At 43.2% G+C, this 56,578-nt stretch overlaps 3 protein-coding genes and 1 long non-coding RNA gene across 8 annotated transcripts; 2 read left to right on the top strand and 2 right to left on the bottom strand.

Annotated features, from left to right (window-relative positions):
• Positions 1–3,765: 3,765 nt before the first annotated feature.
• Positions 3,766–8,852, bottom strand: LOC139559696 (protein phosphatase 1 regulatory subunit 7-like). Its single transcript, XM_071375913.1, has 10 exons — positions 8,721–8,852; positions 7,907–8,005; positions 7,667–7,722; positions 7,340–7,405; positions 7,050–7,180; positions 6,689–6,851; positions 6,342–6,458; positions 5,909–6,013; positions 5,539–5,625; positions 3,766–5,149 (listed from the first exon to the last, which is right to left on the bottom strand). The coding sequence occupies exons 1-10, from the start codon at positions 8,758–8,760 to the stop codon at positions 4,973–4,975; spliced, it is 1,041 nt and encodes a 346-aa protein (XP_071232014.1). The 5' UTR covers positions 8,761–8,852; the 3' UTR covers positions 3,766–4,972.
• Positions 8,853–14,238: 5,386 nt separating this feature from the next.
• On the top strand, positions 14,239–20,354 carry LOC139560504 (uncharacterized). Of its 3 annotated transcripts, XM_071377362.1 has the most exons (6): positions 14,240–14,600; positions 14,801–14,989; positions 15,206–15,481; positions 16,796–16,891; positions 18,282–18,308; positions 19,331–20,354. In XM_071377362.1, exons 1-6 carry the CDS (start codon positions 14,543–14,545, stop codon positions 19,408–19,410), a joined length of 726 nt encoding a protein of 241 aa, XP_071233463.1. In that variant the 5' UTR covers positions 14,240–14,542; the 3' UTR covers positions 19,411–20,354. The 3 variants fall into 3 exon arrangements, with proteins under 3 accessions (XP_071233464.1, XP_071233465.1, XP_071233463.1); XM_071377363.1 differs by lacking the exon at positions 16,796–16,891 and having other exon boundaries at positions 14,239–14,600; XM_071377364.1 differs by lacking the exons at positions 16,796–16,891; positions 18,282–18,308 and having other exon boundaries at positions 14,239–14,600.
• LOC139560505 (uncharacterized) lies at positions 20,089–22,089 on the bottom strand. The gene is made up of 2 exons (XR_011671961.1): positions 21,894–22,089; positions 20,089–21,447 (listed from the first exon to the last, which is right to left on the bottom strand). It is a non-coding gene; the product is annotated as an uncharacterized lncRNA (long non-coding RNA).
• Positions 22,090–22,327: 238 nt separating this feature from the next.
• LOC139560503 (5'-3' exoribonuclease 1-like) lies at positions 22,328–55,191 on the top strand. 3 transcript variants are annotated; one of them, XM_071377360.1, is made up of 41 exons: positions 22,328–22,547; positions 24,367–24,599; positions 24,707–24,804; positions 25,071–25,180; positions 31,277–31,387; positions 32,886–32,971; positions 34,374–34,461; positions 34,640–34,808; positions 36,480–36,547; positions 36,697–36,834; positions 37,092–37,252; positions 39,495–39,584; positions 39,678–39,834; positions 39,950–40,069; positions 40,161–40,324; positions 40,469–40,586; positions 41,480–41,572; positions 41,711–41,814; positions 42,058–42,189; positions 42,443–42,605; positions 42,962–43,075; positions 43,243–43,341; positions 43,501–43,616; positions 44,231–44,377; positions 44,457–44,546; positions 44,772–44,901; positions 46,036–46,092; positions 46,243–46,375; positions 47,805–47,874; positions 48,260–48,452; positions 49,201–49,290; positions 50,978–51,067; positions 51,205–51,312; positions 51,849–51,929; positions 52,012–52,140; positions 52,286–52,400; positions 52,623–52,789; positions 53,019–53,141; positions 53,277–53,382; positions 53,513–53,673; positions 53,853–55,191. In XM_071377360.1, the coding sequence occupies exons 1-41, from the start codon at positions 22,473–22,475 to the stop codon at positions 54,174–54,176; spliced, it is 5,121 nt and encodes a 1,706-aa protein (XP_071233461.1). In that variant the 5' UTR covers positions 22,328–22,472; the 3' UTR covers positions 54,177–55,191. The 3 variants fall into 3 exon arrangements, with proteins under 3 accessions (XP_071233461.1, XP_071233462.1, XP_071233460.1); XM_071377361.1 differs by having other exon boundaries at positions 49,198–49,290; positions 53,019–53,132; XM_071377359.1 differs by having other exon boundaries at positions 49,198–49,290.
• Positions 55,192–56,578: the final 1,387 nt, after the last annotated feature.

Below are 56,578 nucleotides of genomic sequence, written 5' to 3'. Positions count from 1 at the left end.
AGGTCTGATGCAAAAAGAAAAAGGAAGGAAATTATCTACCCATTTTATTTTTTCTAAAAAAGTAGTGTAGTTCCAATAGTTATTTACACCCCCAGAGGCTGCTGAGGGGCTCATAAATGACTGGAACAGAGCAAATGGAATGGAATCAAAAACATGGAAACAATGTTTGATACCATTCCACTTATTCTGCTCCAGCCATTACCATGAGCCCGTCCTCCCCAATTAAGGTGCCACCAACCTCCTGTGCGCTACATGGCTGAAAAGTGATGACTTATTGAAAACACTACCAATATTCAAATTTAAACTACTGCAAAATGTAGTTAAATTACTAGTTGAACTACAAGGGTATCCTTTTAAGTGGAACGCATTTTAAGTGGAACGCATTTTCAGTAAAAAAAATGTGAGTTGTGTGGCATTGTTCTCTGAACCCGTCGTGGGGCAGAAATCCCTTGTATAGAACTGTCAACTTGTCTAGCAAAGGGAGGAGTCAATAGTTGAAATAATATACATTGCATTTCCATCTGTAACATTCTAAATGTTGCACCCTCTTGAATAAGCCCAAGTTATATTGGTAACATTTCACTCAAGAGATAATAGAAGTTGTCCCTAACCACTGATACAGGGTCATTCCACTACTGGTTTAGGTTCAAATCTGATTTTGGGTACAGAAAGTTTCTGATCCTAGATCTGTGGTTAGGGGCAACTTCTGCGTCTGTTGGTGTACTGCATGGAGATACAGATCCTGAGCAATCTGGTAAATAAAAGTTTACAACAAACACACTCCTTCCCTTCCACACAGACATTCACTCAGACAGACCCCACTGATCCAAGTCAATAGGTAATCTGAGCCCATTTCTGCTCACGAACACTGTTCACTTCTGTTCCAAGTTTCCCTTGAAGTGTACCAGTAAGTGCAAACTATAGGTGACTCCATAAATGTACAGTGGGGCAAAATAGTATTTAGTCAGCCACCAATTGTGCAAGTTCTCCCACTTAAAAAGATGAGAGAGGCCTGTAATTTTCATCATAGGTACACTTCAACTATGACAGACAAATTAAGAAAGAAAAAAAAATCCAGAAAATCACATTGTAGGATTTTTTATGAATTTATTTGCAAATTATGGTGGAAAATAAGTATTTGGTCAATAACAAAAGTTTATCTCAATACTTTGTTATATACCCTTTGTTGGCAATGACAGAGGTCAAACGTTTTCTGTAAGTCTTCACAAGGTTCACACACTGTTGCTGGTAATTTGGCCCATTCCTCCATGCAGATCTCCTCTAGAGCAGTGATGTTTTGGGGCTGTTGCTGGGCAACACGGACTTTCAACTCTCTCCAAAGATTTTCTATGGGGTTGAGATCTGGAGACTGGCTAGGCCACTCCAGGACCTTGAAATGCTTCTTACGAAGCCACTCCGTTGCCCGGGCGGTGTGTTTGGGATCATTGTCATGCTGAAAGACCCAGCCACGTTTCATCTTCAATGCCCTTGCTGATGGAAGGAGGTTTTCACTCAAAATCTCACGATACATGGCCCCATTCATTCTGTCCTTTACACGGATCAGTCGTCCTGGTCCCTTTGCAGAAAAACAGCCCCAAAGCATGATGTTTCCACCCCCATGCTTCACAGTAGGTATGGTGTTCTTTGGATGCAACTTAGCATTCTTTGTCCTCCAAACACGACGAGTTGAGTTTTTACCAAAAAGTTATATTTTGGTTTCATCTGACCATATGACATTCTCCCAATCTTCTTCTGGATCATCCAAATGCTCTCTAGCAAACTTCAGACGGGCCTGGACATGTACTGGCTTAAGCAGGGGGACACGTCTGGCACTGCAGGATTTGAGTCCCTGGCGGCGTAGTGTGTTACTGATGGTAGGCTTTGTTACTTTGGTCCCAGCTCTCTGCAGGTCATTCACTAGGTCCCCCCGTGTGGTTCTGGGATTTTTGCTCACCGTTCTTGTGATCATTTTGACCCCACGGGGTGAGATCTTGCGTGGAGCCCCAGATCGAGGGAGATTATCAGTGGTCTTGTACGTCTTCCATTTCCTAATAATTGCTTCCACAGTTGATTTCTTCAAACCAAGCTGCTTACCTATTGCAGATTCAGTCTTCCCAGCCTGGTGCAGGTCTACAATTTTGTTTCTGGTGTCCTTTGACAGCTCTTTGGTCTTGGCCATAGTGGAGTTTGGAGTGTGACTGTTTGAGGTTGTGGACAGGTGTCTTTTATAATGATAACAAGTTCAAACAGGTGCCATTAATACAGGTAACGAGTGGAGGACAGAGGAGCCTCTTAAAGAAGAAGTTACAGGTCTGTGAGAGCCAGAAATCTTGCTTGTTTGTAGGTGACCAAATACTTATTTTCCACCATAATTTGCAAATAAATTCATTAAAAATCCTACAATGTGATTTTCTGGATTTTTTCCCCTCATTTTGTGTGTCATAGTTGAAGTGTACCTATGATGAAAATTACAGGCCTCTCTCATCTTTTTAAGTGGGAGAACTTGCACAATTGGTGGCTGACTAAATACTTTTTTGCCCCACTGTATATGCATGGGCTTTTCACTTTGATGGAAATATGATTACAGACTGTCATATTGTCCTTTACATAATCTGAATGTCACCGCCACTGAATGTTAGTTGTTTTTTACAGCGATAAGATTTACTTATGGACTAATACACTGAACAAAAATTGAAACGCAGCATGTCAAGTGTTGGTCTCATGTTCCATGAGCTGAAATTTTCCATAACCACAAAAAGCGTATTTCTCTGAAATTGTGCATGAATTTGTTTACATCTGTTAGTGAGCATTTCTCCTTTGACAAGATAATCCATCCACCTGACAGGTGTGGCATATCAAAAAGCTGATTAAACATGATCATTTCACAGGTGCACCTTGTGCTGGCGGGAATAGAAGTCCACTCTAAAATGTGCAGTTTTGTTACACAACACAATGCCACAGATGTCTCTTGTTGAGGGAGTGTGCAATTGGCATGCTGAGAGCAGGAATGTCCACCAGAGCTGTTGCCACAGAATTGAATGTTCATCTCTCTACCATAAGCCGACTGCAATGTCATTTTAGAAAATTTGGCAGTTCGTCCAACCAGCCTCAACCACAGACAATGTGTACGGCGTTGTATGGACGAATGGTTTGCTGAAGTCAACGTTGTGAACAGAGTTACCCATGGTGGCCGTGGGGTTTTGGTATGGGCAGTCATAAGCTACAGACAACACAATTACATTTTATCAATGGCAGTTTGAATGCACAGGGATACCGTGACAAAATCCTGAAGCCCATTGTCGTGCCATTCATCCGCCTCCATCACCTCATGTTTCAGCATAATGCACGGCCCCATGTTGCAAAGATCTGTACACAATTCGTGGAAGATGAAAATATACCAGCTCTTCCATGGCCTGCACACGTCACCTGTTGAGCATGTTTGGAATGCTCTGGATTGACATGTACGACAGCATGTTCCAGTTCCCGCCAATATCCAGAAACTTCTCACAGCCATTGAAGGAGTGGGACAACATTCCACAATCAGCCTGATCAACTCTATGCGAAAGAGATGTGTTGCACTGCATGAGGCAAATGGTCACACCAGATACTGACTGGTTTTCTGATCCCCACCCCTACCTTTTTTCTTAGGTATCTGTGACCAACATAGATATCTATATTCCCAGTCATGTGAAACCCATAAATTAGGATGTTATTTATTTATTTTAATTGACTAAATTTCCTTATATGAACTGTAACTCTATAAAATTTTATTATTTGTACTGGTTTATTTTTCAGTAGAGCTCAGACTGCAGATGAATTTGAATCAGGACATTGTAAATAATCAAACTTGGTCTTTGACCCATTCAAAACAAATCCATTTAAGAAACTAAATAAAAACAAATGAATCAATGAAACAGTTGAGAACAAATCTTACAGCAAAAAAAATCCCACTCTTCACATGTGGTTATACTCTCTGGTAATTGGGTCATGTTCATCAGGCAAGAAACACAAAACAGAGTGAAACATCTGCTCTTGTCCAAGAACCACTTGTTTCAGTTTTGCCCCATTGCAAAATGCTCTGCTACATTTTTTCCTAACGCACAAACCACTGGTTTGTTTCTTGGTGCATCCATGATTTGGCATTCAGAACAGCACATTTGCTTTATTGTCCCGAAGTGGACCCGTTTCAGAGTATGCTTCTTTGTGACAGGTTGTGAATTAAGTTCAATACTTCATTGAACAACAGATACAGCGTCTGTTTAACATAGCTACAATCTGAGGGAAGCTTAGTGTTATGGTGAGCTAAATATCCCCATGGCAACCCCACCAAGTATCATACACACCAACCCACCCTGTGTTAGCACCACTAAAGGCAGCAGCTACCAGTGTCACATTTAGTATATAGTCTTATTTAAAAAAAAAATATGTCTGGCAAGTTTAGACCTTCCTGAAGGAAATGTGATGAACACTCAAATAAACCATCAGAAATACCTTTATCCCACCTCCTTGTAATTTCAATAACAAAGGGAGAAAGACAGACTGCCTTCTCCTTTTATATCCCTCCAGACAAAAGGACAATCAGGCAGAGCAATTATTCCCTACTCCACATCCAAAGGGGGAAAAGAAGGAGGGGGGGGGGGTCCTTCTGACATCCCTGCAGCTCCCACTCCTCCCAGCCAGTCCAATTCTGACAATAAATTAATATGCATTAACACAATAGCATAGGTTAGATGGTCAGTGTAAATGTGTACATGCGTGTTTTACATGAGACGGTAAGGCAAGTGAAAAGTGATGGTCGGAATGTGTGTGTGTGCTGGAGTGTATGTGGTATACAAGGACACTCGTCTGTATCTGTAGGTGTGTGCCTGTGGTGAATGAGTCTGTGTGCAGTAAGCACAGGTCCATTTTGCAGTTGCAGGGGAAGAACAATGAGTGGATGGACCCCGAGGTGGGGGTGTGAGGTGTGGCCCGGTCAAAAGCGGATGAATGTGGCATCGATCTGGCGTACGGAGGGCAGAGCCAGCATGATCTTCCTGCGATATTGGGGGTCCTTCTGTAAGGGGTTCCTTTCCAGGTACACCGTCTCCAGGGCCTTGGAACTCTTCAGCTCATCCAGATCTGACCAGTTCTCTAGCTGATTATCATTCATCTGGGAAAGAGGAGTTGATATGCTGATTAGAAAATGTATTTGAATCACAACAGACCTATTCATTCCTCCAACAAGTAACAGTGCTCCATTTATTATAAACTGGGTGGTTCGAGCACCGAATGCTGATTGGTACCATGATTATGGAAATATTTGAACTGCTCTAAATTACATTGGTGACTAGTTTATAATAGCAATAAGGCACCTCAGGTGTTAGTGGTTGCAAATATACCACAGCTAAGGGCTATATCCTGGGACGCGTTGCATCGTGCATAAGAACAGCCCTCAGCTGTGGTATATTGGCCATATTCCACAATCGTTCAGCCCTTATTGCTTAAATGACTCTTTCTCTTCCCTATTCACCATGAACCTTAAATCCCTTTTTCTCTTACCCAGAATTCCTGTAGGTCTGTTAGATGGCTGATGTTTTCGATTTTCTTTACCCGGTTGGCTGCGATGTCCAGAGTTGTGAGCTTTTTCTGTATGTGGCCAAACAGCATCAAAATTGACACACTTCGATTTCTGAAACAATTCTTGGCATTGAACTAGCTTGCAAACACTGATTCAACATGAACTTTGCAATAACTACAGTACATGTAATCGCAAATGACTACATGCATTGGCTGTGTGTGGAACATTTTACCACATCACTACATTGGTTTATTGGGCTTCCATAAACATTGCATTCCTGGGGTAATTTCATTGGTCACCATGGCAATGTGCATGGCCCTACAGTCGTGCGGTTGCCGTTGAGTGACTCACATTGTTCTCCAGGCCCTCAATGACCTCGATGCCGTTGTGACTCAGGTAGAGTTCCTTCAGGTTGACCAGACCCTGCAGACCCTCCATCTTGGTGATGCGGTTACTCTGAAGAGAAAGGAACACAACATATCCTCAGAGACCAAAATACACTTGTCTCTCATATTGTATCATCATGAGTAGATGTGTTTCTACAGTTCAGGGTGACTAAACAGCACACAACCGAGCTGGGTCACTAAAGCAAGAAAATGTGCATTTAACATTTCTGCAGTGTTTCCAAACATTAATACATTACAGGAAGCAGTGGTGAGGTGTGTGTCAGGGTCAATTTAGAAAGTAAACCGAATTACAATTATTCTCAATTGAAAATTGGAATACTTCCAGAATTTACCCAAACCATGGTGTGTGTGTGTGTGTGTGTGAGATAAATACATACCTGGATGCTGAGGACTGTCAGATTGTGAAGGCCTTCCAGATGCTGCAGCTGAGTGATCTTATTGGTGCCCAGAAACAGACTCGTCAACGATGACAGCCCGTCCAAGTTCTCTATTAGCTGGAAACAACAAGGCATGTACACAAGTTAGGTCAAGTAATCATTCCTCACCTCTTTAAAGCAACAATGACTTTCTGGTGCAGAGTGGCAACCAATTATGAGACAATACTCAAACCAAATCTATACCAATGCAAAGACATTATGTTCTACACATTCCAATTCTATTCCATGACATTCCAATATATGTGAATACGCAATTGACTGCCTGTGACCCCTGGCCTCTGTCTTACCCGGATGCGGTTGGAGCCCAGCTCCAACATCTCCAGGCCAGTGAGGTGGTCCAGGTTGGCGATGTGGCTGATCTTGTTGTGCAGCAGAAAGAGCTTCTTTAGCCCCATCAGACACTCCAGACCCTCCACCTTCCTCAGTAGATTGAAGGACACGTCCAGCTGACTGGAGATCAGAGTCAAAACACATTCAAGTTCAACTCAACTGTACAGAAACTTTGTGCGAAATGGTGCATGAAATAACAGTTGCTTCAGTCAGTGTAAATGGGGAGAGGGATACACTAATTAAAGGTTGATCATTGAGGCAATCTCTAGGTCAGCTGATAGGGAGGGAAACACTGGCGTGTGGTCCCGTCAGACTCACTCCAGCTCTTTGAGGGTCTGCAGGTTCTCAAGTTTGCGGATCTGGTTGTCGTAGAGATCAAGCTCCTTCAGCATCACTAACGTCTCCAGGTTTTCAATCGTCTTGATCAGGTTCTGCCTTAGAGAGAGCGTCTGAACACACACACAGCATTAAATCAAATCATCTAGTCATACTGTTTGTGCTGACAGTCTCCATTACTCCACTGTGATAATGTCACACATGTTTTCCATAAAATAGCCATATGAAGTATTTACAATGGGTGAGTGACAGACAATAGTCAACCTACTGACCTTAGCCTTCCTCAACACCCCCAGTCCCTCAATCTTCCCAATACGACAGTGGACAAAATCCACATCCTGAGAATAAGAGGGGTAGGTATTCAGTAGAGAACTACATTGGAATAGCATTCATAATTCCATGAGGCAAACTTACAGCAACTTTTATATTTGTCATTTAGCAGAAGGTTTTATCCAGAGCGACTTACAGGAGTAAGAGTTAAGTGCCTTGATCAAGATTTTTAACCTAGTTGGCTCAGGGATTTGAACCAGCAATCGTTTGGTTACTGGCAGAACACTTATCCACCTGCCACCATTATAACACTACTCCCCCTCCCTCACCTCTTCCTCTGGGTCCAGAGTTATGGTATCCATTTCAACAGGAGGCTCCTCTTTAACTGTGTACAAAGAGATATGTCAAGGGGTGACTTAACACAGCATCTAACTAGAGTAAAAGTATGCGCTAGCTACAATAGCACGAAATGTTTTCAAACAGATTAAATCAAAATATTTTCTTCAGTTTGTGTATACGAAGCGTGACACTATACTTGTGTACAACTATAGCTTGTGTATTGCCACCACCTGTGGTATGGGGCTGATTGGCCCCATCCACCTCCCCATTGATGCTCTTCCTCCTGGTCTCATCATCTCCAGACTCCTCTGACTCGCCCTTCCGGTCCACTGCACATAGAGAACAGATGGGAAGGCACAGCCAGGGTCAATCAGGCAGTCACTTAAATGTAGTTTGGTCATTATACGGAAAACTCAAACGCCCATGTAATAGACTCAAGTGATCTGCTATGGTATGGGCGCCACTTTATGGGCGTCTCTGTCTGCAACCTACTGCTACCTGATCAGTCGCATGTTCATCATTAGTAACATATGTATACTATTACATCTTGTTTAGAACTTAGAAGACAGCAAGTTTTTTTTCCGACTGCATCTGCCTGACATTTCTATTTTAGATGTTGAAGAATCCGACAAGAGGGTAAAATCTCCACGTTAGCTGACTGGACAGCAAGGACCAACCAGCTAGCTAGCGTACCTTGACAGACCAATCACCATGACATATTCCCACTTAGTTGCTACGCTAATGTTAGTTAGCTACATTAAAACGAGGATGCCATTCAAACAAAATACATTATACATGCTAATGTAGCTACATAGTTGTTTGCTTGCGCACGAAAACAAGATATTGAATGACATTGCTAACAAGCAAGGTAGCTAGCTAACGTTACTACCTAGCTATCTGGCTAACAACATTAGCTAGATTAGCATGTTCAGGGAGGGAGGAGACAAAGTAGCACACAATGAAATACCCTCGGGCATACATATATCAATTTCATCACTCTCATGATAAAATATTTGAGATGCCGTATTTAAAATGTTTACTCACCTTCCATCTCTTGCGGCTCTCCAACAGACAGGGTAGCCATGTTTGTTTCCAGATAACCCTCCCTTTTTTATTGGTAATCTCCTCAGTCAATCAGGAGGCTGCGCCACTGGTCATAATATCCCATTCATCTGCTTTGTGTGTGCGATTTTCAAGATCAAAAATCATCCCTTCCTCCCGCTCTGTCTCTGTCTCTCTCAATTTCAATTTAAGGGGCTTTATTGGCATGGAAAAAATATGTTTACATTGCCAAAGCAAGTGAAAGAGATAATAAACAAAAGTGAAATAAACAATAGAAAATGAACAGTAAACATTACACTCAGAAAAGTTCCAAAATAATATTAGGTCTATCTATATACAGTGTTGTAACGATGTGCAAATAGTTCAAGCACAAAAGGGAACATAACTAAACATAAATATGGGTTGTATTTACAATAGTGTTTGTTCTTCACTGGTCACCCTTTTCTTGTGGCAACAGGTCACACATATTGAAAATATTGCTGCTGTGATTGCACACTGTGGTATTTCACCCAATATATATGGGAGTTTATCAAAATTGGATTTGTTTTCGAGTTCTTTGTGGGTGTAGTGGCTTCCTTTCCTTTCTACCGTAGCCACTGCCCAAGCCTGAAGCGGGGTTGTTTCGTACGCATACAGTCCACACTCAAGGTTTCCAAACGGCCAAACATTCAATGAGATCCAGGGATATGGTGCAACAAAAATGTTTATTCTTCTTATATGTAACAAAAAAAATGATTCTCCAATCAACTTAAAGCATAGATTACTTGATATGGAAAATACAAAATATGACCTGTCTGTATGTATGTCTGTATGGTCAATAAACTATACCGCTCCCGCGTCTAGCAAGGACTCCTTCCCCCCGAAGGCCCAACTTCCTGCCTTTAAACTAACACATTTAACACAGTACAATGAATGGGCAAGAGGGGGGGCCAAAAACTGAGTTAAACTAACAACAAATGAATATATCTCAATCAGGTAAATATAAATCATAAAGGTACGTACCTAATATTTCATCATATACATGAATTTAATATATTTACACAAATGTACACGGAGCTCAGTATGTTCAGTCTTTTATACAAATATGTCCAAATCTGAGGGAAATATGTGTCTCTAATATTGTAATACATTTGGCAGAAGGTTAGGAAGTGCAGGTCCGTTTCCACCTCATTTTGTGGGCAGTGCGCACATAACCTGTCTTCTCTTGAGAGCCAGGTCTGCCTTGAGAGTGGCCTCTCTTAATAGTGAGGCTATACTCACTGAGTCTGTACATAGTCAGTCACAGTGGTGAGGTATTCTGCCACTGTGTACTCTCTGTTTAGGGCCAAATAGCATTCTAGTTTGCGCTGTTTTTTTCTTTCCAACATTCTTTCCAATGTGTCAAGTAATTATCTTTTTGGAATTTGTATTTATTGTCCTGTTATCTGGACCTTTTTTGGAACACCATTATTTCTGTCTTACTGAGATTTACTGTCAGAATCTGTGCAGATTATTTAGATGCTGCTGTAGACCAAGACACTTAGCCTTCCTTGGTTGCTGACAGAAGCACCAGATGATCAGCAAACAGTAGACCTTTGACTTCAGATTCTAGTAGGGAGAGGCCGGGTGCTGCAGCCTGTTCTAGTACCCTCGCCAATTTGTTGATATATATGTTGAAGAGGGTGGGGCTTAAGCTGCATCCCTGTCTCACCACACGGCCCTGTGGAAAGAAATGTGTCTGTTGTTTGCCAATTTTTACCGCACACTTGTTGTTTGTGTACATGGATTTCATAATGTCGTATGTTTTTCCCCCAACACCACTTTCCATCAATTTGTATAGCAGACCCTCATGCCAAATTCAGTCCAAAGCTTTTTTTAAATCAACAAAGCATGAGAAGACTCTCTCTCTCTCAGGCAATGTTTATAAAGTCGCTTCCTGTCTGGCTGGCTGGTTTTCCACTTGAAGTAAAGTACACAGAGTGAGACCAAGACACTGCTGTTCTTATTATCTTGACACGGATCTTTACACCCAAAACAATATTCCCTTCCATTGTGTGCCAAGCTTTATAGGAGATGATCTCTTCAGACACACATACACACACACACACACACACACAGTAGCCTATGTACACTGTGGTTTGATAGTGTGTGTGTGTGTTACTTTTAGACTTCTACTCAAGTTGTATTTTACTGGGTGACTTTCACTTTTACTTGAGTCATTTTCTATTAAGGTATATTTACTTTAACTCAAGTATGGCATTTGGGTACTTTATCCACCACTGCAGACAGACACACACACACACACACACACACACACACACACACACACACACACACACACACACACACACACACACACACACACACACACACACACACAGCCTATGTACAGTACTATGTACAGTACACTGTGTTTTGATAGTGTGTGTAACTTCCTCTATCTTCCGTCTTCTGTTCAGCTGTGGGACAATGAGTTAGTTACAAACAGACTGAATTCTACACATTTCATCTGTGCTCTAGTTCTGGTTATACCTGTAGAGTCATGATGTTTGAAAACATCCACCTTTGCAACAGAGGAAGATACATACTGTATATATACATAGCATTCATACTCATGTCCTGCCGTATGCCTAATGTCTGGTAACAATGTCTAGAAACATCCAAGAACAAACAGTTCTGTACTAGTAGTATAGTAGCCTATGAAGAGCTATGTGGCTGATTGCTTTAGAAATATGCACATTTTCTCACCATTCAGATTAGGAAAAAAAAATCTGAAAAAAATCTATGTTTGTGGTTTCACAATTCAGCTTTTAAACACCAATTGGATGTCAAAATTGGCCATATATTAACTTTCCGGTTGGATGACCTCAAAACCAACTTAAAGCACTTTACATGAGGAAAACAATTCAGGGGCATTTGTAACTGTTATTGGAAGATTTTATATGTCTGTCTGTCTGTCTGTCTGTCTGTTATGGAAGCATTTAGCTGCCAAAACTCAATTGGAAATGCAAATTGATAAATTATAATTAACATCATGTTGGCAATTCCTTTTCCTAAATGGGTATGCATTTGTTGTGACAAAATTCAAATTCCAAACTATATTTACCCTTAAACCACACAGAGTATGGAAAATAATTTTCAATTTTCAATTGCCAATTGAGAATAAATTTTATTTTTGTCACAATTCATGCTATCACATTAATAAGGAAATGAAATAGCAAACATGAGAAATGATTGTCATGTAAGTATCTACATTAGATTTTTAAATGTGTCAGTGTTGTACTGGATGGTACCACGGAAATGAAATATCAAACACACTTTGCTATTTCTTTTTCAAATTGGCAGACATTATGCATACTCAATCATGAAAATGATAATGCAATATTTTTTTTTTTTGCAGAGTAAGACCGAGACACTGCTGTTCTTATTATCTTGACACGGATCTTTACACCCAAAACAATATTCCCTTCCATTGTGTGCCAAGCTTTATAGGAGATGATCTCTTCAGAGACTACTGCTGGTGAGTGGGACTACTGCCCTCCCGACCCAGTGTTGTGCTGTCTGAAGCACACAGTGGTAAAACTCTCTAGAGCATGGGAGGGATCCTGCTTTGATATACTCCCTGTGCATCACATGGGTACCATAATATTCTCTAGTTAGTACATGGAGATAACAGCATGCTCTTTGACCACTTCTTCATGTGAGCTGCTGCCTCCTTGACCTATTTAGTTTTCTTTGTATTGCAGAAAATGCTTTGGAGAAACAAAATACAATGCAATTCCCTGTTGTTGTCTTAACACACACACACACACACACACACACACACACACACAGTGGTGTAAAGTACTACTTAAGTCGTTTTTTGGGGTATCTGTACTTCACTATTTATACTTTTGACAACTTTTACTTTTACTTCACTACATTTTAAAGAAAATATGTACTTTTTACTCCATACATTTTCCCTGACACCCAAAAGTACTCGTTACATTTTGAATACTTAGCAGGACAGGAAAATTGTAAAATTCACATTCTTATCAGGAGAACATCTCTGGTCATCCCTACTGCCTGTGATCTGGCGGACTCACTAAACACAAATGCTTAATTTGTAAATTATGTCTGAGTGTTGGAGTGTGCCCCTGACTACCCGTAAAATAAAATAAAAACAAGAAAATTGTGCCGTCTGGTTTGCCTAATATAAGGAAATAGAAATGATTTACACTTTTACTTTTACTTTTGATACTTAAGAATATTTCAGAAATTCCATTTACTTTTGATACTTAATATTTAAAATCAAATACTTTTAGACTTCTACTCAAGTAGTATTTAACTGGGTGACTTACTTTTACTTGAGTAATTTTCTATTAAGGTATATTTACTTTAACTCAAGTATGGCATTTGGGTACTTTATTATTTACAGCCTATGTACAGTACACTGTGGTTTGATAGTGTGTGCAACTTCCTCTATCTTCCGTCTTCTGTTCAGCTGTGGGACAATGAGTTAGTTACAAACAGACTGAACTCTACACATTTCATCTGTGCTCTAGTTCTGTTTGTACCTGTAGAGTCATGCTGTTTGAAAAGATCCACCTCTGCAAAAGAGGAAGATACATACTGTATATGTGTCACGCCCTGACCTTAGAGATCCTTTTTATGTCTCTATTTTTGGTTGGTCAGGGCGTGAGTGGGGGTGGGCATTCTATGTTGTGTTCTATGTTGTCTAGTTCTATGTGTTTGGCCGGGTGTGGTTCTCAATCAGAGGCAGCTGTCTATCGTTGTCACTGATTGAGAACCATACTTAGGTAGCCTTTTACCACCTATGTTTGTGGGATGTTGTTTTCTGTTTTGTGTGTCTGCATCAGCCAGAACTGTTTCTGTCGATATCTTTGTTATTTCAGTGTTCATTAAAGAAATATGGACACGTACCACGCTGCACCTTGGTCCTCTCCTTCCAACAGCCGTTACAATATGGACATAGCATTCCATGTACTATATTTACCTTTAAACCACAGATTATGGAAAAGCATTTGCAATTGCCAATTCAGAATGAATTTGATTTTTGTCACAATTCATGCTATCACATTAAGGAAATTAAACGGCAAACATGAGAAATGATTGTCATTTAAGCATTTCTGTTAGATTTTTTCAATGTGTCAGTGTTGTACTGGATGCTACCATGGAAATGAAATATCAAACACACTTTGCTATTTATTTATGAAATTGGCAGACAATTTGCATACTCAATCATGATAATGATAATGATAATAATGATTATGCTATAATGCTATAATCTTTTTTTGCATTTCAAATAGAATTGTGTCACAAAAAAATTCTTACCCATTTAGGAAAAGCAGACATGATAGTGATTTATATTTTTTCCATTTGCATTTCCAATTCAGTTTCGAAAGCAAAATGCTTCAATAAACTGTTCCTATGTCACTCCTATGAGGTAGGCTGCCTTGATGCGCTCTTGTGAAGGACCTACCCATTTTTTCATTTTAAAGGGACCATCCTCGCTCTGACCTATCAGCCATTCACATCCCAAACTACTGAAAATCGTAGTGCGCTTTTAAAAGACAACAGTGACGGACCACTTGTAGCCTCAAGTTCGGAGGATATGCACGCACACCTATGGAGGACCTTTGATTGATATCCACGTCGACCTTGGCATATCCGTTATCCATTCTCCGTGTTTGTACTTGCAAGGGAGAACAAGAAGGAAGAGTCCGTTATATTTATAACTAATCTATTACATTTGGAGAACGTCTTGGAGGTAGCTAGTGCATAATTTCGAATACCCGTTCTAGTTAGGAGAAGTAACTGCAAAGATGCGACTTCCACTTACATTCATTCTGATTTGCGAGCTTTGTTGGGGTTTTAAAAGGGGTACGTTTTTCATTACATTACATTACATTTAAGTAATTTAGCAGACGCTCTTATCAATTGCTCACTTTGCCATTCCTTTATTGTACAATGTGTTCATTTTACCACAACATTCACTACTATTGTGACTGTTGTGAATATAAAGGTGTTCATAACAAATGAATAGTCTATAAATGTTTGCTTTTTAATATGTTTTGTTGTAGACATGGTCATTCAGTTCCAGCGGTCGGGAGTGGTCGGTGAGGTCGAGCAGGTATTGATCAACGGAGCCGCTCTCTTCAGCTGCGAGAAAGACGTCAACGGCATTCTCCGTGCTGTATTGTTGGGCAACTACAGCGAGTCTTTTCAACAGGCGTTTGAGATAGAAGAAAATGTCAACAACACCATGACAAGTAGGCCTAATGCATAACTATGAACTTACTGAAACACACACATACAGTACACAAACCAAACCTTTTGAGAGCACAGGTGCCTTGCTCAAGGCCACAATGGCAGGTACCTGAGACCTGACACTTTTATTGCCCATGCTGGGACAAATCTATCTCATTGCCTAACAAGGTTACATTCATTCTTAACCATTCCTTTCCTTTTTCCCCATCCATGACCAGAAAATCATACTTACCAGTACCTGCGTGTGCATGAAAGCAAACTGGGCGGATTTCGAGTAGTGCATTTGACTGACCGGCTCCTGGTTGACGGGAATTACTTCCTGACTCTGGACCGAAACACAGACACCTGGACAGCTAAAGTACCACAGGCCCTCGCGCTCAAACAGCTTTGGGACCAGGACACTGAGGGCATGAGGCTGGAGAGGATTCAACTCCATGAGAGCTGTGCCAAACTGATGAAGGAGCTCAAACATTCTGAGCCCACCACCACTGGAGGTAAGGTCACAGGGGGAGGCCTACTTGGTGACACTATGTTTACAGTGTACATTGAAAGAGTAGTGTATAGATTAGAAGGCAGTGTGTGTGGGGTGTGGGTGTGTGTAGAACATGGAGATGTGTGAAACTTAGGCTTAGCGCCAACTGGTAAGACGCTTCAGGAGGGCGGTCACGGTTGCTAGCAAGGCAGAGGTCCTGGGTTCGAGCTTTGGTGTGAGCGAGATGTCCTTTGATGTCCTTTAGAGTGGTGCCTAGTGACTATCTACATTTGCGCTGAGCTCAACGCTGGGGTTTGTAGTGAATACTTTTTTTCATAAACCATTAAAGTCCTCACCTTAAAAGGTACATAAAGTGCAGAGTATCAAAATCCTGAGCCATTTGTAAATGTGTTTTTTTAGTGTGGTGCAATAGCAGATAAGGTTCTGTCTGACACTTCTGAATTAGACATGTTCAGTTTCAAAAAATGTCAATACATAAATGGTAGAATAATGCTATTTTACCAAAATAGAGTCAGAACACATCATCAAATACATTAAGAAATGCATTTTGATCGTTAGACAAATTACTGTCATCACTGAACAACGATGTGACATCATTTACTTTAAGAATTCTGACAGTGTTTTTTTTGTTGCTTGTGTGCCATTTTTGCTGGCAGACTAGCCTAGACCATACTTAGAGGGAGATGGAGAACCTTCTAGCACCAAGTTCAAATGGGTTTATGCAGATAGAACTTTCTAGCTGTTAATTGTTTTCACTTAAAATGTATTTAAAAATATATATAACTTTTCAAACATATGAAGAACCATCTAAAGATCTATTATATGTGACTAACTAATTTCTGACTAAAATGTGAGGTAGAACCTTATAGTCCCATGGTCTCTATTTGTAGTTGAACAAGGCATTGCGTGTATAGATTTTTTTAAACTTTTTTTAGACTTGACTTGGAAAAACTTGTGACTCGACTCGCTCTTTGAATGCACGACTTGGACTTGGCTCGAGACTCAAACCGTTCTACTTGGGACTTAACTAAAGACTTGGACCTTGTGAGTTGAGACTTGCTTGTGACTCTAATAGTGACTTGGTCCCACCTCTGGAATAAATACACAGTGAATAACGAATAAAAATAAAGAGTAAAAATAACATGGCTATATACTGTATGTGTGTATGTGAAGCTCGTGTTGGGTGTAACAAAAGGCATAACAACTCAAACACCCTCAGGCCTACACGCCACAAAATCCACAGATTGTTCCCTTTCTTTAGTCACTTGTTTAACTAGTTATGAAGCAGGTGAATTCCTGATGTTGTGTGTTCAAGGAGGGATGTCCATGCTGGCTGCCCTTGCTTCTTTGCTAGCAGGCCTGGCCTTTGTTGCCCTGGTTACCACAAGCTTCCTCATCTTTAAACAACAAGGTGAGCGACATTATAAAGCATACCATACTGGTTAATCACTTGTGGTCCCCCCTGATCTTTAAAGAACCAATCTGGGATATTTACAGAATGGCTTTCATAATCTGTATTTAAACGACAAATTTTAGATCAAAGCGTCAGCTATGGAGAAAGGTTATTGCATGTAATTACATGTTTATGTACTTTATACTTTTATATACAATTCTATATGTGACTTTGGATCTTTGATGGTAACATTATTGTGCTGTATAAAAGTAATTGTGTACATACAACCTTCCCCATGACAACATGTACCTTTTAGAATGTATTGATACCCCTTGACTTATTCCTTGACTTATTGTGTTACAGTCTGAATTCAAAATTGATTACATTTGTTTTTTTAACTTCCTCATCTGCACACAATACCCAATAATGACAAAGTGAAAACATGTTTTTAGAAATTGTTGCAAATGTATTGAAAATTAAATACAGGGCCTCCTGAGTGGGGCAGTGGTTTAATGGTTTAAGGCACTGTATTGCAGTGCTAGCTGTGCCACTAGAGATCCTGGTTCGAGTCCAGGCTCTGTCGCAGCCGGCCGCGACTGTGAGACCCATGGGGCACAATTGGCCCAGCATCGTCCGGGTTAGGGGATGGTTTGACCGGCAGGGATGTCCTTGTTTCATCACGCTCTAGCGACCCCTGTGGCGAGCCGGGCGCATGCACGCTGACACAGTCTCCAGCTGTACGGTGTTTCCTACGACACATTGGTGTGGCTGGCTTCCGGGTTAAGCGGGCGTTGTGTCAAGAAGCAGTGCGGCTTTGTTGAGTCGTGTTTTGCAGGACGCACGGCTCTCGACCTTTGCCTCTCTCTCTCGCTCGAGTCCATATGGGAGTTGAGGCAATGAGACAAGACTGTAACTACCAATTGGATACCACGAAACTGGGGAGAATTATTAAAAATAATTTTAAAAAGACAATGAAATATAGAAATATCTAATTTACATAAGTATTCACACCCCTGAGTCAATACTTTGTAGAAGCACCTTTGGCAGCGATTACAGCTGTGAGTCTTTCTGGGTAAGTCTCTAAGAGCCTTGCACACCTGAATTGTACAATATTTGCACATTATTCTTTTCAAAATTCTTCAAGCTCTGTCAATTTGATTGTTGATCATTGCTATACAGCCATTTTCAAGTCTTGCCAAGAAAATCAAAAATATTAATTTCACTTTGATATTATGGGGTATTGTGTAGGCCAGTGACAAAAAATCTCAATTTTATGAATTTTAAATTCAGGATTTAACACAACCAAATGTGAAATAAGTCAAGGTATGTGAATACTTTCTGAAGGCAATGTCGCTAGATTACAGCAGAGCCAATAGATAATGAGTCTTGTTTCTCCATCTCTCTTTAGATCCCAACGTTTCAGGACACCCTGGAAGTAAGAATGTTTTCACTTCAATCTGTCCCCATCGGTTTCTCGGTTAACAGTAATATGGGTTTGTTGGTTGTCTGGGCACTGCTGCTTCCTAAACCACACCCTGTAAACATTAACATGACTGGACACAACCTCTATAATAGTTTCCTTATGTTTTGATGCTACTGGCCTCTGTGTGTTTATCTTACTGGTGTGGGTGTGTGTCTATATGTCTTACACGGGTAGTTCCCTTTTTGTCAAAAGTGTGATTCCTAGGGCCGAGGGTAGTATTCATGATCAGAGTATAGTGTCATCACCTATGTAATGCAAGGCCTCATCCTGACAGTGAATGATTGGGATTCCACGCTTCCTAGACATTCCTATATTAGAATGATGCTGTTCAAACATGTTCAGCAACATAGTGAGCAGCTGTTTTGGTAAATCCTGATTGTGTCCCAGTTGTAGGTCTATGTCACTTATGCCGTTAGCACACGAGTGACGTGTATGTTCATGTACTCTATCTGCATTGCACAATAGAAATAGAGATCATGGGAATGGCCAAATTGACCACTATAGCAGAACAGTATTGCAAAAGTAGACAGAACCAACAGTGAGAGAATGATGGACACTTGAACCCTACACTGCTGTAGTGCTGAGTGGTTATAACTAATGTCTCCTACCACAGGAGGTTGCTGGTACCTTAATTGGGGAGAACAGGCTTGTGTTAATGACTGGAGTGGAATGGTATCAAATACATCAAACATATGGTTTCCAGGTGTTTGATGCCATTCCATTTACTCCGTTCTGGCCATTATTATGAGCTGTCCTCCCCTCAGCAGCCTCCTGTGTCTCCTACCACCTGTTGGGTGCATGTGTTTGTGTTCACGTCTTCTTACTGTTGTCTCATCTCTCATTTCCCATTTTGGCATAGTGACTGTTGCGTGACTGAGGTAAACATCAGTAGTTTACTGTGTTTGTATGTCTAAGGTATGTTTTACATCTTGATAAAATGTGTGTTTGTGTGCGCTTCTTTTTCCTCCCGGCAGGTGTGCTTGGCTCCATCGTCCACTATCCTCAGAACGTCACAGAAACACCTCGTCCAGGAAAAGGCTATCAGGTTCTCTAAAACCCAAAGCTCCTTTCCCAATATACTTCTGATGTCAACTGGTCACTACACAGCAGTGTGGTCTGGTCACACCCTTTCACCTGTCTTTGTGCTTGTCTCCTGGTCTGTTGCCAGTTTGTCTTGTCAAGCTTACGAGCGTGGTTTTCCTAGTCTTTTTTCTAGCCCTCCCGGCTCCGACCTGTTCTGCCTGCCCTGACACTGAGCCCGCCCGCCTGACCATTCAGCCTTACCTGACCTCGAGCCCGCCTACCCCCTGTACCTTTCGGACTCTGACCTGGTTAATGCACTTCTGCCTGTCCTCGACCTGCCTATTGCCTGCCCATTGTATTTTAATAAATATCAGAGGCTCGAACCATCTGCCTCCTGTGTCTGCATCTGGGTCTCGCCCTCTGTCGTTATAGGTCTGGTGACCAAAATACCTTGGTTGCGTTCGCATTTCCTACCTTTCGACTCAAAATGTATGTTCACTCCTCCTTGATATGGTGGAAACTGCAAATACACATTTTGGGGTATGGGCATTGTAATTCAACAATATGTTCCCTGGTCCGTCCAACTCTCTGGTCCCCGTTTCTCCCTGGGCATTCTACCAAATAGGCCTATCTTCTGTATACCACCCCTTCCTTGTCACAACACAACTGATTGGCTCAAACGCATTAAGAAAGAAAGAAAATCCACATATTAACTTTTAACAAGGCACACCTGTTAATTGAAATGCATTCCAGGTGACTACCTCATGAAGCTGGTTGAGAGAATGCCAAGAGTGTGCCAAGCTGTCATCAAGGCAAAAGGTGGCAATTTTGAAGAATCTAAAATATGATATATACTTGTTTTACACCTTTTTGGTTACAACATGATTCTATATGTGTTATTTCATAGTTTTGATGTCTTCACTATTATTCTACAATGTAGAACATAGTAAAAATAAAGAAAAACCCTTGAATGAGTAGGTGTGTCCAAACTTTTGACTGGTACTGTACATCACAGAAGACTGAAATATAACAATTGTGCACTGGTCTAAGGCACTGCATCTCAGTGCAAGAGGCGTCACTATAGTACCTGGTTCGAATCCAGGCTGTATCACATCAGGCCACTAGAGGGCAGTTTGGTCATTAGACTGCAGGAAAGACTACCTGTTTATTACTTTTGTACTGGTTATAAAATATACAGAAGTCATCTTTCATTGCAAAAATCTAGATGCTGAATTTACCACAGTGATCTAAGGATTTTCATACGCTCCGATGAACTCAAAAGGTCAATTTGGTTAGGGTTCCAAAACAATAAAAGAAAACAACATGATTTGATAACCCACCCTTGATTATTTTCTAACCACACAATCTGAAGTACATGAAAGAGCTCAGTAGGGTAAGCCTACTTGAAATTCTGGCTGGAGCAATTTCTAGAGGCATTCTACATATCATCCCTTTAATACTTTTCCTGAAATACAATGGATTTTTTTTTAACAAAGTCAATTTTTGAAACAGTGGAAGAGATTGCCAGAGCCTTATTGTTTGCATTGTTCCTCACCGTCATGTCAACAAGCTTTGTAGGTTGGCCACCTTTGCCACAGTGTAACTTCAATGGGTGAGAGAGGTGAGGGTAAATATTTTGAACAAAAATAGAAATGCAACATGTAAAGTGTTGGTCCCATGTTTCATGAGCTAAAATAAAAGATCCAAGACATTTTCCAAAATTGGTCTGCAATTGGTCTACATCTGATGAAACTGTGGGTTTGTACAACCAAATTAGTTTCTGACAGTTTGTGCAGAAATTGTCTTAGGGAAGCTTATCTGTGTGCTCATCGTCCTCACCAGGGTCTTGACCTGACTGCATCGGGGTCGTAACTGACTTCAGTGGGCAAATGCTCACCTTCGATGGCCACTGGCACGCTGGAGAAGTGTGCTCTTCACAAATGAATCCCATTTTCAACAGATGGCAGACGGCGTGTATGGCGATGTGTGGACGAACGGTTTGCTGATGTCAACGTTGTGAACAGAGTGCCCCATGGTGGCGGTGGGTTATGGTATGGGCAGGCATAAGCTACGGACAATGAACACAATTTCATTTTAATCGATGGCAATTTGAATGCACAGAGATACCGTGACGAGATCCTGAGGCCCATTGTCGTGCCATTCATCCACAGCCATCACCTCATGTTTCAGCATGATAATGCATGGCCCCATGTCGCAAGGATCTGTACACAATACCTGGAATCTGAAAATGGCCCAGTTCTTCCATGGCCTGCATACTCACCAGAAATGTAACCCATTGAGCACGTTTGGGATGCTCTGGATTTACATGTACGACAACGTGTTCCAGTTCCCGCTAATATCCAGCAATTTCACACAGCCATTGAGAAGGAGTGGGGAAACATTCCACAGGCCACAACAGCCTGATCAACTCTATGCGAAAGAGATGGCTCGCACTGCATGAGGCAAATGGTGGTCACACCAGATGCTGAATGGTTATCTGATCCACGCCCTTACCTGTTATTTTTTTAAGGTATCTTTGACAAACAGGTGTATTCCCAGTCATGTGGAATCCGTAGATTAGGGCCTAATGAATTTCAATTGACTGATTTCCTTATATGAACTGTAGCTCAGTAAAATCTTTGAAATTGTTGCATGTTGTGTTGCTCGTCATTAGCTGGTCCCGCTTCTTTGTGCTGACATGGAACCAGTACTTACTAACTGCGTGTATCGCCGGGAACAAATAAATGATTGCACAAGAATGAAAGTGCCACATTAAAAGAAAAAACAAGCCTATACTTGTTATTTATACATTTAAATTGTGTGTTTTATTAATATTTGAAACATGATATCTATTTGATCACACAGTACATTTAAAAATGTTGTGTTTGAGAGCTGGCTTTTTGGTTGTTACGTCATTGATTCCACCCGGACTGTTTTCCTGGCTGGACAGTTACAGCTAGCTAGTTAGCGTAGCTGCTACAGAAACAAAATCCCTGACCCCGTAGCAAACACAACTTCTCATGTAACTTTACACATCTCTTATACCGTTGAAATTGTATAAATTTAGCTCAAAGGGAAGAGTTTGTGGTCAAGATGGGAGTACCAAAATTCTACCGATGGATTTCAGAGCGATACCCTTGCCTGAGTGAAGTTGTCAAGGAACATCAGGTATGATATCGATATTCTACGTTGCTTATTATTAACGTTACTGTTGCAGCTAGCTAGCAAGCGAAATATAGCAGGCCTATAACGGGTTCATATCCACGTATTGCTGTTTCCACTCTGCTGCACTCGCTACTGATATGATTATTATGGTAATACATAACCCAACATTTTATTGTAAATATAAACATAGCTATAGCTAGTTAGCCAACCAATATTTACCAACCAATTTCGTGTTTGACTCCATTTCCCTCTAGGTACTTATTTAGCCAACCAGTTTATGTTACTACTACCAGCTCCGTTTAGATTATCATAACAATAAGTCTACAGTGTGTGAATAAGACCTATGTTAGCTACCTATACTTTAAGTTTGTCAAGTAGCTAAATAGAACATTATTCTGAATAACACATTGCAGTCGTCGACCTGATACAACACTGTCGCTGCCAAGTTAGCCCAAATATATCGCCATCAGTGGTGGAAAAAGTACGCATTATATTAATAGGTGCGTGATTTGGACCATATTGATGTCCTGCCTGAGCGTTCGATTAATGTAACGAGTACTTTTGGGTGTCTGGAAAATGTATGGGAGTAAAAAAAGCATTATCTTTAGGAATGTAGTGGAGTAAAAGTTGTCAGAAATATAAATAGTAAAGTACACATACCCCAAAATAGTATCTAAGTAGTACTTTAAAGTATTTGTATCAAAGTACTTTACATTACTGATTGGCAGGTATGCAATATGCATTAGGTAGTGGCATGTTGACCTCAGGCCACAGTAAGACTCTGTGACCCTCAGCCCTGAGTCATGCTTTGGTTTAGCTACATGTGTGTTAACAGCATGTTAATTTTTCCTAAATAATAATGCACTTCTTCCTACTGTTTCCAGTTAATCCCACAAGATCATTTTTATCCTCAACTCATAAATACACTTCCTCCATTATTCAAGGATTGACGCTATTAATCAAATTTCAAGTCAAATGTATTTATATAGCCCTTCTTACATCAGTTGATATATCAAAGTGCTGTACAGAAACCCAGCCTAAAACCCTAAACAGCAAGCAATGCAGATGTAGAAGCACGGTGGCTAGGAAAAACTCCCTAGAAAAGCCAAAACCTAGGAAGAAACCTAGCAAGGAACCAGGCTATGAGGGATGGCCAGTCCTCTTCTGGCTGTACCGGGTGGAGATTATAACAGAACATGGCCAAGATGTTCAAATGTTCATAAATGACCAGCATGGTCAAATAATAATAATCACAGTAGTTGTTGAGGGTGCAACAAATCAGCACCTCAGGAGTAAATGTAAGTTGGCTTTTCATAGCCGATCATTCAGAGTATCTCTACTGCTCCTGCTGTCTCCAGAGAGTTGAAAACAGCAGCTCTGGGACAGGTAGCACGTCCGGTGAACAGGTCAGGGTTCCATAGCTGCAGGCAGAACAGTTGAAACTGGAGCAGCAGCACGGCCAGGTGGACTGGGGACAGCAAGGAGTCATCATGCCAGGTAGTCCTGAGGCATGGTCCTAGGGCTCAGGTCCTCCGAGAGAAAGAAAGAAAGAAATAGAGAATTAGAGAGAGCATACTTAAATTCACACAGGACACCGGATAAGACAGGAGAAATACTCCAGATATAACAGACTGACCCTAGCCCCCCGACACATAAACTACTGCAGCATAAATACTGGAGGCTGAGACAGGAGGGGTCAGGAGACACTGTGGCCCCATCCGATGATACCCCCGGACCGGGCCAAACAGGCAGGATATTATCCACTTGCTATAGGTTAATAGACATACTACTCCAACATCCCACTTTCCCCCCTCTCCTCCAGATTCCAGAGTTTGACAACCTCTACCTGGATATGAATGGCATCATCCACCAGTGCTCCCACCCAAATGACGAGGACGTCCACTTCCGTATCTCGGAGGAGAAGATCTTTGCAGACATCTTCCACTATCTGGAGGTGCTGTTCAGGATCATCAAGCCCAGGAAGGTGTTCTTCATGGCCGTGGATGGGGTGGCTCCTCGGGCCAAGATGAACCAGCAGAGAGGCAGGAGATTCAGGTAATGATCATGATGATAACAACTTCATTTGAACTTTATGTGCTGTATCTGTGACAGAGTGGCATAGTGATGGATCACACATCTTCATTAACATGTTTCTTGTTAAGGTCGGCCAAAGAAGCAGAGGACAAGATAAAGAAGGCCCTAGAGAAAGGAGAGGTCCTACCCTCTGAGGCCCGCTTTGACTCTAACTGTATCACACCTGGTATGTATAGCCTACTACACAAACCATCCACTTCTCCACCTATCTATCTGTCAACTCATACTCTCATCCAAATCCTAGGTTTTAGAATGTAGGTGTCATGAATGAAGGTGTTTGTATTCATTAGGGCACACCATAGCAAAATGTTTTCCAACAGAAAAGGAAATGAAGTTTTTCTTATTATTAAGTTCCGGTGGTCCCTCCCAGTTTTGGTCTGTTTTCTTCCGTTTGGTGCCTAATGAATACGACCCATCAAATCTCTCCTGTAGGGACGGACTTCATGGCCAGGTTACAGGAGCAGCTCAAGTACTTTGTCAACAGTAAACTGTCCACAGACAATGCCTGGAAAGGAGTTAACGTCTACCTTTCTGGACACGAGGTGAGAGCTGGGGGCTCTGTGTGTATGTCTGTCAGTGTGTGTTTCTGTTGCACATTTCCCAGATTTCCCCACAAATGTTTCATAGTGATTTTACTTCTGTTATCCTCGGTGACTGACTGTAACTAGGGCTGTGGCGGTCATTACATTTTGTCAGCTGGTTATTGTCATGCAAAAGACTACCGGTCTCACTGTAATTTACCGTTAATTAACAAACAAATGTAGCATCTCTAGGCCTCCACACATACAAGCTGCTGATGCGTGCCTTTGAAAACATCAACATTTTAAAAAGTCTAATAAATTAATTGAATATACATCATCACAGTAAATCCATTATTTTAGGCAGGTGTAAAAAAAACACTATGAAATGAAGAAAATGTATTTCAGAAGAATATAATATTAGTTGGCCTGCTGTATGTTATCTGACTATGCGCCATGTCATAGGCTGTAGGCTTGTTCATTTTAGCAAACAAGATATGCTTATAAGTCCCATGCCATTATATGATTTTATAGTAAGAAGATTATAAAATAGATGCTGAATAAAATAGAAAGCATATTTTTCCATTCTGGAGCTAGAGTACGCATATGAAGTGGCTAATTTGAGCATAAAATTGATCATTTGAAGCAGGTCCTACAGTGCATTTGGAAAGTATTCAGACCCCTTTCCTTTTTCCACATTTTGTTATGTTACAGCCATATTCCAAAATGAATTAAATGTTTTCCCTCATCAATCTGCACATAATACCCCATAATAACAAAGTGAAAACAGGTTTTTAGCAATGTTAGCAAAAAAAAGAAATACCTATGAGACTCGAAATTGAGCTCAGGTGCATCCTGTTATCATTGATCATCCTTGAGATGCCTCTACAACTTGATTGGAGTCCACCTGTGGTAAATTCAATTGATTGGACATGATTTGGAAAGGCACACACCTGTCTATATAAGGTCCCACAGTTGACAGTGCATGTAAGTGGAAAAACCAAGCCATGAGGTTGATGGAATTGTCCATAGAGCTCCGAGACAGGATTGTGTCAAGGCACAGATCTGAGGAAGGGTACCAAAAAATGTCTGCTGTATTGAAGGTCCCAAAGAACGCAGTGGCCTCCATCATTCTTAAATAGAATAATTTTTAGAAGCACCAAGACTCTTCCAAGAGCTGGCCGCCCGGCCAAACTGAGCAATCAGGGGAGAAGGGCCTTGGTCAGGGAGGTAACCAAGAACTCGATGGTCACTCTGACAGAGCCCCAGAGTTCCTTGGAGATGGGAGAACCTTCCAGAAGGACAACCATCTCTGCAGCACTCCACCAATCAGGACTTTATGGTAGAGTGGCCAGACAGAAGCCACTCCTTACTAAAAGGCACATTACGTCACGTCTGAAAGAAACCTGGCACCATCCCTATGGTGAAGCACGGTGGTCACAGCAGCATCATGTGGGGTTGTTTTTCGGCAGGAACTGGGAGACTAGTCAGGGTCGAGGGAAAGATGAACGGAGCAAAGTACAGAGAGATCCTTGATGAAAACCTGCTCCAACGCTCTCAGGACCTCAGACTGTGGCGAAGGTTCACCTTCCAACAGGACAATGACCCTAAGCACACAGCCAAGACGACGCAGGAGTGTTTTGGGACAAGTCTCTGAATGTCCTTGAGTGGCCCAGCCAGATCCTGGACATGAACCCGATCAAACATCTCTGGAGACCTGAAAATAGCTGTGCAGCGACGCTCCTCATCCAACCTGACAGAGCTTGAGATGATCTGCAGAGAAGAATGGGAGAAACTCCCCAAATACAGGTGTGCCAAGCTTGTAGCGTCATACCCTAGAAGGTTTGAGGGTGTAATCGCTGCCAAAGGTGCTTCAACAAAGTACTGAGTGAAGGGTCTGAATACTTATGTAAATATGATATTTCAGTTTATTTTTTATTTTTTATAAATTAGCAAACATTTCTAAACCTGTTTTTGCTTGATGGGGGGGGGGGGGGGGTGATTTTATACATTTTAGAATAAGGCTGTAACTTAACAGTGTGGAAAAAGTCAAGGGGTCTGAATACTTGCTGAATGCACTGTATATGCTAGCCTTAGAGTTATTTGGCAACTTTAGTTGTGAATGATAAAAACCTTAGAAAAAAATCTGTTCGGGAACATCGATAGTGACATGTTTTCCCAACAAAACGTATTTGATTAAACTATTGACAGCCCCGCTCTCTGCGTTCTGGAGAAAGGAATGAAGGAGAGTGGGGAGGAGATTGAAACGCGGTGGTAAGATATTCTGTAGCTAAAGGTAATGTGGCAGCCTATTAATTATGAAAATATAAAATTGCCCTATTACTAGGCTATTCAAAATCAAATACAAATTCACTATAATTGTTGGTTAACTCTGAATTTGTTTAATTTAGGCTAGACCAATTATGTACCAAAGATATGTTAAATCAGTTATTTTTTTCTGCCTTCAGTAATATGCGGGAAGGCGATGTATTGTATAGTGGCACAATCATTATTTTAATTCAGTTTTATTTCCATGGGCTCATATATAGGCCTACGCATAATTCTCTATGTGCATAAGGTGTTTTGAATGAATCATCACCTTAGAAAGCGCTGTCTATTTAGTTGTGTTTGAAACAACATCCACAACAACCATGTTTTCCTGTTGTTGAACTTCTTTCTTCAAATTGATCAATCACACTGAGGTGAGTTTTAAAAGCACGATACTGTTTTGATGATGTTTGATGTGATTTTTCGATTGCATTTACATTGCTGTTAGAGGGACAATGGAGCCCTGACTACCAGGCTGACCTGATGATCGTTAGTGAGTTGGTACTATGTCCAGAGTGCATAGGAGGAGATTACCATGACTCAACAGTCACATTGAATTTGACTGTGGTCATGAATCATGACTACCAGTGTCGCGGTAATACGGTCACCTCAGCGGCCCTAACTGTAACGCTGTTTCTCTCTCAGACGGTAATACGGTCACCTCAGCGGCCCTAACTGTACCGCTGTTTCTCTCTCAGACGGTAATACGGTCACCTCAACGGCCCTAACTGTAACGCTGTTTCTCTCTCAGACGGTAATACGGTCACCTCAACGGCCCTAACTGTAACGCTGTTTCTCTCTCAGACGGTAATACGGTCACCTCAGCAGCCCTAACTGTAACGCTGTTTCTCTCTCAGACGGTAATACGGTCACCTCAGCAGCCCTAACTGTAACGCTGTTTCTCTCTCAGACGGTAATACGGTCACCTCAGCAGCCCTAACTGTAACGCTGTTTCTCTCTCAGACGGTAATACGGTCACCTCAACGGCCCTAACTGTAACGCTGTTTCTCTCTCAGACGGTAATACGGTCACCTCAGCAGCCCTAACTGTAACGCTGTTTCTCTCTCAGACGGTAATACGGTCACCTCAGCAGCCCTAACTGTAACGCTGTTTCTCTCTCAGACGGTAATACGGTCACCTCAACGGCCCTAACTGTAACGCTGTTTCTCTCTCAGACGGTAATACGGTCACCTCAACGGCCCTAACTGTAACGCTGTTTCTCTCTCAGACGGTAATACGGTCACCTCAACGGCCCTAACTGTAACGCTGTTTCTCTCTCAGACGGTAATACGGTCACCTCAATGGCCCTAACTGTAACGCTGTTTCTCTCTCAGACGGTAATACGGTCACCTCAACGGCCCTAACTGTAACGCTGTTTCTCTCTCAGACGGTAATACGGTCACCTCAACGGCCCTAACTGTAACGCTGTTTCTCTCTCAGACGGTAATACGGTCACCTCAACGGCCCTAACTGTAACGCTGTTTCTCTCTCAGACGGTAATACGGTCACCTCAACGGCCCTAACTGTAACGCTGTTTCTCTCTCAGACGGTAATACGGTCACCTCAACGGCCCTAACTGTAACGCTGTTTCTCTCTCAGACGGTAATACGGTCACCTCAACGGCCCTAACTGTAACGCTGTTTCTCTCTCAGACGGTAATACGGTCACCTCAACGGCCCTAACTGTAACGCTGTTTCTCTCTCAGACGGTAATACGGTCACCTCAACGGCCCTAACTGTAACGCTGTTTCTCTCTCAGACGGTAATACGGTCACCTCAACGGCCCTAACTGTACCGCTGTTTCTCTCTCAGACGGTAATACGGTCACCTCAGCGGCCCTAACTGTAACGCTGTTTCTCTCTCAGACGGTAATACGGTCACCTCAACGGCCCTAACTGTACCGCTGTTTCTCTCTCAGACGGTAATACGGTCACCTCAGCGGCCCTAACTGTAACGCTGTTTCTCTCTCAGACGGTAATACGGTCACCTCAGCGGCCCTAACTGTACCGCTGTTTCTCTCTCAGACGGTAATACGGTCACCTCAGCGGCCCTAACTGTACCGCTGTTTCTCTCTCAGACGGTAATACGGTCACCTCAGCGGCCCTAACTGTACCGCTGTTTCTCTCTCAGACGGTAATACGGTCACCTCAGCGGCCCTAACTGTAACGCTGTTTCTCTCTCAGACGGTAATACGGTCACCTCAACGGCCCTAACTGTAACGCTGTTTCTCTCTCAGACGGTAATACGGTCACCTCAGCGGCCCTAACTGTAACGCTGTTTCTCTCTCAGACGGTAATACGGTCACCTCAACGGCCCTAACTGTAACGCTGTTTCTCTCTCAGACGGTAATACGGTCACCTCAACGGCCCTAACTGTAACGCTGTTTCTCTCTCAGACGGTAATACGGTCACCTCAGCAGCCCTAACTGTAACGCTGTTTCTCTCTCAGACGGTAATACGGTCACCTCAACGGCCCTAACTGTAACGCTGTTTCTCTCTCAGACGGTAATACGGTCACCTCAACGGCCCTAACTGTAACGCTGTTTCTCTCTCAGACGGTAATACGGTCACCTCAACGGCCCTAACTGTAACGCTGTTTCTCTCTCAGACGGTAATACGGTCACCTCAGCAGCCCTAACTGTAACGCTGTTTCTCTCTCAGACGGTAATACGGTCACCTCAACGGCCCTAACTGTTTCCCTGTCAGACGGTAATACTGTAAGCCTGTTTCCCTGTCAGACGGTAATACTGTAAGCCTGTTTCCCTGTCAGACGGTAATACTGTATGCCTGTTTCCCTGTCAGACGGTAATACTGTATGCCTGTTTCCCTGTCAGACGGTAATACTGTATGCCTGTTTCCCTGTCAGACGGTAATACTGTATGCCTGTTTCCCTGTCAGACGGTAATACTGTAAGCCTGTTTCCCTGTCAGACGGTAATACTGTAAGCCTGTTTCCCTGTTAGACGGTAATACTGTAAGCCTGTTTCCCTGTCAGACGGTAATACTGTAAGCCTGTTTCCCTGTCAGACGGTAATACTATAAGCCTGTTTCCCTGTTAGACGGTAATACTGTAAGCCTGTTTCCCTGTCAGACGGTAATACTGTAAGCCTGTTTCCCTGTCAGACGGTAATACTGTATGCCTGTTTCCCTGTCAGACGGTAATACTGTAAGCCTGTTTCCCTGTCAGACGGTAATACTGTAAGCCTGTTTCCCTGTCAGACGGTAATACTGTAAGCCTGTTTCCCTGTCAGACGGTAATACTGTAAGCCTGTTTCCCTGTCAGACGGTAATACTGTATGCCTGTTTCCCTGTCAGACGGTAATACTGTATGCCTGTTTCCCTGTTAGACGGTAATACTGTAAGCCTGTTTCCCTGTCAGACGGTAATACTGTAAGCCTGTTTCCCTGTCAGACGGTAATACTGTAAGCCTGTTTCCCTGTCAGACGGTAATACTGTATGCCTGTTTCCCTGTCAGACGGTAATACTGTATGCCTGTTTCCCTGTCAGACGGTAATACTGTAAGCCTGTTTCCCTGTCAGACGGTAATACTGTAAGCCTGTTTCCCTGTCAGACGGTAATACTATAAGCCTGTTTCCCTGTTAGACGGTAATACTGTAAGCCTGTTTCCCTGTCAGACGGTAATACTGTAAGCCTGTTTCCCTGTCAGACGGTAATACTGTATGCCTGTTTCCCTGTCAGACGGTAATACTGTAAGCCTGTTTCCCTGTCAGACGGTAATACTGTAAGCCTGTTTCCCTGTCAGACGGTAATACTGTAAGCCTGTTTCCCTGTCAGACTCCAGGAGAAGGAGAACATAAGATCATGGAGTTTATCCGCTGGGAAAACACCAAGCCAGACCACGACCCAAACACACGCCACTGTCTCTATGGCCTGGACGCTGACCTGGTGGGTGGACCGTGTGTGTGTGTGTGTGTGTGTGTGTGTGTGTGTGTGTGTGTGTGTGTGTGTGTGTGTGTGTGTGTGTGTGTGTGTGTGTGTGTGTGTGTGTGTGTGTGTGTGTGTGTGTGTGTGTGTGTGTGTGTGTGTGTGTGTGTGTGTGTGTGTGTGTGTGTGTGTGTGTGTGTGTGTCAGGGAGGGTGTGTGATATGTATGTCTTTGGTAATTTTAGTGTGTGTTTCTTTTTACAGTTCTCTTCCTATTTACACAAACTCTGGTATGCTGTGATGTAAGGTCTGTTGTGTTAACTATGATATCTCTCACTCCTCTCCTACAGATGTAAGGTCTGTTGTGTTAACTATGATATCTCTCACTCCTCTCCTACAGATGTAAGGTCTGTTGTGTTAACTATGATATCTCTCACTCCTCTCCTACAGATGTAAGGTCTGTTGTGTTAACTATGATATCTCTCACTCCTCTCCTACAGATGTAAGGTCTGTTGTGTTAACTATGATATCTCTCACTCCTCTCCTACAGATGTAAGGTCTGTTGTGTTAACTATGATATCTCTCACTCCTCTCCTACAGATGTAAGGTCTGTTGTGTTAACTATGATATCTCTCTCCTCCTACAGATGTACGGTCTGTTGTGTTAACTGTGATATCTCTCCTACAGATGTAAGGTCGGTTGTGTTAACTATGATATCTCTCCTACAGATGTAAGGTCTGTTGTGTTAACTATGCTATCTCTCCTACAGATGTAAGGTCTCTTGTGTGAACTATGATATCTCTCCTACAGATGTACGGTCTGTTGTGTTAACTATGATATCTCTCACTCCTCCTACAGATGTACGGTCTGTTGTGTTAACTGTGATATCTCTCCTACAGATGTAAGGTCGGTTGTGTTAACTATGATATCTCTCCTACAGATGTAAGGTCTGTTGTGTTAACTATGCTATCTCTCCTACAGATGTAAGGTCTCTTGTGTGAACTATGATATCTCTCCTACAGATGTACGGTCTGTTGTGTTAACTATGATATCTCTCACTCCTCCTACAGATGTAAGGTCTGTTGTGTTAACTATGATATCTCTCCTACAGATGTACGGTCTGTTTGTGTTAACTATGATATCTCTCACTCCTCCTACAGATGTAAGGTCTGTTGTGTTAACTGTGATATCTCTCCTACAGATGTAAGGTCTGTTGTGTGAACTATGATATCTCTCCTACAGATGTAAGGTCTGTTGTGTGAACTATGATATCTCTCACTCCTCCTACAGATGTAAGGTCTGTTGTGTGAACTATGATATCTCTCCTACAGATGTACGGTCTGTTGAGTTAACTATGATATCTCTCACTCCTCTCCTACAGATGTAAGGTCTGTTGTGTTAACTATGATATCTCTCCTACAGATGTACGGTCTGTTGTGTTAACTATGATATCTCTCACTCCTCCTACAGATGTAAGGTCTGTTGTGTTAACTATGATATCTCTCACTCCTCTCCTACAGATGATGTTAGGTCTGACGAGCCACGAGCCACACTTCTCCCTACTCAGAGAAGAGGTCCGCTTTGGAGGGAAGAAAAACCAGAAAAGGTCTGTGGGCATGTGCAAGAGAGCGTGCTGTGTATTTGTGTGTGTGTGTGTGTGTGTGTGTGTACACGTTTGTGTGTGTAAGACAGAGGTATAAGGATGGGCACTTATTCGAAAATCTGAACGGACGTTAGTATTCGATTACTTGTTTGTTCATTTTTTGCAGAAATGGCAATTACAGGCACGCACATAACGGGGGTTCCTCAAGACCTGACACGGATCAATGCAAAACATTCACCAGAAAGCTATTTAGTTTAGACTTCTCTTTCACTGTTGCTGTTAGCCTAAAACTACCGGAGAATAGCAGCATGTCCGCTGGTGTTGTAGCTTACCTCTGCCCTCAGAATTTGCATCATGATTGTTCAAGAGAGTATAAAGGAATTTTTATTCTGCATTTTTTAAATAGAATTGACTAATCGTGAAACTGAAATGTCATGATATTATTTTAATAGTGAAATATACTGAACAAAAATATAAACGCTATATGCACCAATTTTGAGTTATAGTTCATAACAAGGCTACTAAGCAACTTTGCAGTATTTTTTGTTTATTTCTCACATTCTATATTTCTGAATTCCATTCTTTTTACTTTTTAGTTGTGTGTATTGTTAGATATTACTGCACTGTTGGCGCAAGGAACATTTTGCTACACCCGCAATAACATTTACTAAACATGTGTATGCGACCAATAAAATTGGCTTTGAAATATGTATTTCACATGAATGGACAGGGTGCACCCGCTTGGTAGCCAGCCCAACCACTGGGGAGCCCAGCCAATCAGAATGAGTTTTTCCCCACAAAAGGGCTTCATTACAGACAGAAATACTCCTCAGTTTCATCAGCTGTCCGGGTGGCTGGTCTCAGACGATCCCGCAGATGAAGAAGCAGGATGTGGAGGTCCTGGGCTGGCGTGGTTACACGTGGTCTGCGGTTGTGAGGCCGGTTGGATGTACTGCCAAATTCTTTAAAATGACATTGAAGGCAGCTTATGGTGGAGAAATGATCTGGCAACAGTTCTGGTAGACATTCCTGCTGTCAGCATGCCAATTGTACACTCCCTCAAAACTTGAGGCATCTGTGGCATTGTGTTGTGTGACAAAACTGCACATTTTACAGTGGCCTTTTATTATCCCCATCACAAGGTGAACCTGTGTAATGATCATGCTGTTTAATCAGGTGGATGGATTATCTTGGCAAAGGAGAAATGCTCACTAACAGGGATGTGAACACATTTCCGTACATTTTAGAGAAATATGTTTTTGTGCTTATGGAACTTTTTCTGGGATCTTTTATTTCAGCTCATCAAACCTGGGACCAACACTTTACATGTTGCGTTTTTATATTTTTGATCTGTATTATTTCCAATGCCCATCCCAGGTAATCAGTATGTATTCTCCTCCTGCAGAATAACTGCTCCAGAGGAGACAACCTTCCACCTACTGCACCTGTCACTATTTAGGGAGTACATAGACTACGAGTTCTCTGAAGTTAAGGTAAGACATTCATACATTAAAATCTTGCTGGAGCGTGACCAATACAGTAGATGCAAAATAAACTCCCCTAGAAGTAATCAATACACACTATCAGTTCTCTATGAATGGTTTGAATAACAATAAGATCTTATGATTGGTTGTTTCTCAATAAGATCTCTTTCGATTGGTTGTTTGACAGAATAAGATCTCATTTGAGTACGACCTGGAGCGAATCATAGATGACTGGATCCTGATGGGCTTTCTTGTTGGAAATGACTTCATCCCTCATCTTCCTCATCTTCACATAAACCACGACGCCCTGCCTCTTCTCTACCGCACCTACATCAGTGTGCTGCCAACACTAGGAGGTGAGAACACACGGACAAGCTCATAAATTAGGGCTGACCCCATTTAGTCGACTGGTTTATTGTTTGGTCAATAGGCTGTTGGTTGACCAAGATCTTTTTTGTCGAGCAGTCGCAAATATATATATTTTTTATGGCACACAAGACACCTGTCTGATTCGCACCTGTCTCAGTGGACTAATCCATTGCGGAGGCCGTGTGGATGCCGCAGTCTAAGAAGAAAAGGAGTGTAACTAAGATGCACAACAGACATCTCTCCAGAATGAGCTCTCTCCCGCCAATTCCGGCACATTCATTGTTTCATAACTTCATTGTGTGAATAGTTTGCCCTTTGATTGTTAGTCTGTCAATTCCACATGACTTTATCTAGAGTAGTACATTTCCTGCTAATTCCCATGATTTCTAATCTAGAATGTTTGTTTGGTTACGGTGATTTCTGTTAATGCACTCAATATATTATTACAGTCTTTTACCGTTGTCATTGTTGGAGTGGACACATTGTTTGCAAAGCACACAACCTTTGTTACACTTTAGAGAAACACATTTTGGTTTATTTTGAGTTCTCATTTTGAGTAAGGACGCGCACCTGATTACCCATAGAAGTAGGCCTAGGCTACCTGGCCTGCGAACAAATGTAGGCTTATAAATGTGCCCATTTGGGGTTCTGACAGTATTTCTGATTTATCTTTAATCACCACCACTTATGAGCTGTGGAGCTTCTCAAAGTACATTTTTCTTCACCTCAAACAGCAAGGAAACAAAGTCTGTTTTTACATCCATTGAGAATGACAATAGTTTCAGTATGTAAATAAAAGTATTTATTTATTATAGATCCGTGGGGCGACGCACAATTGGCATAGCGTCGTCCGGGTTAGGGAGGGTTTGGCCGGTAGGGATATCCTTGTCTCAGTATGTAAAAAAAAAAATGTAATAAAAATGTATGCACTCTACTGTAAGTCGCTCTGGATAAGAGCGTCTGCTAAATGACTAAAAATGTAAAATGTAAATGTATTTGAAAAGTCTTTCCAGCTCTCTCCCTTTAGATAACTACTCTGCGTGAAAGGGAAAAATGTCAACCATTGGAAACGTCATAAAATAGGCCACAGGGAGCGGGGAGGAGGATGGTCAAGTACAGATGATAAACCTTGTAAAAAAATTGATCTGGTGCTCCCTCTTGAGGTTTTTGTGTCTTATTTCATCAAACAGTTCACTTAATGCAGGGGTGTCAAACTCATTCCATGGAGTGTCTATAGCTTTTTCCTTTCAATGAAGACCTAGACAACCATGTGAGAGGAGTTCCTTACTAATCAGGGACCTGAATTCATCAATCAAGTACAAGGGAGGAGCAAAAACCCTCAGACACTTGGCCCTCCGTGGAAAGAGTGGCTTAAAGTGTCAGACATGTTCAGTACATATAGTTGACTTTATTACAACACATATAGTGTGTCTATGTATGGAAAAATAGACGTTTTTAAAATTTAGGCGAATCAATTGGTTGAAAGAAGACTATTTTCGGTCAATCAAGATTTTTTTGGAGTCTGGGACAGCCCTCACACAAATATATATACACACACACACACACACAAAATACACACCCGATACTGAGTTATAACATTTTACTGAAAGTATAGTGAGTAATAAGCAATAAACGTCGTTGTCTTTTCTCTTCATCAGGATACCTGAATGAGAATGGTCACCTGAACCTGGGTAACTTTGAGAAGTACCTGGAGAAACTGTCAGAGGTAAGAGAGACCAGAAAACATCCACTATCGGTGGAATTATTTCATTACCATGCATTTCTGATTGTCAGTCTCACACTCTTTCTCACATCTGTTTCTCAATCTCTCTCGACCCTTTCTCTCTTCGGCTTCTCTCTCTTCTTCTCCCCCAGTTTGACAGGGAGCACTTCAATGAGGTGTTTGTGGATCTGAAGTGGTTTGAGAGTAAGGTGGGGAACAAGTACTTGAACGAGGCAGCAGGGCTGGCAGCAGAGGAGGCTCACTGCAAGGATTCCAGGAAGAAAGACCTGGTGAGACATGACCACACACACACACAGATTTTACAAATACAGATGCATGTATGAAGATCTTGCTGACCTGTGTGTGTGTGTGTGTGTGTGTGTGTGTGTGTGTGTGTGTGTGTGTGTGTGTGTGTGTGTGTGTGTGTGTGTGTGTGTGTGTGTGTGTGTGTGTGTGTGTGTGTGTGTGTGTGTGTGTGTGTGTGTGTGTGTGTGTGTGTGTGTGTGTGTGTGTGTGTGTGTGTGTGTGTGTGTGTGTGTGTGCGCAGAAAGACTCTCTGTGTCTGGCTGCACTGGATGAGGTCAAGGACAGAGGCCCCAGCAGAGGTTTTGAGGAGGAAGGGGAGGAAGAAGACATGTTTGAAGCAGAGTTCCGACAGTACAAACGCACCTACTACATGACCAAGATGGGAGTGGAGGTGGTCTCAGAGTGAGTTGTATACCAAACCTTCTCCCAACATTCTCAAAATATTTTCCTGCAACCTCTAACGGTTTTGAAATGCTCTTACAAAAGTTTCTGGCCCCCAAGCTGGGCTGAACTTGAATGTTTTTTTTCTAGTTGATAAGCAAAGACAATGGCATTGTAGAGCTGTGACTAGGGCTGTTACGGTGACTGTATTACCGCCACACCGGCAGACACCAGTCATGATCGCAGTCAGATTCCACGTGACTGGGTCACGGTAACTAGGCTTCTCCAAGACTGCCCCCTGATGCTGCTGGTGGTAATTAGCAAAGATTATCAGTAGCCTACCAAACTTTCTAACGGCCAGCTGCTAATGGCCGGTACTCGGCGCTCCCTTTAATCACTCTGACATAAATACAATTGAAAATCTAATAAAAACGTAATAAGAGGCCTGGCATAGGTCACCTGTTGGGCAGTGAGAGCCAGCTCCTCATACCTGGTTGATGCATGGAATGAAATAAGTGTTCCTGGTCCTTAACATTTCTATAGGCTATGCTATTACGTGAGAAAAAGAGGAGGATCCTTTTCAGCTTTCTAAAGGCTAGGACTACTATATTTATTTCCTATATTAAGCTCATTTCTAATAAGCTGTATAAAGAATATATACTAAATTGATATATTCTTTCTTCAGCTTAAAGAGCGTACACCTAATATGTTCCCCCTGTTGATGATGCTTATTATGCATTAAGGTTGAACCAAAAGATTACATGTAACAAATATGAAATGAAATACAAAACAATTAAATATGTGAAATTGAATTAAACAATAATGTATGTTGATGCTAATATTATGTACAATATTCAATTGTTTCTATATAACAATAGCCTAATATATTTAATATGACAAACTATTGTTTTTTTCTAACAGTTTCACTAATTCATCCTAATTAATCTAATCATTATGACACACTATTGTCATTGGTTGCACTAGTTGCACTGTTTGTCAACATAACCTGGTTCAAGTATTCATGACATCGCCCTGAAGAAGGCACCGTGATGCCCAAACGTTGGTAAATAGCCAATACATTCTGGGACTTTATATATGGAGTGTGCCGCTCTTTGTTTTTTGTAGTTTTTCTGCTCTTAGTCAGCACCTTCACACAAACACACTTTGATGTTTTTTATTCTTTAGACCTGCCTAAAATACATCATGGATTTAGTGTGATGGTGTAGGCTATATTAAATGGATTTAGTGTGATGGGGTAGGATATATTAAATGGATTTAGTGTGATGGGGTAGGATATATTAAATGGATTTAGTGTGGTGGTGGTGGTGGTGTAGGCTATATTAAATGAATTTAGTGTGATGGTGTAGGCTATATTAAATGGATTTAGTGTGATGGGGTAGGCTATATTAAATGAATTTAGTGTGATGGTGTAGGCTATATTAAATGGATTTAGTGTGATGGTAGGATATATTAAATGGATTTAGTGTGGTGGTGTAGGATATATTTAATGAATTTAGTGTGATGGTGTAGGATATATTTAAGGAATTTAGTGTGGTGGTGTAGGATATATTTAATGAATTTAGTGTGATGGTGTAGGATATATTAAATGTATTTAGTGTGGTGGTGTAGGATATATTTAATGAATTTAGTGTGGTGGTGTAGGATATATTAAATGAATTTAGTGTGGTGGTGTAGGATATATTTAATGGATTTAGTGTGGTGGTGTAGGCTATATTAAATGGATTTAGTGTGGTGGTGTAGGCTATATTAAATGGATTTAGTGTGATGGGGGAGGCTATATTAAATGGATTTAGTGTGGTGGGGGAGGATATATGAAATGGATTTAGTGTGATGGTGTAGAATATATTAAATGGATTTAGTGTGATGGTGTAGGATATATTAAATTGATTTAGTGTGATGGTGTAGGCTATATGAAATGGATTTAGTGTGATGGTGTAGGATATATTAAATGAATTTAGTGTGATGGTGTAGGATATATTAAATGAATTTAGTGTGATGGTGTAGGATATATTAAATGGATGTATTCGACTTTTTAAAATGAAGATGTTCCAAAGGTCCACATCAGTGGCTTGTAGGCTGTGTGTGGAAGCCAGAGATGCTCAACAAACATATTTGTTAATTAACGGTCAGTTACCGTGAGACCGGCGGTTATTTGCATGACAATCATTGGCTGACACAATTTCAAGACCGCCCTAGCCGTGACAATCTTTTAAACATTTTTTTTTTTAATGATTGTTTTCAGTGAGTTTCTAGCCAACCAGGCGTTGTGCTATGTGGAGGGAATCCAGTGGATCCTACATTACTACTACCATGGAGTCCAATCCTGGAGCTGGTAGGTTCCTCTCCCCTCTCTCCTGTCTCCTCTCGTGCGCTTTCCTGTCGATCTCTGTCTCTGCGTGTGTACTAATACCTTCCTCTGTTCTAGGTATTACCCGCACCACTATGCCCCCTTCCTGTCAGATGTGCGGAACATAGCCCATCTAAAGTTGACCTTTGACATGGGCAAGCCCTTCATGCCCTTCCAGCAGCTGCTGGGAGTCCTGCCTTCTGCCAGCAAAGACCTGCTGCCCCAGAGCTATAGGGTAACAGACAGACACGCACGCGCACATAGCAGCATTGTGGGGACCTATGACACACACACATTCCCATAACACACACACACACAGTTCTGATACCTGTGTTTTGTTCTTTGTGCAGCACCTGATGACATCAGAGAATTCTAGCATCATTGAGTATTACCCTCTAGACTTCAAGACAGACCTTAATGGGAAACAACAGGAGTGGGAGGCTGTGGTGCTCATCCCCTTCATCGACGAGGTACGTAGACACACACACATAAATATAAGTAAATGACATACTTCATACATGTTTTTGTCTTATTTTGCTTATTTGTGCGTTTCCTTTCCAGAGATGTTTGCTTGCTGCGATGGAGCCTTATAACGATCACATGACCAAGGCTGAGAAGGCCCGTAACTGCCACACACAGTGTGCTGTGTACAGCTACGACGCTGAGCTAGACTACCCCTCCACCCTGCCTGACCTGTTCCCCAACATCATGCACTGCCATGTCAGGTGAGACACGCGCACACACACACACACACACACACACACACACACACACACACACACACACACACACACACTGAACACACTCACAGTTATACACACGCACCTTCCATGAGGCTAACATACATTGATGTGTTTGGTGGTTTCCAGAGTGACACCGGTTCCCATGGACGCTTGGCACGTGTCGTTGAGCCATGTGGGGCGCAGCATCAACAGCAGCCAGTTCTACTTCTGTGGCTTCCCCACCTTAAAGCACATCAGACACAAGGTACCACAGACAGACAGACTACAATTCGCTACAGTAATAGCTAGGCTAGTTTGATGATAATTGACAAATTGCAAAGTGTGTGGTGTTTCATGAAACTCGTTCTCTACAATACCTTGCTACAACAAGTGACTTCTTTGTTTGAAAGTTTCATCATGCCACTGTAAAGAGGCGCCGTTTCCGTGGAAACGGTCTCAATTGTGCGTTGGGTCTTATTGATCTGAATGGCCGTTGTTCAGTCAGCTGTTCTACAACACAAAACTCTAAAAGTGTTTAGTTTTGTCTCGTCTTATGTCAGCTGTTGTACGTGAACCTGGCCTTAGCTTCACATTCCAGCTCAGGCTTCATCCATGTTATGAAGATGGATATTGATTGTGCACCTGCCGCTTACTCGAAGCCGGGCTTGTAACTGCGTTCATGTCGGAGTGGTCGAACAGCGAGCTCTTCATTGAGACAATCTATCCCTGGGCCAGTCACTGCCACATCAAAATGAAACAAAGTTATCCTGCATCTTCAGCGGGCTATGTTGGGAAATGGGCTGTTAGAGGTGCTGTCTTTCTTACGCATATCGTTTGTCATCTTTGGTGTGCCTATCAATGCACAAGCCCTTCCCCCCCTGCCCACTCCAATTGTTAAAATAATTGTATTAAGTCATACAGAAGTTTTACTGCTCTTGGAAGTTTCAAATGCATCCTGTTGTTACTAAATGTGTAGAGTGAAAAGGGTAGTGTCAACAGTTATCCTGGGTTGAACTCAGTTGAGCTCGCTAACTGTTTTATCACGGCTGCCATTTACACCCCAATATTGACAATGATAGTTTTTTTCCAATCTTAGAGTCTGAATACTTTGTATGTTTCATCTGTAGACGTGAATGTGTGTGTCTTCTGTCTCTATAGTTCTATAAGAAGAAACATGGAGTGGTGGTGTTCCAGCAGAGCAGCCGAGGAGAGAACATGATGCTGGAGATCATACCTAGCAAAGAGGAACCCGTGAGTGAAGACAGTCTTGTTTCTATGAAAAGTCAAAGACTGTTAGATATACAGTATGTGTCTGGAGCAGAAGTAGTAGATATTGTTTTCACCATCTCCTCCCTCTCTCTATCCCTCTTTCTCACCCCCCCATTTCAGGTGTGTGACAATGTGGCCTCTCAGGTCCTGGGTCGGTCTGTGTTTGTCAACTGGCCCCACCTAGAGGAGGCCAGGGTGGTAGCAGTGTCTGACGGGGAGAGCAAGTAAGAGCCACGCTCAGTTCTCGTCATGTCTCATGAACTACAGTACTAAACCTGAATTGTCCCTCAAAACCAAACACCTCTGGCTCTGCCCTTTATTCAGTTTTCATTAGACTATAACTTTGAAGTACACCGAGTTGTCAATATTTATCAATATCTGTCTCCTTCCACTTCCAACCCTCCTTTCCCCTACATTTTTCTCCTTTCCCCTACTTCTTTCCCTCCATCACTCACCGTCCCTCTCAGGTTCTTCCTGGAGGAGCCGGCAGGGATGCAGAAGCTGTACGACAGGGACTCTCCTCCCCCCACTAAGGTCACCTACCTCAGTGACAAGGAACAGAAGGACTGGGTTAAGGATGTACAGGGCATCACTGAGCAGTAAGCATCTATTTGCCATCAAAGTGGAATAGTTTTTCAGTGAGGTCTTGTTTGATTTCTGCACCCTCTCTGGTAGAAGTGCCATCCTATGAGTCTATTACATGTTTTTATCTTGACCTTTATTTCACCAAGAAGTCCCATTTTGGTCAGAAGACCTCTTCCTCTAGGGAGACCTGTGTTTTGCCTGACCACTCTCCCTACCATAATAGCTCTGTTTCTCTCTCTCTTTCCTCCCACCTGTCTCCCCTCTCAGTTTCGGTAAGCGTAAGGGCATCACGGTGAATGAGACGGCGGTGGTTTTGTATACCCAGCTGCTGACGGGCAGGAAGTATGTACCTGGGCAGAGCGGACAGGTGCACCTGGAGAAACAGTGGGCCAAGCAGATACTGCCATTCCCCTACCAGACCATCGTCAAGGTAAGCACAGGCGCGTACACACACTGGAAGACCTACTACACACACACACACACGCACATTCTAGAGCTGGGCGTTATAGACGAAAATCCATACTGTGATAAATTGCCTGAATTGGTGCAATAAGGATAAATAAAACAATAACTTTAAACATTAATGTTGGAATTATCCTTTAAATACTACTACTACTAGTTTGATTGTTGTAGCCATCAATTGTCCCATAAAAATCACCCTTATTAGCTAATTTATTTCATTTCAAACTTTTCTCTGGTGTAGGCTGCTTATCGTAATGAACAATATCAGGAAAATGCCTACGATAAGTATGGTCGGTGTCACACACACAACTCTCTCTCCCTCAGGACATCAAAGCCTTTGACTCATCGTCCACTTGCTTCAAGACCCTGGAGGAGCTGTATCCCCCGACGACCACGGTTTTCATGGTGGGGAACCCCTACTACGGTGCCATGGGAGAGGTCGGTACAACTTTCTGTTTCCTGTCTCTACTTTTATGCCAGTTGTTGTTGTTTTCCATGACCCTTTCCTCCTCTTAAAAACAACAGTCCTGACGAAGCTAAATGTGTGGAGTCATGAAATGAGGATCTGTGAGAAGCCTTTCATGCTTTTCCCTTTGGTCACACAGGTGCAGGAGTCCAGTGATGTCATCAAAGAGGGACGGGTGCGGGTGGTGTTCACGGTGCCCTGTGAACCACCTATGGAATCCTTAATACAGAACCAGCATGTAAGTCATTCTCAAAATAACACCTCTCTCACACTCCTCCCCTGCCCACCACATTACTAAACATGCACCCTTTCCAAGCTCACCCTCCTCTCTCTGTCTCTTGCTCTCTCTCTCTCTGTCTGTCTCTCTGTCTCTCTCTCTCTGTGTGTGTGTGTGTAGAAATACTGTGTGAAGTACAGTCCTGGCTACGTTCTGGCCTCACGCCTCGGCATCACCGGCTACCTCGTCTCCAGATTCTCTGGCAGCATCTTCGTCGGCAGAGGATCCAAGAAAAAGTGAGAGAACAAATTTCAAATGACAGCCTATTCTTTATTTGATTCACTACTGTTGATCATATAGGTTGGTTTGTATGTGTCTAATAAACCGTGTCTCTCTCCCTCCGTTTCTTTCTTCTGTCCACCCTCCGTTTCTTTCTTCTGTCCTCCCTCCGTTTCTTTCTTCTGTCCTCCCTCCGTTTCTTTCTTTTGTTCTCCCTCCGTTTCCTTCTTCTGTTCTCCCTCCGTTTCCTTCTTCTGTTCTCCGTTCTCCCTCCGTTTCTTTCTTCCGTTCTCCCTCCGTTTCTTTCTTCTGTTCTCCCTCCGTTTCTTTCTTCCGTTCTCCCTCCGTTTCTTTCTTCCGTTCTCCCTCCGTTTCTTTCTTCCGTTTCTTTCTTCCGTTCTCCCTCCGTTTCCTTCTTCCGTTCTCCCTCCGTTTCCTTCTTCCGTTCTCCCTCCGTTTCCTTCTTCTGTTCTCCCTCCGTTTCCTTCTTCTGTTCTCCCTCCGTTTCCTTCTTCTGTTCTCCCTCCGTTTCCTTCTTCTGTTCTCCCTCCGTTTCCTTCTTCTGTTCTCCCTCCGTTTCCTTCTTCTGTTCTCCCTCCGTTTCCTTCTTCTGTTCTCCCTCCCTCCACAGTCCCCATGGGGAGCAGAAGGCTAACGTGGGTCTGAACCTGAAGTTCAATAAGAAGAATGAGGAGGTACCAGGTTACACCAAGAGAACCGAGAAGGAGTGGCTCTATTCTGTCGCTGTGGAGGATCTGATGGCTGAGTACTTGGATAGGTGTGTGTGAAACAGCATTGTGCATGTTGTTATTATTAGTGTGTGTGCGTGTGTAACCTGCCTTGGGTGTGTCCTGTAGGTTCTCTGAGGTGTTTGACCTGGTGTCCAGGAACAGTCACGACGATGTCTTCTACGAGGACGACATCTGGCCCGGAGTGGACCAAAACGGGTATACATATTCATGCATTTAACATTCATCATTTCCACTGTCATACAGTCATAACCGGTAAACTTGCAACACTTACACACTTTACACTTGCATTAAGATGTTCTTAAACACTAGAAAACACTAGGAGTAAGTTGGTGTGTAACGATGAAGTAGATCATAACAGTTATAGTAATAATGAGGGTAGTGGTAGTGGTGGTGGTGGTGATGGGGATGATTTTCCGGCAGGGCGGAGAGGGTGAAGGAGATCACTTCCTGGTTGAAGACCCACCCAGTCGCCGACATCGCCCGGGCATCATGTGACCTGCAGATCCTGGACACGGCCATCGTGGAGCAGATCGAGGAAGTGGTGGCTAAGGTAACTAGGGGCTGTCAATCATTATTCGGTCTTCCCTCGGCTCTGTCATCAATATTCTCTGTCAATCATTTATCAAGCTTCCTTCACTCATGCTGCCAAACTTACCCTAGTAAAACTGACTATCCTACCGATCCTTGACTTTGGTGCTGTCATTTACAAAATAGCCTCCAACACTGTACTCAGCAAATTGGATGCAGTCTATCACAGTGCCATCCGTTTTGTCACCAAGGCCCCATATACTACCCACCACTGCGACCTGTATGCTCTCGTTGGCTGGCCCTCGCTTCATATTCGTTGCCAAACCCACTGGGTCCAGGACATCTATAAGTCTTTGCTTGGTAAAGCCCCGTCTTATCTCAGCTCACTGGTCACCATAGCAGCACCCACCCGTAGCATGCGCTCCAGCAGGTATATCTCTCTAGTCACCCCCAAAGCCAATTCCTCATTTGGCCGCCTTTCCTTCCAGTTTTCTGCTGCCAATGACTGGAACGAATTGCAAAAGTCACTGAAGCTGGAGACTCATATCTCCCTCACTAACTTTAAGCATCAGCTGTCAGAGCAGCTCACAGGTCACTGCACCTGTACTGCACTGCACAGCCCATCTTTAATTAGCCCATCCAACTACCTCATCCCCATACTGTTATTTATTTTTTTGCTCCTTTGCACCCCAGTATCTCTACTTGCACATCTATCACTCCAGTGTTAATTGCTAAATTGTACTTATTTCGCCACTATGGCCTATTTATTGTCTTACCTCCCCAATCTGACTACATTTGCACACTCTGTATATATATTTTTTTCTATCGTGTTATTGACTGTACGTTTGTTTATATGTAACTCTGTGTTGTTGTTTGTGTCGCACTGCTTTGCTTTATCTTGGCCAGGTCACAGTTGTAAATGAGAACTTGTTCTCAACTGGCCTACCTGGTTAAATAAAGGTGAAATAAGAAAATAATAATCTGTCTACTCCTACTCTGTGTTTCTATGTATCCATCACCTCTACCCTTGTTTTTCTGTCAGGGAATAAGGTAGATGGACACACTACTCAGCAAGCCCTTCCTTCACTGTCAATGATTCATTGACTTTCTTTTGTTAGTGTTTCTGTAGTCCCTCTTACCTCCCTCTGTTTCTCAGGTCAAGAAGAGCAGCAAGAAAGTGCGTGTGACCGTGAAGCCACATTTACTCTTCAGGGTGAGAATGTCTTTTACCTGTGTGTGGAGAGGAAAATGTAGGACTTTGTCTGTGTCATATAGTGGGTGACAAGGACATTAAAACCTCCATATTGGTCCAACACACACAACTTCTCTAAATCCTGTAGTTTGTGTGTCTCTCTCTCTCCAGCCCTTAGAGCAGCAGCACGGTGTGGTCCCTGACCCGGATGCAGAGTACCACCTGTTTGACCGGGTGGTCAATGTCAGAGATAGCTTCTCTGTCCCCCTCGGCCTCAGAGGAACCATCATCGGCATCAAGGGAGGTGAGTGGTCACACACCCACTGTCTGTTACGTCTCTCTCTCACTCTCATATACAACACACCCACTGTCTGTTACGTCTCTCTCTCACTCTCATATACAACACACCCACTGTCTGTTACGTCTCTCTCTCACTCTCATATACAACACACCCACTGTCTGTTACGTCTCTCTCTCACTCTCATATACAACACACCCACTGTCTGTTACGTCTCTCTCACTCTCATATACAACACACCCACTGTCTGTTACGTCTCTCTCACTCTCATATACAACACACCCACTGTCTGTTACGTCTCTCTCACTCTCATATACAACACACCCACTGTCTGTTACGTCTCTCTCTCACTCTCATATACAACACACCCACTGTCTGTTACGTCTCTCTCTCACTTTCATATACAACACACCCACTGTCTGTTACGTCTCTCTCTCTCTCTCATATACAACACACCCACTGTCTGTTACGTCTCTCTCTCACTCTCATATACAACACACCCACTGTCTGTTACGTCTCTCTCTCTCACTCTCATATACAACACACCCACTGTCTGTTACGTCTCTCTCTCTCTCTCATATACAACACACCCACTGTCTGTTACGTCTCTCTCACTCTCATATACAACACACCCACTGTCTGTTACGTCTCTCTCTCACTCTCATATACAACACACCCACTGTCTGTTACGTCTCTCTCTCACTCTCATATACAACACACCCACTGTCTGTTACGTCTCTCTCTCTCACTCTCATATACAACACACCCACTGTCTGTTACGTCTCTCTCTCACTCTCATATACAACACACCCACTGTCTGTTACGTCTCTCTCTCACTCTCATATACAACACACCCACTGTCTGTTACGTCTCTCTCTCACTCTCATATACAACACACCCACTGTCTGTTACGTCTCTCTCTCACTCTCATATACAACACACCCACTGTCTGTTACGTCTCTCTCTCACTCTCATATACAACACACCCACTGTCTGTTACGTCTCTCTCTCACTCTCATATACAACACACCCACTGTCTGTTACGTCTCTCTCTCACTCTCATATACAACACACCCACTGTCTGTTACGTCTCTCTCTCACTCTCATATACAACACACCCACTGTCTGTTACGTCTCTCTCTCACTCTCATATACAACACACCCACTGTCTGTTACGTCTCTCTCTCACTCTCATATACAACACACCCACTGTCTGTTACGTCTCTCTCTCACTCTCATATACAACACACCCACTGTCTGTTACGTCTCTCTCTCACTCTCATATACAACACACCCACTGTCTGTTACGTCTCTCTCTCACTCTCATATACAACACACCCACTGTCTGTTACGTCTCTCTCTCTCATAAACACAAACACACGACCACCGTGTTTGAGCCGTATCATAACCGATGTTAACCTCTCTCCCGTGGCAGCTGATCGGGAGGCTGAGGTCTTGTATGAGGTTGTGTTTGATGAAGAGTTTGCTGGGGGACTTACAATCAGGTACAGTCTGTCTGTGTTTCATTGTTTCACGTAGGTCTATTAAGTGTTTCAGGCCTTGACTCAAAAACATATTTTCTTTTAGGTTATGTGTTTTATATGTCAAGTACCTGTGTTTTGTGTGTTGTCTGACCTGACTGTTGTTCTGGGTGACTGTATTCTGCCTGACCGTGGTCTGTTGGGTGACTGTATTCTGCCTGACCGTGGTCTGTTGGGTGACTGTATTCTGCCTGACCGTGGTCTGTTGGGTGACTGTATTCTGCCTGACCGTGGTCTGTTGGGTGACTGTATTCTGCCTGACCGTGGTCTGTTGGGTGACTGTATTCTGCCTGACCGTGGTCTGTTGGGTGACTGTATTCTGCCTGACCGTGGTCTGTTGCCTGACTAGGTGTGCGTCGGGCCGTGGCTACAGGCTGCCTCCGTGTGCCTTAATCAACTTGAGCCATGGATGCCGCTTTGAGCAGGGTTCCCACAAACTGACCGCCATCGTCAAGCCCCAGCCCTCCTCCCACCACCACGCACACAACAAAGAGCTGTCTGGGCTCAACCACTCACCACGCTCACCCTTCATACCCACACCGGTAGGACTGGAGTAGAGCAAATTACACCTGTACTCATGTCACACACACTCAAATAAGAATGGGTTAAATCTCCCACTCATTTGATTAAACCAGAATAGATCCTAGTGAATCGCCTCCAACTTTCTGTTTCTCACATTTTCCCACCATATCTCCCACTCTCTGTATGTCTTGATGGAAACAACATTTCTCTCGCCATCTCCCTCTCTCTCTCTCGCCGTTTCCCTCCCTCTCTCCGTCTGTCTTTCCCTCCTTCCCTCCCTCTGTCTCTGTCTCTCCCTCCCTTTGTCTGTCTGTCCCTCCCTCTGCCTCTCCCTCCTGTCTGTCCGTCCGTCCCGTCTCTCCCTCCCCTCCCTCCCTCCGTCTGTCTTTCCCTCCCTCCATCTGTCTTTCCCTCCGTCTGTCTTTCCCTCCCTCCCTGTCTGTCTCTCCCTCCCTCTGCTTCTTCCTCCCTCCCCTCCCTCTGCTTCTTCCTCCCTCCCCTCCCTCTGCTTCTTCCTCCCTCCCCTCCCTCTGCTTCTTCCTCCCTCCCCTCCCTCCCCTCCCTCCCTCCCCTCCCTCTGTCTCTCCCTCCCTCTGTCTCTCTCTCCCTCCCATCCCTGTCTCTCCCTCCCTCCCCTGTCTCTGTCTCTCCCTCTCTCTCCCTCCCCTCCCTCTGTCTCCCTCCCCTCCCTCTGTCTCTTTCTCCCCTCCCTCCGTCTCTCCCGCCCTCTGTATTTCCCTCTCTGTCTGTCTCTGTTTCTCTCAGCAGCAGAACGGCAGACAAAACATTCTCAGGGCAGACACTCAGGGGAACAAAAATGTGCACCACAATGCCCTCAGCCAGAAACACCAGCCGAAGGTAAGCCTGTGTTTGTTCTCTCTCCTCTCTGGCTCTCTCTCTCTCTCTCTCTCCTCTCTGTGTTTGTTCTCTCTCCTCTCTCTCTCTCTCTCTCTCTCTGTGTTTGTTCTCTCTCCTCTCTCTCTCTCTCTCTGTGTTTGTTCTCTCTCCTCTCTCTCTCTCTCTCTGTGTTTGTTCTCTCTCCTCTCTCTCTCTGTGTTTGTTCTCTCTCCCCTCTCTCTCTCTCTCTCTGTGTTTGTTCTCTCTCCTCTCTCTCTCTCTGTGTTTGTTCTCTCTCCTCTCTCTCTCTCTCTCTCTCTCTCTGTGTTTGTTCTCTCTCTCCTCTCTCTCTCTCTCTCTCTGTGTTTGTTCTCTCTCCTCTCTCTCTCTCTCCCTGTGTTTGTTCTCTCTCCTCTCTGGCTCTCTCTCTCTCTCTCTGTGTTTGTTCTCTCTCCTCTCTCTCTCTCTCTCTCTGTGTTTGTTCTCTCTCCCCTCTCTCTCTCTCTCTCTCTCTCTGTGTTTGTTCTCTCTCTCTCTCTCTCTCTCTCTGTGTTTGTTCTCTCTCCTCTCTGGCTCTCTCTCTCTCTCTCTGTGTTTGTTCTCTCTCCTCTCTCTCTCTCTCTCTCTCTCTCTGTGTTTGTTCTCTCTCCTCTCTCTCTCTGTGTTTGTTCTCTCTCCTCTCTCTCTCTGTGTTTGTTCTCTCTCCTCTCTCTCTCTGTGTTTGTTCTCTCTCCCCTCTCTCTCTCTCTCTCTCTGTGTTTGTTCTCTCTCTCTCTCTCTCTCTCTCTGTGTTTGTTCTCTCTCTCCTCTCTCTCTCTCTCTCTCTCTGTGTTTGTTCTCTCTCCTCTCTCTCTCTCTCCCTGTGTTTGTTCTCTCTCCTCTCTGGCTCTCTCTCTCTCTGTGTTTGTTCTCTCTCCTCTCTCTCTCTCTCTCTGTGTTTGTTCTCTCTCTCTCTCTGTGTTTGTTCTCTCTCCTCTCTCTCTCTCTCCCTCTCTCTCTCTGTGTTTGTTCTCTCTCCTCTCTCTCCCTCTCTCTGTGTTTGTTCTCTCTCCTCTCTCTCTCTCTCTCTCTCTCTCTCTGTGTTTGTTCTCTCTCCTCTCTCTCTCTCTCTCTCTGTTTGTTCTCTCTCCTCTCTCTCTCTCTCTCTCTCTCTCTGTGTTTGTTCTCTCTCCTCTCTCTCTCTCTCTGTGTTTGTTCTCTCTCCCCTCTCTCTCTCTCTCTCTCTCTCTCTCCTCTCTGTGTTTGTTCTCTCTCCTCTCTGTCTCTCTCTCTCTCTCTCTCTGTGTGTTTGTTCTCTCTCTCTCTCAATCTCTGTTTGTTCTCTCTCCTCTCTGGCTCTCTCTCTCTCTCTCTGTGTTTGTTCTCTCTCCTCTCTGGCTCTCTCTCTCTCTCTGTGTTTGTTCTCTCTCCTCTCTGGCTCTCTCTCTCGCTCTCTGTGTTTGTTCTCTCTCTCTGTTTGTTCTCTCTCCTCTCTGGCTCTCTCTTTCTCTCTCTGTGTTTGTTCTCTCTCCTCTCTGGCTCTCTCTCTCGCTCTCTGTGTTTGTTCTCTCTCCTCTCTCGCTCTCTGTGTTTGTTCTCTCTCTCTGTTTGTTCTCTCTCCTCTCTGGCTCGCTCTCTCTCTCTCTCTCTCTCTGTGTTTGGGTTTTTCTCTACAATGCCACATTTCTCTGTGGTGGAGTGTGTAACATCAATCTCTCTGTGAGTGCAGGGTAAAGATGAGGAGTTCAGTAATGTGTGGCAGTCTCTGCAGAGTTCTGGAATGCCCCAGAAACCACCAGCCCACTGGCAACAAAACAATGTGAGTCCATTCATAAGTGTGTCTGTGTCAATGTGAAGTGTTACCATACTCACATTGTGAGTGTAGTAGTGTTTATTGTTGTTTTTGTTTGTGTGTGACTAAAGCTATTGTACATCTCTGTGTGTGTTTGTCCCCAGGCGTGTAATTCTGCCTGGGGTCCAGGGTCTCCCGGACAGGAAGGGCAGTTCCAGGGGCAACAGGGCAGGAACCAACCCCAGAGTCAACAACAACAACCCCCCAAACCTGTAAGTCACCATTTCATTCTAACCTTTGAACCCTTATGCACCTAGATCCCTAACCTTTGAACCCTCCACATTTCTAAACATCGAACCACATGGCTTTGGTCCTTAACTTAGCTCCCATCATCACCTCCAGCTGTAGACCAATGGCAGGCAGTGACCAGGGTCCTCATCCTCAGCAGGCAGCTTAGCCAGTGGAGTCAGGACTACAAAGGAAATTAAACTAGTCAATAAAATGCACTTTGTGAAAGCTGATTGCTGTGTGTAGGGTTTATTATTTATTTATTACAAGGCTGTGTGTAGTCAAACAAATTAGTCAAACAAATCCAAATGAGTGAAGATTAAATAACATTTTGATGTTATCGGGAGATGAAGTGAGAGAGAGAGGGATTTTTCTTATTCTTTATTGTTGAAAGATGTCAATGTGTAAGTTCTGTGAAGGGAAATGAGGTGTGTGTGTGTGTGTAAGAGATATGATGTGTGTCTGGGAAAGAGAGCAATACAACGTGTGTGTGTGTGTAAAACTTCATGTTGTTTTATAGGGCCCAGCAGGAAGTATCAGACTGCTGAAGAGAAATGAAGATGTCAACACTCTGTTTCCCGCTCAGAACGCCACAAAGAAGGTACACACACACACACACACACACACACACACACACACACACACACACACACACAGACACAATCTTACCCACCTGTCTCCAGCAAACAGAGTTTGAGGACTTGATCGCCAACCTGAAGATCACCAAGGGCAACGAGCCAACTGCACCGCCTCCAGGCAACGAGCCAACGAGCCAATCGGAGGAGCCGCTGTCTCCGCAGTCATTCGCTATGGTGGGTACTAGACTAGTACAGTCACTGGTTTGTGTTATGCTATAGTGCACTCAGGGCCCATATCAAACTCTTCAATTATATTTATCCGCTCATTCCTTGTGGTTTGTTGTAGACTAATTATGATTGGTTGTTCTCTTGTGTGTAGAAGGGGACTCTGGCCCTGAAGGAGATGCTGAACATTGGCTCTGCCCCTGACTCCACTAGTCTCTCCTCCTCCAACACACAGCAGCAGAACAGGAGAAGAGCCACCAAGAAAGTGGGTGAGTGGAAATACAGGGTTAACTACATGTTTAGATACAGGTGGAGCTGTTGTGGGATTTAGTGGAGATAATCCAAATATTAAACCAGTTTTTCCTCATTCTCGTCCTTACCCATCTTTCCTTTCTCCCTCCTTCCTCCTCTCCCCATATCGCCATCTCTTTTCACCCCCTCTCTCTCCTTCTACCCTCATCCTTTCCACCTCCGCCCTCTGTCTGTCTCAGCGGCGAGGATGGGAGACTTAGTGTTACCTGTGGCCGCAGCAGCAGTCCCTCCCCTGCAGGCCCACCAGCCCTCCTCCATGGGTCCCAGTGTGGCCTCAGAGCTGGCTAGGATCTGTATAGGTCTGGGCATGGCCCCACCTGACTTCACCTTCATACGCAGCAGACAGGTGAGGCACACACACACACACACACGCATGTAGCAGACACACATATAGTAGGCAAGCACACACATGTTACATGCGCGCACACACATACATGAAGCAGGAACACACACACTGTGTTGTCGTAGTGTGAGATTGTGGGCACATCCTTTAGCAACGTCCCTACAGTATCTCTCTGTTTCCCCGTTGTTTTCGGTCTAACTCCACCTCCATTATCTGTCTTCCTGTCTCTCAGGGTTGGATGGTGTGTCAGGTGAAGCTCTCCAGTGGTCTGCTTGTCCACGGTCCTCAGAGTCACTCTGAGAATGAAGCCAAAGAGAAGGCAGCTCTCTTCGCCCTGCAGCGCCTTGTGAGTGTGGTGTGTGTCCCTACTGTACTTCTGCACGATCTGTGTGTGTGTGCACATGCATACCAAACTGTCTATTTTATTGTGTGTATGTATTTTACTAATGTCTCCTGTACTTCTGTGTTTTAACCTCTCTGTCTCCTGTAGAATTCGGTGGGTTCTGGGTTTCCCATGCCTCCGCCTCTGTTCTCCGGGGTCGGCCAGATAAGAGGACCGCCCATGGGACCCATGCCTAACGTATTCGGCCAATCAGGTGAGACCTGCCTGTATGGCGTCTATATTGATACTAAAGTAGACTGTAACAGTACGACCTCTCTGGGTGCAGTTTATGTTTTAGGATACTTATGAATACTGGATGTGAACCTAACCCGTTCTCCCTCCAGGTGGTCTGTTAATCCCTCCTCAGGGGTATGGTCCTCTCCACTGGGGCATGCCCCTCCCGCCCCACCAGGGACAGCCCTTCTACGGTGGCACCTTCCCTGGCTCCCGGCCCCAGACACCCTCCGTCCCCATCGGCTCACACAACCAGTTTGTCCCCCTGCAGGTAGGAGCTCCAGAACCTGTTTCTACGGTTCACACCAGAACCTGTTTCTACGGTTCACACCAGAACCTGTTTCTACGGTTCACATTCAATATGGTTCAACTCAACACAGTTTTCGATTATTAACTGTGTGTGTGTGTGTTCCCACACAATCCTAACCTCTAAATTCTAACCTCTGTCAGGTGACTAAGAAGCGCGTGTCATCAGGCAAGAAGCCACAAGAGTTCTACAATGCGGCTCACACGGCGAGAAACCAAGCTCCAATTAACAAAGCTCAGTCTGACTCCCAACCCTCCCTATCCCCGGCCCCCTCGGCACCCCCTGCAGCCCCCATCACACCCCCAAAGACCGCCCAGGACCCCCCTGAGATGGCTGGGACCCCCTCCACGCCACAGACGCCACGCCAGAACCCCACCCCAGGCCATGGCCACACCCCCAGCTCTGCCTCCAAGAGGAAACACAGGAAACTGGCGGTCAACTTCGAAGTGGCCAAAGTCCAAGAATGATCTGCTTCCCCCCTCTGCTTAGGTGTTGGTTTTTAAGATGCTATTATCATCGTCCTGGTCTCAAATTTCTTGTGTTTGTATCATGTTTGTAAGATGGGTCACTGTTGTCCCCAGTCTCTCCACACCCTGTGGTACATGGTGTCCTTCTAGTTGGTCCGTTTATGATTTGGAGCTTGTAATCAAGGGGTTAATCTCTTTTAATTATTTTCCCTCTGTTTGTATTCTCCATCTTAAGCCAAATGTTTGGGTCTTTTATTAAGGTCATTTGTCACAATTATGTATTTTAAGGTCTATTTTATGGTTTCTAATCGCTGACACAACAAATAGCAATTCGACATTCTCACTTGTGTCAAGCAAAATTTAGGATCACAAATGTATTCGGACACGCATAAAGACAACACAAACACATCACTATGACAGAATGATTGACATTTCTTCTCTACATTGTAACACAAAAACCCCACATTTCTTCCCTCCATTAAGACTTGGATCACTCAGCTAACCGGTCCTGCTAATGTCCCAAAGCAGACCATTTTTATTTGATTTCAAACTGATTTGCTGCTGTTAGTTTGTTTTTAACATATTTTTGCCCTCACATTTCAATCTATGGATTTTATGCCTTAGGCCCCTTTTGAGGATTTATTTGTAAACTATAATGTTTTTGTTGTTGCAGAGAGTACCATGGCTGAATCATTACCTTGTAACCCACATGTACAGCTGCTTGAGTTTTACGAGCATACTTTTGGGGCTCTTTGTTTTTGGATTTGTACCCCCCCCACCACCACTTTAAACAGTGAGCCGATCTACTGAGTTCTGGCTCTCCGTGGGTTTTTAAACATCTGTACCGAAGCACACCTGTTGTACGTCATATTGTTTTCTTTCATAATTAATTTGAGAGCTTGTATAAGAAAACCCCTCAAATAATCCCCCCAAATCTTAAAGTAACTTATGGAACTGGCTCTTTTCATGCTGGGGCGTGCTGTACATATCCATCGAATAAAGAAATCTTTTGTTACCATGGCGTCGATAAATGTGTGTGTCAGTTTATTTTGTCATGGGTTTGAGTGGTAAAGGCATGTGTACAGTAGGCCTGTATGCCTGTGTGAACATTGTAAAATGGCTACATTACATAACCTGTATGTATGCGTTTATGACTGTGTTTACAAACCACTCATGTCTTGCAGGAATTGATTTACATGTGATGTCATACCAGTACATAATTAACTATAGATTGGTCATGTATTTTTTGCTAATGCAGTTGGTTTACATGTCTCTATTGGCCACCAGTGGGCAGTGCATGTCTTCCTCATGCAGAGTTCAGGCCAGTCTATGTATGGCAGGGGTGGCCAACCCTCCTGGAAATCTAACTGGGTGTGCAGACCTTCACTCCAACCCTGCTGAATGCACAGCATGATCCTACTTAATCAGCTGCCCATCAAGAGCTTCATCAGGTATGTTTAAATAGGGTTGGACTTAAAGCCTGCATAGTCTGTTGGGACATGACTATGGCATAGTACATTCATTTATAGGCACAGGTCAGACAGAACAATTTATATATTTATTTAGAGTAACTTGTTAAAGATGGATGTAATAGAATCACAAGACAGCCTCCCACCCACAACACACTATTATCGGCTAAACAAGATACTAATAGAACACCGTCTGAATACTTAACGCTATTGGCCCGTTTTTCTAAATGGCAAATTACAATCTCTATGCCCATTTTGATACTGATCCAAAAACATACTAACGGTAATCTCTAATATTGTCTGATATTATATTGATGACTTGGTCTGACGTGATATACGGACAGTATTGCAATTGTACAGGACACAACACGGTATGTAATAAGGACCAGTGGCGGTTGGTGTCATTTAAGATCAGGGAGGATGATAATATTTTTCTATTCCAGCAAATTGGATGACTCATTCATATTCCATTTACCCAGCTCAATGCAACACCGATAGGTTTAGGCTACTACACTGAACAAAAATATAAACACTATGTAAAGTGTTGGTCCCATGTTTTTCCCAGAGAATTTAATGTTCATTTATCTACCATAAGCCGCCTCCAATGTCATTTTAGAGAATTTGGAAGTACATCCAACCGGCCACATATACACATACCATTTGTGTCGTGTGGGTGAGCGGTTTGCTGAAGTCAACATTGTGAACAGTGGGGTTATGGTATGGGCAGGCATAAGCTACGACAATGAACACAATTGCATTTTATCAATGACAATTAGAATGCACAAAAATAACGTGACGAGATACTAAGGCCCATTTTTTTTAAGGTATCTTGACCAACAGATGTATATCTGTATTCCCAGTCATGTGAAATCAATAGATTAGGGCCTCATTTATTTATTTCAACTGACTGATTTCCTCAAATGTACTGTAACT

Source organism: Salvelinus alpinus, chromosome 30 (genome assembly GCF_045679555.1).
Source record: "Salvelinus alpinus chromosome 30, SLU_Salpinus.1, whole genome shotgun sequence".
In the NCBI taxonomy this organism is placed as follows: domain Eukaryota; kingdom Metazoa; phylum Chordata; class Actinopteri; order Salmoniformes; family Salmonidae; genus Salvelinus; species Salvelinus alpinus.
This window is presented reverse-complemented; position numbering and strand designations above follow the sequence as displayed.

Bases quoted from the DNA above. Each gene is read 5' to 3' on its own strand.
- LOC139560503 (XM_071377359.1), top strand. From the start codon at position 22,473: ATGGGAGTACCAAAATTCTACCGATGGATTTCAGAGCGATACCCTTGC. The intron at 24,805-25,070 runs GTATGTATAGCC...TCTCTCCTGTAG, and splicing joins CTCTAACTGTATCACACCTG to GGACGGACTTCATGGCCAGG. The intron at 34,462-34,639 runs GTAAGACATTCA...GTTGTTTGACAG, and splicing joins ACGAGTTCTCTGAAGTTAAG to AATAAGATCTCATTTGAGTA.
- LOC139560504 (XM_071377362.1), top strand. From the start codon at position 14,543: ATGCGACTTCCACTTACATTCATTCTGATTTGCGAGCTTTGTTGGGGT. The intron at 14,601-14,800 runs GTACGTTTTTCA...GTTTTGTTGTAG, and splicing joins TTGTTGGGGTTTTAAAAGGG to ACATGGTCATTCAGTTCCAG. The intron at 15,482-16,795 runs GTAAGGTCACAG...TGTGTGTTCAAG, and splicing joins TGAGCCCACCACCACTGGAG to GAGGGATGTCCATGCTGGCT.
- LOC139559696 (XM_071375913.1), bottom strand. From the start codon at position 8,760: ATGGCTACCCTGTCTGTTGGAGAGCCGCAAGAGATGGAAG. The intron at 8,006-8,720 runs GTGAGTAAACAT...CTCTATGTGCAG, and splicing joins AGAGCCGCAAGAGATGGAAG to TGGACCGGAAGGGCGAGTCA. The intron at 5,626-5,908 runs GTGAGTCACTCA...GGCCACATACAG, and splicing joins TTGAGGGCCTGGAGAACAAT to AAAAAGCTCACAACTCTGGA.